At 35.2% G+C, this 72089-nt stretch overlaps 1 protein-coding gene and 1 long non-coding RNA gene across 2 annotated transcripts; one reads left to right on the top strand and one right to left on the bottom strand.

Annotated features, from left to right (window-relative positions):
• Window positions 1-48626: 48626 nt before the first annotated feature.
• Window positions 48627-49529, bottom strand: LOC131624013 (uncharacterized). Its single transcript, XR_009290420.1, has 3 exons — window positions 49375-49529; window positions 49084-49216; window positions 48627-48956 (listed from the first exon to the last, which is right to left on the bottom strand). It is a non-coding gene; the product is annotated as an uncharacterized LOC131624013 (long non-coding RNA).
• Window positions 49530-52957: 3428 nt separating this feature from the next.
• Window positions 52958-53602, top strand: LOC131624025 (uncharacterized). Its single transcript, XM_058895024.1, has one exon. The coding sequence runs from the start codon at window positions 52958-52960 to the stop codon at window positions 53600-53602; it is 645 nt and encodes a 214-aa protein (XP_058751007.1).
• The last annotated feature ends 18487 nt before the right edge of the window (window positions 53603-72089 follow it).

Raw genomic sequence — 72089 nt, 5'->3', positions numbered from 1 at the left:
GCGAAAACAAGGTTCGAGGTAGTTGACAAAAGAGTGAAACATTAAATGCAATGCTGTACGGATTACGCAAAGCATTAAATGCTCCCAACGGTCATCTTCTCAAGCGCCTATAAATATGAAGTTCTGATGAGAAGCTCAACACAACACTTGCGCATTATACAGAAACGCTGTCAAATTCAAAAGCTCTCAAACTTCATCATCAAACTCACTACATTGCTGTTGTAATATCTTAGTGAGATTTAAGCTTAAACTTAAGAGAAAATCACAGTTGTGATAATAGCTTTATAAGAAGCATTGTAACTCTTAAAAGAATTTGTTTACATTAAGTTGTAAGAACTAGAGTGATCAGGTTGTTGATTAGTATACTCTAGAAAGTCTTAGAGGGTATCTAAGCAGATTGTTCCTAGAGTGATCAGGTTGTGATCAGTATACTCTAGAAGACTTAGCAGTTGTCTAAGTGGAAAACCATTGTAATCTCATGTGATTAGTGGATTAAATCCTCAGGTGAGGTAAATCACTCCAAGGGGGTGAACTGGAGTAGTTTAGTTAACAACGAACCAGGATAAAAATCATTGTGCAAATAGTTTTTATCTTACAAGTTTTAAAGCTACACTTATTCAAACCCCCCCCCCTTTCTAAGTGTTTTTCTATCCTTCAATTGGCATTAGAGCGCCGGTTCTAAGGTGCAAGCACTTAACCGTGTTTAGAAAAGATTCAGGAAGAGAAAAACGCTTCAGTAAAAGATGTCTGGTGAAATTCCAACAAATACATCTACATCTGGCTCAGCTGAGCAATACAATGGAAATGGTAACAATGGTTATACTAGACCACCAGTATTTGACGGTGAAAACTTTGAATACTGGAAAGATAAACTTGAAAGTTACTTCCTTGGTCTAGATGGTGACTTATGGGATCTTCTGATGGATGGTTACAAACATCCAGTGAAAGCTACTGGCGTAAGGCTTACAAGACAAGAAATGAATGATGATCAAAAGAAGCTTTTCAAAAATCATCATAAATGTAGGACTGTTTCGCTGAATGCTATCTCTAATGCTGAGTATGAGAAGATATCTAACAGGGAAACTGCCTATGATATATATGAGTCATTGAAAATGACCCATGAAGGAAATGATCAAGTCAAGGAGACCAAAGCTCTTGCTCTAATCCAGAAATATGAAGCCTTCAAGATGGAGGACGATGAAAATATTGAGAAGATGTTTTCAAGATTTCAAACGCTAACTGCTGGATTAAGAGTTCTGAACAAAGGCTACACTAAGGCTGATCATGTAAAGAAGATCATCAGAAGCTTGCCCAGAAGATGGGGTCCAGTGGTGACTGCATTCAAGATAGCAAAGAATCTGAATGAAGTCTCTTTGGAAGAGCTAATCAGTGCCTTAAGAAGCCATGAGATAGAGCTGGATGCAAATGAGCCTCAGAAGAAAGGTAAGTCTATTGCATTAAAATCTAATTTTAAAAAATGCACTAACGCTTTTCAGGCTAAAGAAGTAGATTCTGAAGAATCAGAATCAGAAGAAGAAGATGAACTGTCCATGATCTCCAGAAGGGTAAACCAACTCTGGAAGAGCAAGCAAAGGAAGTTCAAGAGCTTCAGAAGTTCAAAGAAGTTTGAACGAGGAGAATCTTCTGGTGGCAGAAGATCTGACAAGAAGAAGGTCATCTGTTATGAGTGCAACGAGCCTGGACACTTCAAGAATGAATGTCCAAAACTTCAGAAGGAGAATCCCAATAAGAAATTTCATAAGAAGAAAGGTCTTATGGCAACATGGGATGATTCAGAATCAGAATCAGAATTAGACTCTGAAGAAGAGCAAGCAAATCTTGCACTGATGGCCACAGTGGATGATGGATCAGAATCTACATCAGAATCAAATTCTGAAGAGGTATTTTCTGAACTATCTAGAGAAGAGTTAGTTTCCAGTTTAACTGAACTTCTGGAACTCAAGGCTCATCTAAGTATCAAATACAAAAAGCTGAAAAAGCAATTTGAATTTGAAACTAAGAAGCTGGAAGTGGAAAATTCTGAACTGAAGGAAAAAGTTTTAAAATTATCCAAAGATATTGGATCTCCTTTTGAATCAGAAAAATCCATTCCCAGTCTCAATCATATTCTGAAAGAATATGACTCGAGCTTCAGAAAGTTCCTATCTAGAAGTATTGGCAGAAGTCATCTTGCTTCTATGATATATGGTGTTTTTGGAAACAAAAGGTTTGGTTTTGGCTATGAGGGTGATACCTCACACAAATTTGAACCTGTTGATGATTTGAAAATCACATACAAACCATTGTATGATCAGTTCAAATATGGCCACTCTCATGATATCAAGCTCACCTCACATGCACAGAGTTTTCACACTACACACACCAAGAAGCATGTGACACAACCTAAAAGATATCATGCTGCCAAAGCTAAAGAATATCATGTTGTTCCTCCTGTTACTTATAATGCTAAACCCAAGTTCAATCAGAACTTGAGGAAAACTAACAAGAAAGGACCCAAGAAATTGTGGGTACCTAAGGAGAAGATAATTTCTGTTGCAGATATCCTTAGCAGCAAAGAAGACAAAGCACAAAATGTCATGGTACCTGGACTCTGGGTGCTCGCGACACATGACGGGAAGAAGGTCTATGTTCCAAGACCTGGTGCTTAAGTCTGGTGGAGAAGTCAAGTTTGGAGGAGATCAGAAGGGCAAGATTATTGGCTCTGGAACCATCAGTATTGGTAACTCTCCTTCCATAACTAATGTACTTCTTGTAGAAGGATTAGCGCATAAATTATTGTCCATAAGTCAATTAAGTGACAATGGTTATGACATAATCTTCAATCAAAAGTCTTGCAAGGCTGTAAGTCAGAAGGATGGCTCAATCCTATTTACAGGCAAGAGAAAGAACAACATTTATAAGATTGATCTTTCTGATCTTGAGAAGCAGAAGGTGACTTGCCTTATGTCTGTTTCTGAAGAGCAATGGGTCTGGCACAGAAGATTAGGACATGCTAGTTTGAGAAAGATTTCTCAGATTAACAAACTAAATCTGGTCAGAGGACTCCCAAATCTGAAATACAAATCAGATGCTCTTTGTGAAGCATGTCAGAAAGGCAAGTTCTCCAAACCTGCATTCAAATCTAAGAATGTTGTCTCTTCCTCAAGGCCGTTAGAACTTCTGCACATTGATCTGTTTGGACCAGTCAAAACAGCATCTGTTAGAGGGAAGAAATATGGATTAGTCATCGTAGATGATTATAGCCGCTGGACATGGGTAAAGTTCTTAAAACACAAGGATGAGTCTCATTCAGTGTTCTTTGAATTCTGCACTCAGATTCAATCTGAGAAGGAGTGCAAAATCATAAAGATCAGAAGTGATCATGGTGGCGAATTTGAGAACAGATTCTTTGAGGAGTTCTTCAAAGAAAATGGTATTGCCTATGATTTCTCTTGCCCTAGAACTCCACAGCAAAATGGAGTTGTAGAGCGAAAGAATAGGAATCTGCAAGAAATGGCCAGAACCATGATCAATGAGACCAATATGGCTAAGCACTTCTGGGCAGAAGCAATAAACACTGCATGTTATATTCCGAATAGAATCTCTATAAGACCTATTCTAAATAAGACTCCTTATGAATTGTGGAAGAACAGAAAGCCCAACATTTCATACTTTCATCCTTTTGGATGTGTGTGTTTTATTCTGAATACTAAAGATCATCTTGGTAAGTTTGATTCTAAGGCACAAAAGTGTTTTCTTCTTGGATATTCTGAACTCTCTAAAGGCTACAGAGTATACAATACTAAAACATTGGTTGTAGAAGAATCAATCAATATCATATTTGATGATAAGCTTGGTTTTGAAAAGCCAAAGCAGTTTGAGAATTTTGCAGATATAGATATTGACATATCAGAAGCTGTAGAACCAAGAAGCAAAGCTCCAGAAGCTGAAAGTCTCAGAAGCAAAGAATCAGAAGATCAAGTTGCTGCATCTTTAGAGAATCTCAGAATTTCTGAAGAACCAACAGTCAGAAGATCTTCTAGACTCACCTCAGCTCATTCAGAAGATGTGATCCTTGGAAAGAAAGATGATCCTATCAAAACTTGATCATTTCTAAAGAATAACAATCAGAAGCAGTGATCAGAATCAGAAGATGAAGAGTTCTATTCAGAACAACACAGCTGTCATCAAGTATTCTCTAATGGTGAACACGTGTCTGTACGGTTAGTAAAAGCGTGAAAGAATCTGATGGGACGCCTCCCTAGGTAACTGCGTTAAATCATTTCATTTACCACGATCTCTCACCTAACGTCACTCATCATTTAATGCAATTGATTTCTTTTGATTCTGTAACTGTTCATTCTCAAAATTTTATTGCATTCTTTTTCAAATCCGTCTCTATAAATACAATTCAAATCATAACGTTTATCTTTTTCGCTCCCATTCTCTCTTTCTTCTTGCATGCATTTTTGCAACCTTTTCGATCTTTTCTCAAACCCTAAGCGCAAACCCAGAAATTGTTCTTCAAATCTCAGTACTGTTTAAATGGCCGCTTCATCATCTCACAATGTTGGCTCATCTGTCCCTCTCCATCTTCAAGAAGAAGATCAGCAAATCACTCCGGTTATCGCCTGTTCTATTCCCAAAAAGGAGTTGGAAGTTATCTGTGAACTCATGGTAGACTTTGATAGTCTCGAAGAACATAACTTTTGTCTTAAAGAAGATATCCTCTTTCAAGGATGGAACTCGTTATTTGCTGAGTTCTGTGGACCAGTTTACCCAGATCTTGTAAAGGAATTTTGGGTGCATGCGGTTGTTGCTCCTAAATCTATTCTGTCTTTTGTCCACGGGAAGTTTGTGGTCATTACTGAGAACACCTGAGAATGATGTTTGATCTAAGAAACCCTGAGGGTGCTCATGAAATTGATCAAAGGGCTGATTGGGAAGAGGTGTTGTCTACCCTTTACACAGACGTAAAGGAGACAAATCGTGTCAAGGACATGAGGGATCTATACAAAATCTGGACCAAGATTCTTCTGGGGTGTTTCTATCACAGGAAAGGAACACATGCTGCAGATTTTGTCAACAATGAGCAGAAATACATTCTGTATTGCATTGCCACTAAGAAGAAGGTTGATGTTATCTACATAATATTCAACCACATGTGGAATGTTGTGAGGGATTCCAGAAATGCCTTCAGAGTAAAGAAGTGTACTATTATTCCTTTTGGAAGAATCATTACAAGCCTTCTGGTTCATTCCAAGATAGTTGAGAACTTGGAAGCTGAAGGTACCATCAAAGATCTGGCTATCAATACTGGAAGTTGCTTGAATGCTCTCACCTTGAGAAAGATGAGTGTTATTGATTCTATCATCAAAACCCCTCAACCTCTTCCTGGAGCAAGAAGCAGAAGAGATCCTATTCTTGTTGACTTTGAACCCATCTTCAGAAGTGAAGTGCCAGGAGTCAGAACCAGATATCTGAACTCACTCAAGGAAGATGAAGGAGTAAAAGATCAAGAAAAAGGTGCTCCTGCTAAAGAAGGTCGCAAGAAAACCTCTACTTCCAGGCCTGCTGCTTCGGAAGATGCTTCAGAAGTTGCTCCTGAAGCTGTTATCAAGAAGGAAAGAAGGACAAAGAGAAAATTTGACCATCCTTCTGATAACCAGAAGAAGGTAGTCCAGAATGTAGTCACTGCTACTGTTGTTGAGAAAATTGCTGAGAAGAAGAAGAAAAAGAAGAGTAATGAAAATGTGGAAACTGTAAAGGCTGTTGAGAAGAAGAAAGCAAGAAAAAGAAAATTAATAATTGATGCCTCAGATGAAGATGAGGATGTTCAAGAAGCTGTGAATCAGCAAGTTAAAATCTCTCAAGGACCAACAACTCAAGCAGTTGGAGGTCAGAAGGTTGTTGCTAGTGAGAAGGAGACACTAGAATCTGCCAGAAGAAGAGAAATCTCTCTTGGGAAGGCTAAGATTGTGGAAGAGCAGAAGAGTAAGAAGCAGAAGAAGCTTGAGGCTGTGTTTGAAGCTGTTTAGAAGGTATCCAAAGGTATTCATCTCTCTGAACCTGATTCTGTTCCTGCTTTACGTTCAGAAGTTGCACCAATAACTGTTGCCCAAACCCCTGAACCAGTAAATCAACCAGAAAAAGCCCCATCAGAATCACCCATACACATTCGTGTTCTCACACCTCCTTCTTCCCCTGTAACCAAAACCCTTACTCCTCCTCCCTCACCAATCACAAATGCTCCTATTCCTTCATCTCCACCCACAACCAACCTTGCTTCTAACCAAGCCCTTGAAAACCCTGTTCTTGATATACCACCCCTACAAACTCTCTTTCCACCTCACACAAATATATCCACTTCTCAACCACCCCCTCATGCAAACTATGAATCCATTCCTTCCACCTCTCAAAACAATCCCTCTAGTTCTGGTCTTCCAGATTCTGCATCATATGAGCAATTGCTCCGTGACTGCAATTACACTCCCAAGCCTCGTCCTGAAGCTGAAATGGTAGTGTTAGACTCTGAGAATGAAGCAGAATCTTCTTATAGGTTGGATAGAGAGCCTCAACCCTATTCTGTCCCTAACCCTGATTCTCCAATAACCAAAATAAAATCCCGCCGAGAATACCCTATTGGTGTAATTTTTGAAATGGTAAAGAGGAATCTCAGAAGAGTCTTTGATACTCTCAGAATTGTTGAAAGTTCTGGCCTGAATGATGTTGCTATGCGAATGTTCTGGAGAATCTTCCGAAGAAAAGCAGATGCTTGCTTTGAAGAACTTCAGGAAATTTGTGTAGAAATTGCTCCACGCCCTTGTGGAATTCTGAGGAGTTATGAAGACTTCTGGTTCAGTCGTCTCGGAGGGAGATATATCTTTGAAGAGAAGCTGTTCACTGATGAACTTGAGGAAGCAAGAATTGCTGCAGCATTGGAAGCTAATCCTTGCAGAGAGATTGTGGTCTCGAGACCCAAGAATCCAGTTTTGACTGGAGACTTCAAATCTATGTTCGACTTTCTGAGGGAGAATCCTTCTGAGAAAGACCCCAACATGGTCATCCCAGAAGTTGCTGATCCTCCAGAAGTTGAAGGTCCTTCTGCTCCACGGAATCTAGCTGCCATTCTTCAGGCTCTTGAGAATGGAGATTCTGAGGTGCCTGCTGCAGTATATGGAGATGCTTCTATGGAAGAAGCAGAGGCTGAAGATCATTCTGCTGAAACTATTTCTGTTGAGGAAAATCAAGGTGATGATCTGACAATGGAAGCTGCGGTTCAGAATGCTATCCCTCTAGACAGAAGTTGTGAAGCTTCTTCTGATGAACCTTCTCGTCTGGCGAAGACTCTAGAAGTTATTCAGAAGAATCAGGCTGAGCTTGCAACTCGCATGGATGAGCAACGCACGATCAATGCTGAGTTCCGCACTTTCATGGAGAGGAAGACTGAGAGCAACAATGGGATTCATGACATGCTGGCCAAGATCATGTCCAAGCTAGGGTCATCTTAGTCTTTGAGTCTTAGTTGTTTTCTTTGTTTGCTGCATCTGCTTTCTTAGCATCCCTCTTGTACTTCTGACAATTTCTCCTTACTATCAATGAAATTTATCTTTTCTTCTCTCATATTGTTTGTCTTGTTTTTCATCTGAATCTTTTATGTTTTTGATGTTATGACAAAAAGGGGGAGAAAAATGTGATAAATGATCTGATTTATTTTATCAGTTGCTGGGAGAAAGTCTCCACATTTCTAACAGAACTTGCAAGTTCTATGTCTTTGAGTGTTTTGCAGGAAGTGAAGATCTTCTTAAAAGGCTCAACATGAGAAGCAAAGACATGAGGAAAAGCAATTCTGTGTGAAAATCAAGCTCATGGAAATTGAAGCAAGTTGAGCGCTGTAAAGCTTCAAGATCAAAAGCAAGAAGGAAGAATGTTCTGATATTCTGATGATAGAACATGCTCTAACACATTCTTATTCCTTCTATGTTCTGATGCATGTTTTTAGTTCTAAAATATGCTCTGAAACATTACTGTTGTTTGCTCTGATACATATTATATGTTCTGATACATATTTTATGTTCTGACTCATTCATGCTTTGACTTTTGTCGTTTAGTTTGTTCTGTAACATTTCAGGATGTAGAGATGCTCTGATGATGCTCTGGTACATTCAATAATGTTCTGATACAATCTAGCATGCAATGATTCAAGAAGAAATTCAAGTTCTGAAGCTGTCCTATGGAAGCAAGAATCAGAAGCTATGAATGTTCTGAAGATCTAAGCATATGTGATCGTCTCAACTGAAATGGAAAATACTCAGGGAAGTCCTTTACTTATAAAATTCTTCCAGTATTTATTTCAGGGGGAGATTATTTATCTCAGGGGGAGATTGCTAATCTCAGGGGGAGACATATTCACACACAATGTCTATATGCTTATGCTATAGCTGTGTAATTGTCTTTAGCCGTCTGATATTCTGATCGCAAATTCATATCATTTATGTATGTTTTTGTCATCATCAAAAAGGGGGAGATTGTTAGAACAAGATTTGTTCTAATCAATATTCTTAGTTTTGATGATAACAAGCATATGAATTTTGTATGAGATAATGTGGTACTCTAATACTATGCAATTTCCATTTCAAGAATTATATAAAGAGTATGCACAAAATCAGCGCAAGAAGCACTGACTCAGAAGGTTCAGCATGCAACATCAGAACATGGTCTGGCAAGACATCAGAAGATGGTCAAGCAGAATCAGAACATGGGTCTATGGATGCATCAGAAGAACTTGAGATCAGAAGCAGAAGCACTGAAGTTCTCATGGTATCACGCTCAGAAGCACTTCAAGGTTAGAAGACAAGAAGATGCTCTGCACCAAGCTGTTTGACTCTTATGATATTCAAACGTTGTTTACACAAACATCAGATCAGAAGCAAGTACTAGACTGGCAGGCTACGCTGACTGACAAAAGGAACGTTAGAAGCTATTAAAGGCAACGTCAGTAGACACAGCAAAAACAAGGCTCGAGGTAGTTGACAAAAGAGTGAAACATTAAATGCAATGCTGTACGGATTACGCAAAGCATTAAATGCTCCCAACAGTCATCTTCTCAAGCGCCTATAAATATGAAGTTCTGATGAGAAGCTCAACACAACACTTGCGCATTATACAGAAATGCTGTCAAATTCAAAAGCTCTCAAACTTCATCATCAAACTCACTACATTGTTGTTGTAATATCTTAGTGAGATTTAAGCTTAAACTTAAGAGAAAATCACAGTTGTGATAATAGCTTTATAAGAAGCATTGCAACTCTTAAAAGAATTTGTTTACATTAAGTTGTAAGAACTAGAGTGATCAGGTTGTTGATCAGTATACTCTAGAAAGTCTTAGAGGGTATCTAAGCAGATTGTTCAAAGAGTGATCAGGTTGTGATCAATATACTCTAGAAGACTTAGCAGTTGTCTAAGTGGAAAACCATTGTAATCTCATGTGATTAGTGGATTAAATCCTCAGGTGAGGTAAATCACTCCAAGGGGGTGGACTGGAGTAGTTTAGTTAACAACGAACCAGGATAAAAATCATTGTGCAAATAGTTTTTATCTTACAAGTTTTAAAGCTACACTTATTCAAACCCCCCCTTTCTAAGTGTTTTTCTATCCTTCAGTTTTCATGTAAGGACCATTGATTGTTCTTCCAGCAGTCGGACACCATTGTGGTAAGAGTGGCATGAAGTTTCTCAAGAATTTTGTATTTATATGCCAGAGGCTCCCCAGTCAAATCATCCAACCAAAAGTTAATTTTTTTACCATTGCCAATAATCCATCCACTATGTTCCATCACCAAATTATATTGATACTTGAAACCCTTCCATAAAGAGGATTTAATGGAATACTTGGTCATCTTACCATTTCTAAACATTCTTGCAGCTAATAGCTTAGACTAAGCTTTATTTTTGTTGAGGAATTGCTAGCACAGGAAGAGATTTGTAGCTTTATTATATTTCTTAAAGAAATGATACCAAGCCCACCTTCAGTTGTTTTAGTGTAGCATTTCTTCCAAGACACAGTTACCAATTTCCTTTTGATCCATATTTCCACTCCAGATGAAGTTTCTTGTCCAGGACTCAATGCTTTTGATGACACTTGAGGGCCAGTCATATATGATTATGTTGTGCACCATCATATTCTGGATCACATTTTTTACCAATAGCACCCTGCCTACCATAGATAAAAGATTAGCTTTCCAAGTTGCTAGTTTCAGTCTGATTTTACATGCAATGGAAAGAAAATGAATTGCTTTAGGCTTTCCAATAAATATGGGGACTCCCAGATAAACAAAGGGAGGAGTAGCCTTAGTAAATCCAACAATCTCAACAAGTCTGCAATGTCTTTCCAAAGAAAGACCACCAGCATAAATAACTGACTTTGAACTATTACAAATCTGGCCCGAAACAGAGGCATACTCCTTAAGGAGGTCAGAAATTGAGAGCGTATATTAGAATCTTTGAACTTTAAAAACAACTAATGTACATGCTGCTTTTTGATCTGCTGCGGTGAAGAAGTGTTTGGTCTTTGAGAAATGATGACTCTAATCTTATACATTAAACATACAAATTAATCCATGCTTTTGACTTAATAACCTGACATATGTATGTGATTTTTACTTAACTAACAAGTATTCTAACTACGTTCAAACTTTGTTTTCTCAAATCAATGCGTCTAGAATTGCTATTGACGGAAGCCGAATTACAAAATTTGTAGTTAATAGAAATTGAAAAACTTCTTCAAACAAATCGAAGGAGTCTCACAGATTTTAAGCCAATCCCATATCCGGATGGGTATGTTCTGCAATAGTTAGGCAATGTACTCATATATGACGAACGTAAATATGATGCATCGATAATGAGATCCAAATTCACAAATCTCTTCAATGCTCTTATAGGTTTGTTTCTATGAAAGAATTATTGAGTTTGTCCAGGCGCAAAAGGGTGGCGCGTTCTTCCTACACATTACGGCGGTACCGGTAAAACCTACATGTGGAGGACACTTGCGAGAAAATTGAGGTCCAAACATGATATATGTTTAACTATTGCAACCATTGGAATAACTTCTCTTTTATTGCCTGGAGGTAGAACCACACATTCTAAGTTCAAGATACCTATACTAACTTTGGATAAGTATACTTGCAAAGTAGAATACGACAATGACGTTGGAGACCTTCTTAGGCAAACAAAACTTATTATATGGGATGAAGCACCCATGGCACACAAGCATGCTTTAGAAGTACTTGACAGAAATTTGAAGGATGTGTTTGGTGACAATGAAGTTGTTATACCTGTTGTTCAAAGAGGGAGTCATTCTGATATCATACATTATATGATAAATGCTTTTTATGTATGGCATTTGGTTCAGGTCTTAACTTTAACATAGAACATGCATCTGCATTCTAGGCCAACTGGACAAGATAAAAGAGAGATTGCAGACTTTTCTAATTGGCTTTTGAGAATTGGCAAAGGCAAAGTTTCAGAACCAAATGACGGTGTTGCTGCAATTGAAATACCCTATGAACTTTTAATCACAGACTTCGACGATCCTATTTTTGCCATTGTCGTACATACCCTTATTTCATTCATAATTGCAAATTTAACGATTACCTTAAAGGTCGAGCAATACTCAGATCTATGTTAGAAGTTATTAATGAGATAAACGATCACCTTCTTGACTTGATGCCAGGTTATCTTCATAATCCCCTTCCAATTCCCTATTTTATATGTTTACTTCTTTTCGCTCATATATTTATGTTTGATTTATAGGAGAGATACGCGATTACAATTATTGTAATTCAGTTGATAAATCTAAAATTCATGACCCGGCCGTAGTTGATATCCTCACGTCTGAGTTTCTTAGTTCCCTATGAACGTCTGGTTTGCCTAATCATCACATAAAGTTAAAGGTTGGACACCTGTTATACTAATGCGAAACATTGATTAGTGTGAGATATTGGATCGAACTCTAGTATGGTCGAAGGGTAGCTTCTTAGTCCGACAGGATTAAGCATGAAGTCAAAGGTTGTTCACATGCTGGTGTCAAAGATGCTAGGGTTGTTAGCATGTTAAATTAGGTTTTAGTGTTTAAAACCTAATTTGTTAAGTTAGCTTGTATGTTAAGTTAGCTTGTGTAATGGGCCCTATGGAAAAATCCCATTAGTTAGTATGTTAGGTTTTCTTATAAATAGCATACTAGTCTCTCATCATTGCACATTGCAAATCCTAATTTAGGGTGATAGAGGTTATTTGTTATTCTTATAATCTTGTTTTCTAAGAGAAAGTAAAAGAATAGCAATTATAACCAATTCTTGTGTTTTTCTTCTTCCTTGTTCTTTATTCTTTCCTTGTTTTATACTTTGTTATTGGCATTGAATTCACAACAAATTGGTGCGGTGAGCGTGGAGAAGATGCCTTCAACAAAGTATGAGATTGAAAAGTTCACTGGAGTGAACGATTTCGGTCTGTGGCGCTTGAAGATGAAAGCTCTACTGGTTTAGTAGGGTTGCTTGGAAACATTGAAGGGAGCGACGGCTATGGATGATGCGTTAACGGAAAGAGATAAGATGACCATGATCGAGAAAGCACAAAGCACAATTTTGTTGAGCCTTGGTGATAAGGTTCTTTGACAGGTATCAAAGGAGACGGCGGCATCAGGGTTATGGGTGAAACTTGAAAGTTTGTACATGACCAAATCGCTGGTAAATCGACTCTACTTGAAGCAAGCTTTGTATTCATCCAAGATGATTGAAGACAATGTGTTGGCTAAGAAGTTGGATATGTTCAACAAGCTGATTCTTGATCTTGAAAATATTGATGTGAAGATCGATGATGAAGATCAAGCGCTGTTACTATTGTGCGCTTTGCCTCGATCGCATGCTCACTTCAAAGAAACTCTCTTATATGGAAGGGAATCCCTGACCTTTGAAGAAGTTCAATTAGCCCGTATTCTAAGAACTTGAATGAACGAAAGGAGCATAAACCTTCGACGGTTGGTGAAGGTTTGGCCGTTAAAGGAAAATTCTTGCAAAAGGATGGTAAGTCCGACAAGAAGAAAGGAAAAAGTCAGCAGAAGTCTTATAGTGGCGAAGCATTTGGTATCCGATGCTATCATTGTAAGAAGGAGGGTCATACAATAAAGGTGTGCCCTGAACTCCTGAATGATCATGGAGGTAAGGATAATGGTAATGCAACCATTGTTCAAGATGATTTCGAATCATCTTATGTCTTTGTGGTTTCGAGCAGTGACTCTAGGAAGGAGTGGATTATGGATTCAGGTTGCACTTGGCACATGACTCTAAACAAATACTTGTTCAAGGAATTATGTGATCAAGATGGTGAATCAGTACCGCTGGGAAACAACAAAGCTCTCAAGATTGAAGGTGTAGGATTTGTGAGATTCAAGCTCCATGATGAGTCAATAAGGTTGTTGACCGAAGTCAGGTATGTTCCTAATTTGAAGATAAATCTGCTTTCTCTTGGTGAATTCGACAAGAAAGGATATGTTTTCCAAGGAGAGAAAAGTATCCTAAGAGTCATGAAGGGGTCGAAGGAAGTCTTGAGAGGCGTGAAGAAACAAGGATCGTATATAGGGGTGGCAAAACGGGCGGTGCCCCGCCAGGCCGGCCCACGCGCCCGCCAAAATATGGCGGGTTAGGTTGGGATTTTGGGCCGCCGCCCACCAAAGCCCGCCCCACCAACACCCGCCACCCGCCTAAGCTCGCCCCGTCAAAACCTGCCGCCCGTTAAAGCCCGTCTCACCTATTTTTTAAGCTTGTCTCGCCTTAAATCCGTCATTTTTTAGTTAACTCTAGTAATTCAAATTCTTGATGGTTTTATTTTATACATTTATTTGTAAATATATGGAATATTTTTTTAAGTAAAATTTATTTTAAAGATGCTTTATAAAAAAATTGTTCTAAAAAATAAGTGAAAAATTTAATTGAAAGGTAAAAAAAGACTATTAATCTATTAAAAAAAAGAAAAATAAATAAAAAATAGGCGGGCAAGCCCGCCGCCCGCTTACCCGCCACCTTGGCAGGGCAGGCATGATTTTTATGCCCATTTTACTTGGCGGGCTTGCACTCCCCGCTCGCTTTTTTTGCGGGCATTAGGCGGGGCGTGGGGTGGGGCGGGCGGCCTGTTTTGCCACCCCTACTTGTATACCATTGAGGCTGAAGTTGTAAGTGGTTCGACTAATATTGCATCCATGAAACCTTTGTCAAAGATAGAAATTTGGCACATGAGATTGGGCCATGTCAGTGAAAGGGGTCTGGTCGAGTTAGGGAAACAAAATCTTCTTGGTGGAGACAAAGTCGAAAAGCTGAAGTTTTGTGAACCCTGTGTACTTGGAAAATCTTGCAGAGTGAAGTTCAACAAAGGCAAAAAAAACACGTGGATCCCTTGATTACATCAATGCTGATCTTTGGGGGCCTACAAGGTGTCCATCACATTCAGGAGCAAGGTATTTTCTATCCATAGTTGATGATTATTCCAGGAAGTTATGGGTATTCATCCAGAAGACTAAGGATGAAACTTTTGAGAATTTCAAAAGTTGGAAGACTCTGGTCGAAAATTAGACCGACAGGAAGGTCAAGAGGTTGAGAACCGATAATGGCCTTGAATTTTGCAATGAGGTGTTCGACAGTTTTTGTGCTTCCTCTAGTATTGCAAGGCACAGAACTACTGCAGGTACTCCATAAAAAAATGGTTTGGCTGAAAGGTTTAATCAAACTATTTTGGAGAGAGTCAGATGCATGTTGACTAGTGCTGGATTAAAGAAGGTGTTTTAGGCTGAGGCCATTTCGACAACAACATATCTGATAAGTAGATCTCCTTTGACAACGTTAGATATGAAAACACCTGAAGAAGTTTGGTCGGGACATCCACCAGATCACGACAAACTGAGAGTATTTGTCCACGTAACCTATGCTCACATTAGGCAAGACAAGGTCTAACCTGTAGCTCTGAAATGCATGTTCATGGGATACCCTGAAGGAGTCAAATCTTATAGGCTATGATGCCTAGAGCCAGGTCACAGGAGGTGTATCACCTGTCGAGATGTAGTTTTCAATGAAGCTGAGATGGCTTTCAAGAAAACTGATGATGATGATGGTCGAAGTGCAGAAGAGCTAGAACAGGTAGAGATTCCTATTGAGGTGGAGCAAGTTGATGCTGAATTGCATATCCCTGATGAAGTTGAAGAAGAAGCAGAATATGCCGAGGAAGTTGAGGAAACTGTCGATAACTACCTGTTGGCAAGAGATAGGTCGAGAAGATTCATCAAGCCACCTCAGTGACTTGGGTATGCAGATCTTATAGCTTATGCATTAATCTCTTCCAGTGAGGTTCTTGATGATGAACCTAGAGATTATAAGGAAGTTATGAGGAGTCTAAATAAGACTGAATGGCTGCAGGCCATGGATGATGAGATGAAATCTCTTCATGATAATCACACCTGGGAACTGATCAAACCTGATGGAGCAAGGTTAGTAAGCTGTAAATGGATTAATCTCTTCCAGTGAGGTTCTTGATGATGAACCTAGAGATTATAAGGAAGTTATGAGGAGTCTAAATAAGACTGAATGGCTGCAGGCCATGGATGATGAGATGAAATCTCTTCATGATAATCACACCTGGGAACTGATCAAACCTGATGGAGCAAGGTTAGTAAGCTGTAAATGGATTCTCAAAGTTAAGGAAGGAATTGAAGGAGTAGCGTCGAAAAGATACAAGGCAATGTATGTCGCAAGGGGTTTCACTCAGAATGAAGGTGTCGACTTTAATGATGTGTTTTCTCCTGTTGTGAAGCATAGGTCCATTCGAATGTTGCTTACCATGGTGGCACAGCTCGACCTTGAATTGAAACAGATGGATGTGAAGATTGCACTCTTGTATGGTGATCTAGATGAAACGATCCTGATGAGGCAACCTGAAGGATATGTTAAAAAAGGGGAAGGAAGATTATGTGTGCAAGCTAAAAAGATCTTTATATGGGCTGAAACAATCTCCTCGACAGTGGAATAGGAGATTCGACAAGTTCATGGCACACATAAGTTTCATTAGAAGTCAGTTCGACCACTGCGTTTACTTCAGATTTCGACCTGGTAATTCATTTGTTATTTTTTTTGCTCTATGTGGATGATATCTTCATAGCAAGCAACAATGTCGAAGATGTGATGAGGGTGAATGTAACGCCCGTAAATGTGTTTTTCTGATTAATTGTGATGTTTGCTACATTTTCCTAAATTTTACCGTTTTTGAGTCGAGTCAGTCGGTGAATATTAATTATGCTAATATTTTACTTATTACTTTCCATGTGTGTAATTATTATGTTTTGGTGTTAATTGGTTAGAATTAATGTTTAGTAACATTTGGGCCAAAATTGGAATTTATGAGAGTTGAGTGGGTGAAAATGAGAAGTAGAGAAATAGAAAGAGTTATAGAGAGAAAAAGAGATATTTTGGAAACAAAGAAAGAAAACTTGTGAAGAGAAGAGAAAGAAGAGAAAAACAAAGAGAAGAAGAGAGTTGTAGAAATCCAAACCAAGCTAGAGCCAAGAATCTAACCAAGGTAAGGGGGTGAATCTAGTTTATCTTGATTGTATGATTCTTATAGTTTTGTTTGTTTTGTTCTTGTTCTTGCTCTTTTCTAAGTTTGACCAACAATGGTGGATTGGGTGTTTTGTGAGTTTTGAAGTTATAAACTTGATTTTGTGGTGTGTATGTGTAGTATGATGATAGATATCCCCATTGATCATGTTTGTTTTTCATTTCTCCATGTTTTCTTGCTCATGAAGGAATTATTAGGTTATTGACATTTAGTGAGTGAACCATGGATCATTGATTGTTAGAGTGAATATATGGCATGTATGGATTGTGTAGGATGTATAGGGAAGCTTATTTGAGGTTTTGAGATGATTGGGTGGGATTTTGCAGGTCTGTTGCAGAACTGATTTTTCTAGGTTTACGCAGGTCCGCTGAGCGGCCTAGGGTCCGCTGAGCGGAGGTTCTTTTGCAGGAAAATCTCTGTGGAGGTCCGCTGAGTGGAGTTTCTGCAATTTTGTCTGATAATTTTCTGTCTGGGTCCGCTGAGCGGAGCTCAAGCGGACTGTGCGAAATATAGATTTTTCCAAACTTCGTTTCGTTGTATCTTTTGAACCGTAGGTCGTTTCTACGCGCCGTTTGAAGTATTATGGGAACCCTTGAGTATGCTTTATGATAAAGGGGAGTGTGTTGGTGGTTGAATGATTTTTCATAAATGTATTTTGTGAAATGATATTTGTTAATCAAGTATGTTTTGACGGTATATGCGTGTTGTGTGAATATGAACGCCTGAGTGGCAATTTTGGTGATGTATCCGTGTGGAATAATATAACCGGTGTGATGTGGATATGTGACCGAGTTATATTGTTGTTGTTGTTGTTATGTAATCGAGTCATTTGTATGCACAGCATGACATTTCATTACGTTAATGGCGGAATGCTATTAACAGGTGGCCTGCGGGCATTGGTTACCAGTAGGAGCTTAATGCTCGGTAACGGTATATTAGCCTGAGTGGCAAGAGGTCATCAGTGGGAGCTATATGCTCGGTGACGACAGCCTGCGGGCTTCCTGAGTGGAATAAAGTCCCAGCATAATGCTCGGCAAGGTGTATTTGTCATAACGACAAGGAGGAGTTTACTCCGGATTTGGTACCACATGCATATGCATAGTCGAGTCTCATTCATCATCGTCTGTCTTTATAATTTATGTTATCATTCGTGTGTCGCATTACTTATATATTGAGTGTGCTCGACTTAGTGGATTACTTGTTGTATGATTCTTGATGATACTTGTTGGCATTACTATATTTATCATGCTTTTCATTATGAATTATATTCTCACCCTTCTGCCTTAATGTTACCTGCTCGTGGGTAATGTGCAGGTGATCCGCAAGTGTAGGTGATCTCTTTGTAGTCGTCCGTTTTGGTGTCGTCCGCTCGTGATACGTAACACCTAGGGGGGATCGAACACTTATTTTGTAGATAATGCTTATAGGATCCTTTTGATGTATATTTGATCCTTTGGATGTATTCATATTATGTATTTTGGATACCTTCTCATACGGTGTATTTTGGAGGAATGTTGTGGATATTTTGTTTACTGATGCATATATATAAGTATGAATACATTCAGGTGTTTATGAGAATCCTTCCTCTTTGATTATTTGTGTTACGCATCTTTTACGAGTATGTTATGTTTGGTTATGTGGTTACTTAAGTGTAACGCCCTAATTGTTTTTATGAATTTAATTTTTATACTCTGATATTTGTACCTATATGCCTGGGTAGAATTGGGGTGTTACAGTGAAGGCTGAACTCAATAAGGAGTTCGATATGAAAGATCTGGGAGCTGCTTCCAGAATTCTTGGGATTGACATTCGAAGAGATAGAAAGCAGTCGAAATTATGCTTATCTCAATGCCTACGGAAGATTCTCGACAAGTTTGGTATGTCGAACTCAAAGCCTGTTGTGACTCCAACAAACCCTCAATTTAAGCTGAGTATTGATCAGTGTCCCAATACTGATATCGAAAGAGCCTATATGAATAGCATCCCATATGCTAATATAGTTAGTTCTTTGATGTATGCTATGGTATGTACTAGACCCGACATAGCATATGCCCTAAGTCTTGTAAGCAGGTACATGGAGAATCCTGGAAAGGCTCACTGGCAAGCATTGAAGTGGATTTTAAGGTACATAAATGGGTCTCTAAACAGGGTCCTAATTTATGGTGGAGCCTTGGGTGAAGATAATAAAGCAGTAATCGAAGGATATGTCGACTCTGATTATGCAGGTTGTATGGATTCTAGAAAATCTATTTCTGGATATGTTTTCACGATGTTTGGCACTACAATTAATTGGAAAGCAACACTTCATAAGGTTGTTGTTCTATCAACCACTGAAGCGGAGTATATTGCCCTAACTGAAGCTATGAGAGAAGAATTGTGGCTTGATGGTTTTGCGAAGGAGCTGAAACTTCAAGGTCGAGGTATCACTGTTAAATGTGATAGTCAAAGTGCAATACACCTGTCGAAGAACTCAACATATCATGAGCGAACTAAGCACATCGATGTGAGGCTGCATTTGTCAGAGAAGTAATCGAGCGTGGAGAAGTCCAAGTGCTGAAGGTTTCGACTGAGGACAATGTTGCTGATATGATCACCAAGACATTGTCGAGTTGTAAGTTTTTCCACTGTATGTAGTTGATAAAGCTGCATGAAGAAAGCTAGTTTGTTCCCTAATATTGTAGAGTTAGGTCCAAGGTGGAGATTTGTAAGATATTGGATCGAACTCTAGTATGGTTGAAGGGTAGCTTTTTGGTTCGACAGGATTAAGCATGAAGTCGAAGGTTGTTCACATGCTGGTGTCGAAGATGCTAGGGTTGTTAGCATGTTAAATTAGGTTTTAGTGTTTAAATCATAATTTGTTAAGTTAGCTTGTTAATATTTTCATTCAACTCTCACTCCTTACTTTTCTGAATCGCATATATGTGGTGGTCCGCAAGACTTTGTACAAAACAATGCATCTGTTTTTATATAAAACTACCAGACAACAAAACTACTGTTGATTTCGACTACAATTAAACTTATGTATTACTTCACTATATTTGCATAGAACTACTGATGCATACTAAAAATAAGGCAGATATTACACAAAGAACTAGCATGCTTTCAACAGTTATCAAATTCAAGAGAATTAGCTTTCTTCTTTTGTAACTAGTAGAAGACCCGTGCGTCCGCACGGGTAAGTCAAATCTTAAGATGAATAATGTATTACAAACGTAAAAAAAAGAGTTTAAAAGTTCGAATGAGGGAATGTTAATTTAAGATTAACAAAACATAATATAGATGAAATAAGTCTATATATAGTAGTTATGTAAAAAAAGAACATGGAAATGCAATAGTCATTCGTATCTTAGTTAATTCATAATATCACTAATAACTAAAAATATTTAAAAAGAAATATTTATCAAATTACCAACATGATAAATTTAATATGTCTAATAAATATAAATATTTACAAATATGACTAATAACTATAAATATTTACAAATATAATTGATGATTATAAATATTTATAATATTTAAGTATTTAAGTAAAAAATATATTGTGGTAAGAGTGTCCTGTAAAAATAGTTAATTTATGCTAATTATAAATATTTATAATAGTTTGTTGATTAAAATAAAAAACGTATTGTGTTGATAGTGTCTCGTGAAAACTTCTTGGACGAATAACTTTTAATTTTAATTGGTATATAATTTATTTAAATCCAATTATAAAATATGAAATAATAAATTTTATTGTATAATACAATTTAGGCTATAAATGGTTCCAAACATCACATATTTTATTCAAATAATATAAGGAATTGAAAAACTTGAATTTATGATTATAAGTATTTATAATATTTTATTGTTTAAGTAAAAAATGTAGTGTGGTTTTTTTTTGATAAGCAACAGTATATTCAATTTCGAGTACTAGGGGTACTCGAACCCGAATACAAGAAACACCAACAGTTCAACTATACATAGCTGTTACAAAAAATCCAACGGATATTTACTCTATTCGTAAAAATTACAAGGAAGCCGATTGGCGTCTATTTGGAGCCACCACCACGAATGCATTTTAATCTTAAAAATCAATTCATCAACATCCACCACTTCCTCCTTAAAGACGATGTCGTTGCGGGAATTCCAATTACACCACATCGTTGTTAGCCAAATAACACATTGTCTATCCTGCGCCGTCTTGTGCAACAATAAATTATGAAACTTAAGAAAAATACAGCAGCAATTGTCCCCTGGGTTTATCTCTATATCCGTCACCTCCAAATCTAACCAACCAAATATCCTCCGCCAGATTTCTCTCGTGATTGTGCAGTGAATAAAAAGATGATTACAAAATTCTATTATACCATTACACATCACGCACCTGCAATTTTCCGGATTCTTTATGATGCCCCTTTGTTGTAACAATTCCCGCGTCGGTAAGCGCTCTTGCAATAATCTCCAGCCAAAGACTTGAACCTTATGTGGTACTTTGGACTGCCACACGATACGAAAAGCTTCCTTTAGCTGTTCCGATATGGTGTGGTGATAGTGTCCCGTGAAAATAATGAGTTTACGGTAATTATAAATATTTATAATATCTTATTGATTAAATTAAAAAACGTATTGTGGTGATAGTGTCCCGTGAAAATTTCTTATATGAATAGTTTTCAATTTTAATTTATATATAATTTATTTAAATGCAATTATAAAATATGAGATAATAAATTCTCCCGGTTTCTTTAGGCAGTCGGTTAAGTGATTTTTTGTTTCATCTAAAATTCCAACTCAAAACATACATTCTAGTTCTCTCCATTCTACATACGAATAATCGTAGCACACATAATAAATGTTTGAATAACTTTTTTATATCCCATTCATTTCAAGTTCTAAAAAAATATTTTTCTGTCAATATTTAAGTCAACAGACACTCTTTTAATGTTTTTTTATATCAATCCTACCTAATCCAATGATACTCATAAGTCTTTAAAATTTCAAAAAAAAATCATCACGCTACAATTTACACATTTACTAAGAGAAACTCAAAGGAGATAATAACAACAGTAGACTTAATTTTCTTTATTCTTTTCTACATAGTATATTATATTTCTACTATTCAAAAATAAAATGGATGAATATCATGCATGAGGGAGAAGAGCTATAATAAAAAAAACCATGATGGCAACTAAGTAGAATAAATAGAAGGAGCTGAAGTTGTCTGGGTAGAATTAAAAGAAGAAGAAGAACATGAAGTTGTTGACAACATTGAACTCTGAAGAGAAGAAGCCATGGGAATGTTCCAACCATGAAAATAATCGTAAAACTTGTTTAAACCTTGCAAAACCTAAGGAGCTTCATTATGAACCATTGAATCACTACTAGAATGTGAAACAGTGAAACACTCAAATTAATTATTGGTGAATAACAAAAGATTTTTGATTGAGTCTAACTTTGATTATGTCAAATATAATTCTATGCTTATGATGAATTAATTAGACACAAGCTGCTTTCCAGGAACATATTACATTTTGCATACATATTTGCCAAATGATATCCAGCAGAATGGAAGTGGAAAACACATTTCAGTTTAAATTGCTATTGCATAGGAAAGATGAATGTACTTTTTCCTTCTTTAAATTGGATAAATGTCAAATAGGCTATGTACTTTGGCTTAAAGTAAATAACATTTGACCTGTGTGTTATGCAACCTACTGTTGTGCAGTCTAGAAAAACGCAGACAACACACAACTATCAATTTGATTTATCACAGAAAAAAATCAAAGTGCAAGAGATTACACAAAAGATAATATTTCTAATATAGTACAGGAGGTAGCTGTGAGACAGATGGATCAATTGAGAATCATTATCCTATAAAATATAATAATAATAGTACAACATCTTTAACCTATGAATAAGACATATATTAAATTAATTAAGGTATTTTCAACAAAATAGTTGGAGTGTATATGTAACACCCAAGGCCGAAGAAGGCGAGGGGTGGTTGCACCGCATGGAACACCTGAGGCCAATGGGGGCTAGGATGGTCGCTGTAACACCCCTTTTTACCCCATAAATAATAAGCATATAATCAGAGAATAAGCATGCATATAATTAAAAGGGCGTCACATCGACGTTTTCAAAAACTAAAAGCTTTTAAAAACCGACAACATTTATCCACAAAATACAATACACCTGGTCATTTCAAATAACACCTGACATATAATCATAATTCATCCAGAATATGCATTAACAGCGGAAAGTAATACTCATGTGTTTCATATAAATGATACATGTCCCATACCATGATCATATCTCCATAAACAACTCATAAGATAACCATAATCATAATATTTGGCCCAAAGCCTCTCAACGACAAGTAACCAATTAAACAGGTTCACAAGTTATAACAAAATACATAAACAATTAGAACATGAGTTCAACGTCTAAACTACCCAGTGTTACATGACCAGAGCATTGACTCGCTACTTAATTACCAAGCAAACTCAGAAGAAACTCCGACTAGGTCACACGCAAGCTACTAATCGTCAAACCTGCATGTCGCCAAACGAGGGCAACATTAAAACAGAAGGGTGAGAATACAAACCATTGTGAAGAAAGTATAACAGAATATAATGGTTAAATCAACACTTCAAGTAATTAGTCATACTATGTAAAACAGAATAGATAATAGTAATCAACACATATTTCACATGTTATCGAGTATACAACAAGCTTAAATAGTATAATATTTCAATTCTACTATTATATTCTCAATTAAGTACACAATCATAATTCTCACATATTCACACATCTAATCAAATATGTATTCAAACTTCACCCGTTTCAATTATCAAACTCATACGCATATCACAATCACATCAACTTCACATACTCAATTATCGCATAATTTTAATGTGACTCAATACAAGATATGTGACACTATGCATGTGGTACCGAATTGTGAATCCAAAGTTTCACCGCTTTCCGATTCAATATCTAGAATCCAAGCCACGCTTCCGATCCGGACAAGACCAAAGCCCATCAAACGTAAACATATAGTTTACCGCTTCCGATTCACTTTAGAATCTAAGCCTCGCTTATGTTTCAAAGCAAACCACCTTTGTTTCAAGGCATCCATGATATGAATGTATGTACAATGTCAATCAAACATATGCAATTAAGATCATCTCTACCATCTTAATATTTAGCATATCACAATAATTCACTCAATGAATTATTCTACAATATTGTACACAACATTCCCATCACATAAGCATTATTCACATATAATAATCAACACACAAATCCAATCCACCCTTTTTAATTAATACTAGTCATGTTAATTCACAATTTATCAATTATACATGATTTACTCTTTTCATAATAACTAAGAACCATTAGGAGTTTACCATCTAACTACTCCTAGAAGTTTCAACTAAAAATAATACTCATAGGGACATATTCATTCACTACTTAGTATATTTATATATCCATCATAGCAACATTTGTTTTCTTTTAATTTTAATTAGCATACATGGTTGGTAGCAGTGGCATGTCCATCATATAAACATATTGGTAGTGTCATAGTTTCTCTTAGTGTTATAACTAGTATAGTAGTATTTTTATAAAAAAAATAATATGGTGATCTCACATTTCTACCTAGCCCATGATTAGCCAAAGTGGCGTGTGAGCTCAAAGGAGAGCTAGCCACGTTTAGCATCAGCCCCAAACATTATAGACAACTTTATTTTCTTTTAAATGGAACAAAGTTATCACAATAGCATCCTGTTTACTAAGTGTTTTGGTTCATATTCCATTTTTTTCCAAGTGCTAATCATTAGACTAAATAAATAAATAAACTATGCCTAGAATCTACCATTTGATTAAAGCTAAAAGCTGTAACATTTCATTCATTATGTGGCAGTTAGTAATCACCTACCATGGCATGTGGTTTATTTACTTGTTTCTAATAGAGCCAAAAACGCTACAGTGAGGGAAGATGTTGCAAGTGGTATTCATTTTCTTTTAAATGACCAATGGCAAAACCAATAGCAGCCTGTTCCATTAAATGACATATACTATGGTTCATAGTATTACTTGAACACATAGCTAGTACTAGTGGCACTTACAAACACTAAAGTGTGTTGGTTGTCCACGTTGCTACTTGACTAAGGCTAGCAACAGTAGCTGGTAAAATAAAAGAATTAATGAGGTAACACATTTTCCAGTAAACACGGCTACAGCTTTGCCTCGCAGAGACCATGCCATCCGTCCAAGGCTGTATAGTGACATCATTTCGGTGTCACTCACCACTACTTTCTATTTCGTGTTCATCAGTATGTATACACAGGGATGTTGATTTCCAGTATTAATTTGGTTTTTAAATTCCAATTTCTCAACAGTTTTCAGTATAATAAATAGAAACCAAACAAACACATTTTTTTTTAGATTCATCTATAGGCAAATATAAATATAGTAACCTACCCATTACCCCATTATACTAACCCACAATGATTAGGGATTCTCCCCCTTACCTCTTCAATTTCTTCAAACCTAGCTTTTCTCTTTATTCCTCTTTTGCTCCTCTTCTCCTTATTTCCTCTCTTCTCTTCTCTTGAAATGAACTAATGATTCTCCTACTTCTCATTTCCTCTCTTACTATCTTTATTTATGATATTGGGCTTACCCAAATAATTCTACTTCCTAACTAATTAGGCCCAATCATAAAATATAGTAGTCAAATAAATAATTATGCTCCAACAAATAATATTATTACCCTTAATATTATTTTCCGATTAATCCAATTAAATCCGACTTTATCTCAAATAAATAAAATCCAATAATAATATTATTTCTAATATTATTTCTCTACATACTCCACTTTATTAATTCTCCGATTAACCGAATAAATTCCAACTTCACTTAATAATCCGAACATGTTTCTCAATAACACCGACGTTCCAATTAATTATCAAACTTCGTCCAAATTAAGTAAATAAATCCTTATTTAATTTAATTAGTCAGATAATAAAATTCGGGCTGTTACAATTCTCCCCCACTTAAAATATTTTCGTCCTCGAAAATTCAGTCGACACAACCATCTCAACACCCAGACCACATCCACTCTCTCTCTATTCATATCGATACAAAACATTCTACACTTACGACCATACAAAGCTTCAAAAAAATGTCATTTCAACATCCGAAGGAAATACCATGCAACACACAATCCTTTGAGAATTCTAACCATCTCGTTTGCCTCCTACTCAATTCCTTCAATCAAACAAATACTGCAACTCCTGTGCTCACTAAACACTTCGAATCTCAATCCAACAATTAATACCTCTTAAGTTCCAAAACAACCCAACGGCGGATAACATCCATTCATACATCGAATAATTCTTCTCATGAACTTTAAGTTACCTTGAAGCATAAGCTACCACTTATCGATATCTGCATCAACACACCTCAACTCGAAATCCCATATCTAAGAAAATTCACTTCTTCTAACCAAAACTCATATTCAGAAAGCTTTACATAACCTCCTTCTCTTTTAGCACCGATAACCCAATCCTTAAATGTTCAACATGATCATCGTCGCTCTTAGAATCAGATATCCTCAAGAAACATTACCTCATAGAACCTTCCTCCTTCTTACTCGACAAACAGGCGTAACTCTACGACTATACACTCAGGAAATGAACCTCTTCTCAACAATTCCTCAAATCTACTCTTCAACTTCTCCTTGGTCGCTTTACACGCTACTAAGTTAGTAAGACAAGTCTATCTCGTTCACTACGATATCGCCTCCTATCAACAATAGATTAAGGGTGATCAGGTTCTCAATTTGTTAATAGACAGTCGTCAATCATAATGAAACATAAAATACCGTTACTAAACTATAATAGTGTTCCTTCAGAACTTATACTCGAAATCACTTAAACACCAAGATTCAAAATCCCTCTTAAGGTTACAATTACTTGATTCAACTCCAAAAAAAATTCATACCAAAATTCATCAACTTGGTCTAACGGAAAACAACTTAAATCAATTCTCAAAATCTCTACCAAGATGCTCAACGGATAATTCAAACATGCCAAAAGGAGTAGAAACAAAGCCACAACAGTTGTATCAATATCTATACTTCTATGCATAACAGATAAAACAAGATCCAATCTTATAGCACAATCCAAAGAATAAAATAATGCGTTGCACCATTATCAATAATAAAGCACGTACCTCAGATTAACTTATCCTTAGTATTAGTCTCAGCACTAGACAACGCAGACACTTTTTCTTTCGCTTGCTCCTTCTTTGGCTTATCGCACATGGCACAATTGTGTCCTTGCTCACCACAACTGTAGCAATTCCTACTCGAGCCAATTCCACAATCAACAGTTTTGTGACCCCTCTCGCCACACCTGTAGCACTTAATCGAAGTAGAATCTCCTCCCCCACTTGGCTTCTTGCCAAGACCAGATTGTTCCCTCATGTCATCATACGATTTCTCACAGAATTGTTCTCCTCCTCATTTCAACTGTAGAAACCTCACTTCTTTCTTTCCACGCACATTTTCTGGAAAATAGTTTCCCAAAAATGCATCACGGAAAAGAGTCCAAGTAACTTCAATACCTTCTATTTCAAATCTCCGCACAGTATTACTCCACTAAACGTCAGCTTCTTTTGTCAGCACGTGAGTACCAAACTATACCTTCTGTACATCAGTACAACTCACGACTTGAAAGATCTTCTCAATTTCTCTCATCCATGCGTGCGTTTTGTCCGGTCCATAACCTCCTTCAAATATCGACGGTTTGCACCTTTGAAAGTCTCCAAAAGCACGGAACTCATCCTTTCCTCCATAACCGACATTCTCTTGCGGTTCTTGTCCAATCGCACCAGTCCGCCTCATCATTGCCTCAACATCAATGTCAACATTCCTTCCCGCAGCCATCGTCCTAAACAACCAAACAACCAGACAAAATAGTATCGATCGTGTCAGATACACGAATCAAATACAACAGGATAAAAGACAATAATAACCTTGACCAACTGGTCGACCAGGCTCTGATACCACTAATGTAACACCCCTTTTTACCCCATAAATAATAAGCATATAATCAGAGAATAAGCATGCATATAATTAAAAGGGCGTCACATCGACGTTTTCAAAAACTAAAAGCTTTTAAAAACCGACAACATTTATCCACAAAATACAATACACCTGGTCATTTCAAATAACACCTGACATATAATCATAATTCATCCAGAATATGCATTAACAGCGGAAAGTAATACTCATGTGTTTCATATAAATGATACATGTCCCATACCATGATCATATCTCCATAAACAACTCATAAGATAACCATAATCATAATATCTGGCCCAAAGCCTCTCAACGACAAGTAACCAATTAAACAGGTTCACAAGTTATAACAAAATACATAAACAATTAGAACATGAGTTCAACGTCTAAACTACCCAGTGTTACATGACCAGAGCATTGACTCGCTACTTAATTACCAAGCAAACTCAGAAGAAACTCCGACTAGGTCACACGCAAGCTACTAATCGTCAAACCTGCATGTCGCCAAACGAGGGCAACATTAAAACAGAAGGGTGAGAATACAAACCATTATGAAGAAAGTATAACAGAATATAATGGTTAAATCAACACTTCAAGTAATTAGTCATACTATGTAAAACAGAATAGATAATAGTAATCAACACATATTTCACATGTTATCGAGTATACAACAAGCTTAAATAGTATAATATTTCAATTCTACTATTATATTCTCAATTAAGTACACAATCATAATTCTCACATATTCACACATCTAATCAAATATGTATTCAAACTTCACCCGTTTCAATTATCAAACTCATACGCATATCACAATCACATCAACTTCACATACTCAATTATCGCATAATTTTAATGTGACTCAATGCAAGATATGTGACACTATGCATGTGGTACCGAATTGTGAATCCAAAGTTTCACCGCTTTCCGATTCAATATCTAGAATCCAAGCCACGCTTCCGATCCGGACAAGACCAAAGCCCATCAAACGTAAACATATAGTTTACCGCTTCCGATTCACTTTAGAATCTAAGCCTCGCTTATGTTTCAAAGCAAACCACCTTTGTTTCAAGGCATCCATGATATGAATGTATGTACAATGTCAATCAAACATATGCAATTAAGATCATCTCTACCATCTTAATATTTAGCATATCACAATAATTCACTCAATGAATTATTCTACAATATTGTACACAACATTCCCATCACATAAGCATTATTCACATATAATAATCAACACACAAATCCAATCCACCCTTTTTAATTAATACTAGTCATGTTAATTCACAATTTATCAATTATACATGATTTACTCTTTTCATAATAACTAAGAACCATTAGGAGTTTACCATCTAACTACTCCTAGAAGTTTCAACTAAAAATAATACTCATAGGGACATATTCATTCACTACTTAGTATATTTATATATCCATCATAGCAACATTTGTTTTCTTTTAATTTTAATTAGCATACATGGTTGGTAGCAGTGGCATGTCCATCATATAAACATATTGGTAGTGTCATAGTTTCTCTTAGTGTTATAACTAGTATAGTAGTATTTTTATAAAAAAAATAATATGGTGATCTCACATTTCTACCTAGCCCATGATTAGCCAAAGTGGCGTGTGAGCTCAAAGGAGAGCTAGCCACGTTTAGCATCAGCCCCAAACATTATAGACAACTTTATTTTCTTTTAAATGGAACAAAGTTATCACAATAGCATCCTGTTTACTAAGTGTTTTGGTTCATATTCCATTTTTTTCCAAGTGCTAATCATTAGACTAAATAAATAAATAAACTATGCCTAGAATCTACCATTTGATTAAAGCTAAAAGCTGTAACATTTCATTCATTATGTGGCAGTTAGTAACCACCTACCATGGCATGTGGTTTATTTACTTGTTTCTAATAGAGCCAAAAACGCTACAGTGAGGGAAGATGTTGCAAGTGGTATTCATTTTCTTTTAAATGACCAATGGCAAAACCAATAGCAGCCTGTTCCATTAAATGACATATACTATGGTTCATAGTATTACTTGAACACATAGCTAGTACTAGTGGCACTTACAAACACTAAAGTGTGTTGGTTGTCCACGTTGCTACTTGACTAAGGCTAGCAACAGTAGCTGGTAAAATAAAAGAATTAATGAGGTAACACATTTTCCAGTAAACACGGCTACAGCTTTGCCTCGTAGAGACCATGCCATCCGTCCAAGGCTGTATAGTGACATCATTTCGGTGTCACTCACCACTACTTTCTATTTCGTGTTCATCAGTATGTATACACAGGGATGTTGATTTCCAGTATTAATTTGGTTTTTAAATTCCAATTTCTCAACAGTTTTCAGTATAATAAATAGAAACCAAACAAACACATTTTTTTTTTAGATTCATCTATAGGCAAATATAAATATAGTAACCTACCCATTACCCCATTATACTAACCCACAATGATTAGGGATTCTCCCCCTTACCTCTTCAATTTCTTCAAACCTAGCTTTTCTCTTTATTCCTCTTTTGCTCCCCTTCTCCTTATTTCCTCTCTTCTCTTCTCTTGAAATGAACTAATGATTCTCCTACTTCTCATTTCCTCTCTTACTATCTTTATTTATGATATTGGGCTTACCCAAATAATTCTACTTCCTAACTAATTAGGCCCAATCATAAAATATAGTAGTCAAATAAATAATTATGCTCCAACAAATAATATTATTACCCTTAATATTATTTTCCGATTAATCCAATTAAATCCGACTTTATCTCAAATAAATAAAATCCAATAATAATATTATTTCTAATATTATTTCTCTACATACTCCACTTTATTAATTCTCCGATTAACCGAATAAATTCCAACTTCACTTAATAATCCGAACATGTTTCTCAATAACACCGACGTTCCAATTAATTATCAAACTTCGTCCAAATTAAGTAAATAAATCCTTATTTAATTTAATTAGTCAGATAATAAAATTCGGGCTGTTACAATTCTCCCCCACTTAAAATATTTTCGTCCTCGAAAATTCAGTCGACACAACCATCTCAACACCCAGACCACATCCACTCTCTCTCTATTCATATCGATACAAAACATTCTACACTTACGACCATACAAAGCTTCAAAAAAATGTCATTTCAACATCCGAAGGAAATACCATGCAACACACAATCCTTTGAGAATTCTAACCATCTCGTTTGCCTCCTACTCAATTCCTTCAATCAAACAAATACTGCAACTCCTGTGCTCACTAAACACTTCGAATCTCAATCCAACAATTAATACCTCTTAAGTTCCAAAACAACCCAACGGCGGATAACATCCATTCATACATCGAATAATTCTTCTCATGAACTTTAAGTTACCTTGAAGCATAAGCTACCACTTATCGATATCTGCATCAACACACCTCAACTCGAAATCCCATATCTAAGAAAATTCACTTCTTCTAACCAAAACTCATATTCAGAAAGCTTTACATAACCTCCTTCTCTTTTAGCACCGATAACCCAATCCTTAAATGTTCAACATGATCATCGTCGCTCTTAGAATCAGATATCCTCAAGAAACATTACCTCATAGAACCTTCCTCCTTCTTACTCGACAAACAGGCGTAACTCTACGACTATACACTCAGGAAATGAACCTCTTCTCAACAATTCCTCAAATCTACTCTTCAACTTCTCCTTGGTCGCTTTACACGCTACTAAGTTAGTAAGACAAGTCTATCTCGTTCACTACGATATCGCCTCCTATCAACAATAGATTAAGGGTGATCAGGTTCTCAATTTGTTAATAGACAGTCGTCAATCATAATGAAACATAAAATACCGTTACTAAACTATAATAGTGTTCCTTCAGAACTTATACTCGAAATCACTTAAACACCAAGATTCAAAATCCCTCTTAAGGTTACAATTACTTGATTCAACTCCAAAAAAAATTCATACCAAAATTCATCAACTTGGTCTAACGGAAAACAACTTAAATCAATTCTCAAAATCTCTACCAAGATGCTCAACGGATAATTCAAACATGCCAAAAGGAGTAGAAACAAAGCCACAACAGTTGTATCAATATCTATACTTCTATGCATAACAGATAAAACAAGATCCAATCTTATAGCACAATCCAAAGAATAAAATAATGCGTTGCACCATTATCAATAATAAAGCACGTACCTCAGATTAACTTATCCTTAGTATTAGTCTCAGCACTAGACAACGCAGACACTTTTTCTTTCGCTTGCTCCTTCTTTGGCTTATCGCACATGGCACAATTGTGTCCTTGCTCACCACAACTGTAGCAATTCCTACTCGAGCCAATTCCACAATCAACAGTTTTGTGACCCCTCTCGCCACACCTGTAGAACTTAATCGAAGTAGAATCTCCTCCCCCACTTGGCTTCTTGCCAAGACCAGATTGTTCCCTCATGTCATCATACGATTTCTCACAGAATTGTTCTCCTCCTCATTTCAACTGTAGAAACCTCACTTCTTTCTTTCCACGCACATTTTCTGGAAAATAGTTTCCCAAAAATGCATCACGGAAAAGAGTCCAAGTAACTTCAATACCTTCTATTTCAAATCTCCGCACAGTATTACTCCACTAAACGTCAGCTTCTTTTGTCAGCACGTGAGTACCAAACTATACCTTCTGTACATCAGTACAACTCACGACTTGAAAGATCTTCTCAATTTCTCTCATCCATGCGTGCGTTTTGTCCGGTCCATAACCTCCTTCAAATATCGACGGTTTGCACCTTTGAAAGTCTCCAAAAGCACGGAACTCATCCTTTCCTCCATAACCGACATTCTCTTGCGGTTCTTGTCCAATCGCACCAGTCCGCCTCATCATTGCCTCAACATCAATGTCAACATTCCTTCCCGCAGCCATCGTCCTAAACAACCAAACAACCAGACAAAATAGTATCGATCGTGTCAGATACACGAATCAAATACAACAGGATAAAAGACAATAATAACCTTGACCAACTGGTCGACCAGGCTCTGATACCACTAATGTAACACCCCTTTTTACCCCATAAATAATAAGCATATAATCAGAGAATAAGCATGCATATAATTAAAAGGGCGTCACATCGACGTTTTCAAAAACTAAAAGCTTTTAAAAACCGACAACATTTATCCACAAAATACAATACACCTGGTCATTTCAAATAACACCTGACATATAATCATAATTCATCCAGAATATGCATTAACAGCGGAAAGTAATACTCATGTGTTTCATATAAATGATACATGTCCCATACCATGATCATATCTCCATAAACAACTCATAAGATAACCATAATCATAATATCTGGCCCAAAGCCTCTCAACGACAAGTAACCAATTAAACAGGTTCACAAGTTATAACAAAATACATAAACAATTAGAACATGAGTTCAACGTCTAAACTACCCAGTGTTACATGACCAGAGCATTGACTCGCTACTTAATTACCAAGCAAACTCAGAAGAAACTCCGACTAGGTCACACACAAGCTACTAATCGTCAAACCTGCATGTCGCCAAACGAGGGCAACATTAAAACAGAAGGGTGAGAATACAAACCATTATGAAGAAAGTATAACAGAATATAATGGTTAAATCAACACTTCAAGTAATTAGTCATACTATGTAAAACAGAATAGATAATAGTAATCAACACATATTTCACATGTTATCGAGTATACAACAAGCTTAAATAGTATAATATTTCAATTCTACTATTATATTCTCAATTAAGTACACAATCATAATTCTCACATATTCACACATCTAATCAAATATGTATTCAAACTTCACCCGTTTCAATTATCAAACTCATACGCATATCACAATCACATCAACTTCACATACTCAATTATCGCATAATTTTAATGTGACTCAATGCAAGATATGTGACACTATGCATGTGGTACCGAATTGTGAATCCAAAGTTTCACCGCTTTCCGATTCAATATCTAGAATCCAAGCCACGCTTCCGATCCGGACAAGACCAAAGCCCATCAAACGTAAACATATAGTTTACCGCTTCCGATTCACTTTAGAATCTAAGCCTCGCTTATGTTTCAAAGCAAACCACCTTTGTTTCAAGGCATCCATGATATGAATGTATGTACAATGTCAATCAAACATATGCAATTAAGATCATCTCTACCATCTTAATATTTAGCATATCACAATAATTCACTCAATGAATTATTCTACAATATTGTACACAACATTCCCATCACATAAGCATTATTCACATATAATAATCAACACACAAATCCAATCCACCCTTTTTAATTAATACTAGTCATGTTAATTCACAATTTATCAATTATACATGATTTACTCTTTTCATAATAACTAAGAACCATTAGGAGTTTACCATCTAACTACTCCTAGAAGTTTCAACTAAAAATAATACTCATAGGGACATATTCATTCACTACTTAGTATATTTATATATCCATCATAGCAACATTTGTTTTCTTTTAATTTTAATTAGCATACATGGTTGGTAGCAGTGGCATGTCCATCATATAAACATATTGGTAGTGTCATAGTTTCTCTTAGTGTTATAACTAGTATAGTAGTATTTTTATAAAAAAAATAATATGGTGATCTCACATTTCTACCTAGCCCATGATTAGCCAAAGTGGCGTGTGAGCTCAAAGGAGAGCTAGCCACGTTTAGCATCAGCCCCAAACATTATAGACAACTTTATTTTCTTTTAAATGGAACAAAGTTATCACAATAGCATCCTGTTTACTAAGTGTTTTGGTTCATATTCCATTTTTTTCCAAGTGCTAATCATTAGACTAAATAAATAAATAAACTATGCCTAGAATCTACCATTTGATTAAAGCTAAAAGCTGTAACATTTCATTCATTATGTGGCAGTTAGTAACCACCTACCATGGCATGTGGTTTATTTACTTGTTTCTAATAGAGCCAAAAACGCTACAGTGAGGGAAGATGTTGCAAGTGGTATTCATTTTCTTTTAAATGACCAATGGCAAAACCAATAGCAGTCTGTTCCATTAAATGACATATACTATGGTTCATAGTATTACTTGAACACATAGCTAGTACTAGTGGCACTTACAAACACTAAAGTGTGTTGGTTGTCCACGTTGCTACTTGACTAAGGCTAGCAACAGTAGCTGGTAAAATAAAAGAATTAATGAGGTAACACATTTTCCAGTAAACACGGCTACAGCTTTGCCTCGCAGAGACCATGCCATCCGTCCAAGGCTGTATAGTGACATCATTTCGGTGTCACTCACCACTACTTTCTATTTCGTGTTCATCAGTATGTATACACAGGGATGTTGATTTCCAGTATTAATTTGGTTTTTAAATTCCAATTTCTCAACAGTTTTCAGTATAATAAATAGAAACCAAACAAACACATTTTTTTTTTAGATTCATCTATAGGCAAATATAAATATAGTAACCTACCCATTACCCCATTATACTAACCCACAATGATTAGGGATTCTCCCCCTTACCTCTTCAATTTCTTCAAACCTAGCTTTTCTCTTTATTCCTCTTTTGCTCCTCTTCTCCTTATTTCCTCTCTTCTCTTCTCTTGAAATGAACTAATGATTCTCCTACTTCTCATTTCCTCTCTTACTATCTTTATTTATGATATTGGGCTTACCCAAATAATTCTACTTCCTAACTAATTAGGCCCAATCATAAAATATAGTAGTCAAATAAATAATTATGCTCCAACAAATAATATTATTACCCTTAATATTATTTTCCGATTAATCCAATTAAATCCGACTTTATCTCAAATAAATAAAATCCAATAATAATATTATTTCTCTACATACTCCACTTTATTAATTCTCCGATTAACCGAATAAATTCCAACTTCACTTAATAATCCGAACATGTTTCTCAATAACACCGACGATCCAATTAATTATCAAACTTCGTCCAAATTAAGTAAATAAATCCTTATTTAATTTAATTAGTCAGATCATAAAATTCGGGCTGTTACAGTCGCCACATCGGAATGAGAGGGATCCGGAGGCTGTGCAGGGATGAGACTGCATGGTTGAAAGATGTCTTATAAGGATTGATGGGTACTACCTATACCAACAAGATGCATCTTCTTTTCGGGAGCCCGTTCAATAAGAACTTCACAGTTAAGCGTGCTCGACTTGGAGTAGTATTGGGATGGGTGACCTTCTGGGAAGTTTCTTGGAAAGCGTGCGAGTGAGGTCAAAGCATGCTGAAAAGACCCGTGTTGGTTTGTGGGGTCAGTCAATCATCCCGAAAGCAGTCTGGGGCGTTACAGTATACACAATCAAAGTGAAAAAGTTGTTTGAAATAGGTAACTTTTGTCAAATGAAGGCTACTGCCCAGCATGTTCATAGGTCATAAAAGTATAACTTTTTCATCAAAAAACTTCAAATGTATGTTAATCAACTTTTTAAAAATATAAGAAAATGTTGACTGTCAAATTAAATAACTATAAATTTCAGTTGGATTGTTCATGTTCATTGTTTAGATTGAGTTATTAAGTGAATATACTCTATTTAAAGTTAGTCATGAAATAACTTGGTCATTTCTATTAATAAAATATATGAATACTTTTGCTAACAAAAATGCAACTGATTTGTTAGTTTTTTTCCTTCATGTTCTATTTTCTTAAGGAACAATAAGTCCCAATTCAAGAAAGTACACTAAATCAGATTCACCAATCAATTTGAAGAATAGCAAGTTAGATTTCAAACTAGTTTGATAATAAATTAGAAAGGGATTGAACAAAGAGAAATAAAATTGAGATGAAACTAAGTGTTTGACATACATTAAATGTTGATTGACAGGTTGTCTGTTGCAGCAGCATGCTAGCTAGATATAGTGATATAAATTTTTTCCACTGATATCCTCAAGCATGGGTATGAAAAGTTAAAAAGTAAGACATAAGATTAAAAATCAGGTAAAGAAGTAAGGACATTACACAGGTATCCATGAGTTATTGTGCTGATGTAGACAGAATTTCCGGATCGTAGGCATGGTTATATTTCAACAGTTTGTGTTGAACTATGATTTTTTGATAAAACTTTTGGATCCTACACTGCACGAGTAGCTGTGAAAATATGTCAATCAATATGCTGGCTCGTAGCAGGATTTGAGCCTAAAAGAACATAAAGCTACTCTGCAGCAAGAAATGTCACAAGTTAAAATATATATGAGGAAATGATAATCACCAGTTAAAATAAAGCTAGCCTAAAAAAGCATTAAACTTGGATGATCAAATCTAACAATAGCATTGTGGCTTGGTTAGATGCTAACTTAGGTGAAGTAAATAAACTATATACTTGCGTTTACTAAGTTGTTTATGAACCTTGTTTTCAAACCTAGCATATAAACACCTATTTCAAACCACAATGCTACAAACTCCAAAACAAAAAATTAGATACATTAAGATTATAGGCCCAAAGTTTTGAAATAGTTTGATATAAATAAATTTTTTATTAGAATTATAATGTTTTTTATTAGGAATCAATCAGTAAATTATATTAACCTATATTTTTGAACTCTGATATGAACATAGTTGGATTTCATATTAAGAAATGCATTTCTAAAACATTATCATGTATAATGCATTTCAATAACCACAAATTTAGAATGGCATCACACTTTACACTCTTTAACACTGAAATAAGCAAAAATAAGCTCTACAACATCCGACGAAGACGAAAAGAAGCGAAGTTTCAAGCTTTACAGCATAAGAAGAAGATAAAGTTTACATTTTTACAGTCCCAAACTCATTGAAAAGAAAGTTTTTATTTTTACAGTAAAAGCAAGTAAAAGCAAACTCAAAGATGCAACCAAACTCACTGAAACTAAGAAGATAAAACACGAAAACAAAATCACTGAAACTAAGAAAAAACTGAAAAACATTGGAAGCCATATGCAAAATATTACGAAGATTCATAAAGTCAGCATCAATAGTTTAAAACATTGAAAAACATTGAAAACTGCATTTTATTCTCAACATTAATAGTTTAAAAATCAAAACTTTATAGTTACTTTGACATTTTGTTTCAAAGTACTTTGACAGAAAATCAGAATTTTGAGTTTAAAAATCAGAGCTTTGAGAAAAGGGAGAAATGAAGAACATCAATAGTTTAAAAATCAGAACTTTGACATGTTGTTTAAATATGCTAAAACCAAAACGCAGAAGGAAGAGTTTCGGGAAATCATGTCACAACACCAAAACCAAAACGCAGCAGTCATGAACCGTGATGCAGCAGTCATTCATGAAGAAGAAGAAGAAGAGATAAGGGAGAAAAGGGAGAGTATTACCGATGGAATCCAATGGAGGTGTGATGGAAGAATAGCTTATGAGCTTGGAAAGTAGAGAGAGAAGACTCGTTGGAGAATTTTAAAGGGCAAAAGAGAGGGAAATATTGAAAGGATTTTGTCTAACGTGTAAAAGGGTTTATTCATGTTCCGTATTACCCAATGGATCAAAGGCATAATGAATAGATATTATGGGCAAAGTAAATGCAAAATTGAGAAAGGGGTGTCACTTGGAATAAAGGAAGGATATTATTGGTTCATAAGAAATTTGATTTAGCAAATTACTACGATGGATATTGTTTAGTGCAAGTTTTAAAAAGCAAAAGGATAAATTAGGGTGTTAATAGACATATTCTAATCTTAGTTAGGTAGTTGATTATGTTTTTACAGATGTGATATATACAACTATATCATTGAAACTCAATACTGTATGCCTCCATGGTTTTGGAATGACCAGCTATTCACTACTCATTTGCGTTTATATATTCATGGTGACATAATGGGTGTTTAATTTCATCACCATAAATAACATGTCAATATGCAATTCATAGAGGTATAACAAATCACATACTTTATTGCTTTCACGTTTTGGTTTCATGGGCACGTGTAATAGTGGTCCACCATATATATATATATATATATATATATATATATATATATATATATATATATATATATATATATATATATATATATATATATATATATATATATATATAGGGTATATCATATGAGAATGACATATCTATATGAGAATATGAGAATGAACCCAAACCATTGGATTTTAAAATAAATGGTGGAGATTATGAGTGAATCTTTTTTTTCTCTCTCCTACTTCATTTATTTCAAGATACAGGAGAGAAAAAAAAAGATTCACTCATAATCTCCACCATTTATTTTAAAATCCAATGGTTCAGATTCATTCTCACATTCTCATATAGATATGTCATTCTCATATGATATGCTATATATATATATATATATATATATATATATATATATATATATATATATATATATATATATATATATATATATATATATATATATATATATATATATATATATATATATATATATATATATATATATATATATATATATATATATATTCCACTTACTACACTATTCTCTCCCCAAACACATCTTATACACTCAATCAACTATTCCCTACTTAATCATTCTACAATACACTATAATACATGGTTGTGACAATGATAAAATCAACTTGAGTTTGTTCACGATAATTGTTTTCACTAATGGCTTTTCATTTGTTTTTTATTTACTCCATGCATTCAACATTATGAAAACTTGCTTCATATGGCCTATTTGTAGTTCAAACAACAACAATATTTGAAGAAACAATATCAATATATATATATATATATATATATATATATATATATATATATATATATATATATATATATATATATATATATATATATATATATATATATATATATATATATTTATCCCAACTTAAATACATATTACAATTTGAAACGTAATAAACTTCATGAAAACATTCTTAGACAATACTACTAATAACATTCAGGATCATTCATCATGGGTTTTACACAAAATGATGCAACAAAATAAAGTTAGACCACCATTGTGGTTCTAACATACATACTTCAAAACACTTAACATATCTAACTATTAAACCTTTTGTCACCAACAATCACTACAATTCTACCTTCTACATCAAAAACACTTAGTCTTCCTACACCTATTCAACAAATTTTTCACTACTGGATCCTTTAGTAAAACCATCACTCTAACGGTTGAGCAAACTCACGTACACACGTCTTGGCGGGCAATGTATTATGAAGCACACAATGTCACCTTTTCTAACCTTCCTCTCTTTAGCGTACTCGTACCATCCTCGTCCTATGAATTTCTCATTCTTAAAGACCTTTTTGTTTCTCTTCGTGCAATGGACTCCACTATAGTAGTTCTCACCAGTATCTTCGTCAATTAGCTTAATCGCTCTCTGGTTCCATTACAAGTAGTGCTTTGTCACACACCTTCCAGTATCTTCATCAATTAGCTCAACCGCTCGTTGGTTCCAATACAAGTAGTGCTTTGTCACACACCTTGGAAAATACTGCAGAGGGACCAAAATGAAGATGAGGTCATGTTGGTGGTATTCTAGAGGTGGTATGTGATAAATTATGGTGTTGCAGGATTCTGCAGAGGAAAACTGGTTTTTTTTGACACTTTTTGCACTATACTTCCACTGGTGGAAGATATGCTTTAAAACTGCACCGGACACTTTTCTCACTATACTTCCAATGGTGGAAGATATGCTTTAAAACTGCTATTTTATTGAATTCACCACCAACTGCTGTATGTTTCTTAACATTACAAAGCCTTTATATAGGCTTGAATCAAAACTGACTTAGAAGACAATAAGATGATAATTAAGACGAGGACTCTTTGGTTCTCTCAATCTTAATGATACAATTCTAACATAAAGACAATCATTATAATGTGATGGTTACACTTCTTTCATAATGCTCACTAATAGTGGTGGTTACAACACATTAATTTTAACACTCCCCCTTAATGTGTTGCTCTTTAACTCCCATTGCTTCTCTAAGTTGCTGAAATCTTCCTCTTGGTAGTGCTTTAGTAAAAATGTCTGCAAGCTGCTCTTATGAATTGCAGAACACTAACTGCACATCACCATCTTCGATCACACTTCGAATGAAGTGGTGCTTTATATTAATATGTCTTGTTCGACTGTGGAAAACAGGATTCTTCGCCATGGCTATTGCTGATTTATTGTCACAGTGAAGCAGCAGACTTTCTTCTTGCTTTTCTCCGATATCTTCAAGTATTCTTCTCAACCACAATGATTGTTGTGTAGCCAAACCAGCTGCCATATATTCTGCTTCAGCTAAAGATTGCACTACAGTGTCTTGTTTCTTCGAACACCAAGAAATTACTCCTGAACCCCGGCTGAACACATAACCAGAAGTGCTTTTCATGTCATCAACACTTCTAGCCCAATCACTGTCACAATAGCCTTTAATTTCGAGTTTAAAACTCTTTTCAAACCTGATTCCATGCTCCATGGTTCCCATGACATACCTTAGAACTCTTTTTGCTGCTCCAAGGTGTAAGTGACTCGGTTTACTCATGAACCTTGAGAGTAAACTAGCAGCAAACATTAAATCGGGTCGTGTAGCTGTTAGATAAAACGAACTTCCAACCAAATTTCTATACATGCTTGCATCTACTAATCTTCCACCATCTTCCTTTTTTAATTTTTCATTCACCACTAAAGGAATATCAACAGGTTTGCAGCCATTCATGCCAAACTTTTTCAAAATATTTTCAGCATATCTTCTTTGACAAATAAAAACTCCATATTCATCTTGGTAAACCTCAATACCAAGAAAATGATGCAGCAAGCCAAGATCACTCATCTCATATTTTTTCATCATTTCTATTTTAAAATTTTCAACCATTTTCTTGTTGTTACCTGTATATGTAACACCCCTTTTATACCCCAAAATAAATAAGCATATAATCAGAGAATAAGCATGCATATAATTCAAAAGGGCGTCACATCGACGTTTTCAAAAAAACTAAAAGCTTTTAAAAACCGACAGCATTTATCTACAATATACAATACACCTGGTCATTTCAAATAACACCTAAACATTTAATTACAATTCACACAGAATATGCATTCACAGCGGAAAATACTAAAATACTCATGTATTTCATAAAATGATTCATGTCCCATACCATGATCATATCTCAATAATCATCTCAACAAAATAAGCCATAATCAGGATATTTGGCTTAAAAGCCTCTCAACAACAAGTAGCCAAATAAACAGGTTATCAAGTCATAACATAATACATAACCAAATAGAAACATGAGTTCAACACGACTAGTCTACCCAGTGTTACATGACCAGAGCATCGACTCACTACCTAATATCCAACAAACACGGAAGAATCTCCGGCTAGTTCACGCACGAGCTACTAAACTCCAGAACCTGCATGTCGCCAAACGAGGGCAACATTAAAACAGAAGGGTGAGAATACAAACCATTATGAAGAAAGTATAATGAGATACAATGGTTAAATCAACAATTATAGGAATACATTACACTTGCCTAATCATAAAATTAATGCTAATCATAATTCACATATATTAATCATACACCAAGTATAAGAGTATAATATCTCAATACTATATTCTCAATTATACTCATAGCCATAATTATCACATATTCCCGCATTTAACCAATTACGTATTCAAACATCACCCATTCTCAATTATCAACTAATACAAATATCGCTACAACCCCAAGTGTACATAATCAATTACCAAACTCATACACATAGCATTACGACATCAATGCACATAATCAATTGTTCACTCGTACACTTATTACAACAACATAATGCACATAATCAATTATCACAATCATGCACATATCATGACAACATAATGCACATAGTCAACTATCACATAGCTCTAATGTGACTCAATGAAACATGTGACACTATACATGTGGTACCAATGTGAAATTCTAAGTTTCACCGGCCTCCGATTCATATCTCTAGAATCTAAGCCACACTTCCGATCCGGACAAGACCAAAGTCCACCAATTGTAAACATATAGTTTACGGCTTCCGATTCACTCTAGAATCCAAGCCCGCTTGTGTTTCAAAGCAAATCCACCTGTGTTTCAAGGCACACTATTATATGAATGTATGTACAATATCACAAATATATGCAATTAAGATCATCTCTACCATCTTAACTTTCCGCATATCACAATAATTCAACTCTACGAATTATCCACCAATTGTACACAACATTCACAACACACACACATCATTCACATATGAGAGGTCAATTAATCAATTACGATTCACACAATCCAATTAACACTAGTAACCATACTATCTCATGTTAATTCTCATTTACCGCATATATATGAATATACACATTATCAAAACAACATCATTGACATAGCAATATATTATTCTCGACATAAATATTCAACCAAAACACAATTACGGTCAAATTCTCAAAATACCGTAATTTTCCGATAAACCGAATAATAGATCCAAGTCCGAACATAATCCAATCAAATCAACTCAATGCAATCAATACAACTATTAATTATCAATTAATATTATCTACTGTCAACAAAACTATTTTTATTGAAAAGAATGTCACGCTAGCTTTCTAACGCTTCGAACGGTACTCAAAACGGATTCACGGTTTGAAAGTTATGAATTTGTAAAATTTTCAACGAGAATACAAACACCGACATCAAAAACTAACAACTCTAAACATATAAGAATAACTCTTATGAATTTAATTGGCTAACGGTCTGACTCAAAGTAATAATAAAATAACCTTAAAGAGTCAAATACCCTCAATTTTAATTATCTGACTCATCGGGTTCAACTCTAAGCAATTTAAAAACAACTCTAACAACTCTAAACATGTCAGAGTTACTCAAACAAATAAAAATATATCTCTAAAGTATTTCAAAATACTCTAAAATACTCAATTGACAACACTGACATAATAAAAATTGACTTGATTAGCTAAATAACTCAAACTCAATTTTGTTAATGACTCAAATTTAAGTTTAAACATACCAATTTATTTAAATAAACAATAGTATATATTTATTATTATATTTGATTAAAAGTAGTGTAATCTACTAAATCTGTACTAACAGTATGTTTGTGTGATGATATTATTTATTTATTTTCATAAGTAGTATGGTTCATTTAATTAAAACTAACAGTATGTAGTAACAAATCAATACTATCTACCTTGCTTTGTTTTTAAAACATATGTACTGATTGTTCATGCACTGAGTGTTGCGGACAGCATAACTATCTCTAATGGAAATTGTATATCAAATTGTTAATGAAATGACACTACATTATACATCAATTTAGCATATCTATCAAATTTTTCTATTCAATCTAACAAAACAATAGCTGCTACAGTATCAGCCACTTTGTCATTCCTCATTTAATTCTTAAGTAAAGCTACAACGTATGTATTAAGGAAGCCAACTAAGCCATATATAATGGAATAAATCGGTACTGTAATGCATATTTATCTCTAATATCGGAGCTGTATATAATTAAAGACAACCATAAGAATATCGTTATCAAATTATATGTATTAAATCACACAAATTTAATACCAATAAAATCAGCAGAACATCAATTTATCATAAAACCATAGAGATGTAGGAGTTTCAACCTAAACATGTCAAAACCTAAAAATTGAAGAACAAAATTCTTAAATCATATAGCTACCCATTGACCCAATCATACTAGCCCATAATAATAAGGATTCTCCCCCTTACCTTGAATCAATCTCCTTCTATCTTCTAGTTTCTCCCCAAATCCTCTTCTCTTCTCTTCTAGCCTCCTTTTTCTTCCTTTTCCCCAAATGAGTTATATCCTCTAAAACTCTATTTTCCTTACTATCTCTATTTTTAATGGGCTTAACCCACAATCATTTTCATATTTTATTTCTACTACTTAAGCCCAATTAATTATATCTCTCTAATAACTTAATTAACTTATTAAACCCAATAAACACAATTATACACAAAATTAAGTAATTCAATTAATTATTATATCTCATAACAATTAAATAATTATTTAACACACCAAGTAAAATAAAATAATATAATAAAATAAATACGGATAAAATCCTCTAATAACTCAATGTCTCATATTTCCGGTATAATCTTAATTACTTGGAAAATTTCCAAAACGCTAAATATTAACTCATTAATATTTCTAACACTAAAAATATTAAAATTTTTGATTAAATATTAATCCGCTATCCCGAACTAATATCGACTAAATCGTCCCAAAACGCGAAAATTTTAATAAACATCAGAAATGACTAAATTAAGCAAATAATTATTAAAAAAACCAAATAATAGAATTCCTAATATAATTAATAAAAATATTAATAAAAATCAGGATGTTACAGTATACACCAAATCATCAACATAAAGGGCAACAAGAAGGATATCATCTTTACCTTGATGCTTCACATACAAGGTATGCTCACTCTGACTTCTTTGAAATCCTTGTTGAATGAAGTAGCTGTCAATTTCACTATACCATGCTCTAGGGGCTTGTTTCAACCTATAGAGAGCTTTCTTCAACTTGTAAACTTTTTCTTCTTGGCCTTTAGTCACAAAGCCTTGAGGTTGCTGCACATATACCTCTTCTTTTAATTCTCCATTCAGGAAAGCTGACTTCACATCAAGTTGGTACAGGTTCCACCCTTTCTGTGCTGCTAATGCAATAACTGTTCGTACAGTATCCAATCTTGCAACAGGGGCAAAAGTTTCATTATAGTCAATTCCAGGCTATTGTGCATAGCCTTTTACTACCAATCTAGCTTTGGCTCTTTGAATTGAACCATCTGGATTATGCTTTAATTTGTACACCCACTTTACTCCAATAGCTTCTTTGTCATTTGGCTTTTCAACTAGCTGCCATGTTTTGTTTTTCTCAATGGCATTTATCTCTTCTTGCATTGCATTACTCCAAACATCTTCTTTGATTGCTTCATCAAAATTGTCTGGTTCCACAACACAATAGTTACATCTTGCATAAATATCACTCAAATCCTTCAATTTTATTGGAGTTGAGCTGGGAGATGATGAACTTGAACTTGATGAACTTGGAGAGGATGAGGAACTTGGTGTACATGGGGCTGGTTGCTCATTCTCAGGTGCTGAATGTTGTTGTAATATGATTGCAGGGACTGTTTTCTCCTTCATTTTGTCTTCTTCCCAATTCCAAGAAGCATTCTCATCAAATACAACATCCCGGCTAATGATCACCTTGTTTGTCTTCAAGTTATAAAGTCTATAGCCCTTCGACATGGAACTATAGCCAATAAAAACACATCTTTCACTTGTTTCTTCCAGCTTTGTCCTCTTGTGTTTAGGAATTTGAGCATAGCAAACACATCCAAAAATTTTAAGATGGTTCACCGATGGTGTTCTTCCACTCCAAGCTTCAAATGGAGTCTTTTTCCACACGGCCTTTGTTGGACACTTGTTCATCAAATACACAGCAGTGTTAACGGCCTCGGGCCAAAAGGTTTTAGGTAAACCTTTCTCAAGTAGCATAGATTTCTCCATCTCCATCACAGTTTGGTTCTTTCTTTCAGATACACCATTTTGCTGAGGTGTATAGCCAACAGTGAGCTGTCTTTCAACACCTTCATCTTCACAAAATTTGTGAAATTCATTTGAGGTGTACTCCTTTCCTCGATCACTTCTCAGCATCATTATAAATCTTCCACTTTGTTTTTCAACTAATGCTTTAAACTTCTTAAAGATTACAAACGCTTCAGATTTTTGTCTCATGAAATATACCCAAGTCATGCGGGTAAAGTCGTCAATAAACAAGATAAAGTACTTGTTTTTTCCATGAGATAAAGTATTCATAGGACCACACACATCTGTGTGTACAAGTTCCAATACTTGTTTGGCTCTCCATGCATTTTCCTTTGGAAATGGTTGCCGGTGGTGTTTGCCAAGGACACATCCTTCACACACACCAGATTTTTCTTCAATTCTTGGTAGCCCATACACCATCTTCTTTTGATAGAGTAACTTGAGACTTTCATAATTCAAATGCCCAAGTCTCCTGTGCCATAAACACGAGTCATTCTCTTCTCTAGCCATCATGCTTACATTTTTCTCATAGTTGAAAGATAGTGGAAAGCTATTGTTGCTAGTCATCTTCACAACGGCAACACTTCTTCTTTCTGAGTCAAAAATTCTGCACTCTCTATTCTCAAAGTTTAGAGAATAGCCGTGCTCCAGAAGTTGTCCAATGCTAAGCAAATTTTCGTCTAATTCTGGCACATAAAGCGTGTCATGTATGACTTTGATTCCTTGCTTTGTGGTGACTCCAATGCTTCCTTTCCCTTTCACTTCGACATGTTCTCCATTGCCCAATTTAACTTTCGAGCCGAATGAAGAATCAATCTTTATAAATGCTTCCTTTTGTCCGGTCATATGGTTGCTACAACTGCTGTCCAAATACCAAAAAATTTTACCTTCTTCATGCAATGCTTTTTGACAAGCAAAAAAAAAAATTCCTTCATCAGATTCTCCTTCTGCGTACGAAGCATGTTGCTGATTTGCAAGACGACAATCCTTTTGAAGGTGCCCGAATCTCTTGCAATTATGACATTGCGGTTTGCCTTTGTTCCAACAATCCTTCTCGTCATGATTGCCGCTGTTACAAATTTTGCACCATTTGTTTGATGCTTCATTCCATCTTCCGCCATTTGCGCCTCTTCCAGATCTGCCACGTTGGTTTCGACATCTGCCTCTGCCTCTTCCAAATCTGCCACCTCTAGAAGACTCACCTCTAGTTTGTATTTGGGGCTTATTTTCACCATTGTTGGGCTGAATGTTCAGTTTAGATTGAAAGGCACTCTCAATTGATTTTTCAGAATGTCGTAACATCCTTTGCTTGTAGGATCTCAAAGACCTCATCAACCCTTGAACAGTCAAGGTTGATAGATCCTTGGTTTCTTCTATCACACCCACCATTGGGTCAAATCTTGCTGTCAAACTAATCAGAATTTTATCAACAATTCTGCGATCTTCTATCGTATCACCATGCGACTTCATCTGATTCACCAACTCGGAGAGTCTGTTGAAGTACTCATTCAGACTCTCGTTCTCCTTCATCCTTTCATTTTGGTAATCTCTCTTAAGAGATTGAAGCTTCACCGTTCGCACCTTTGAGTCTCCTTCGAACTCTTGTTGTAGGATACTCCAGGCTTCTTTCGATGTTTTAGCTCTAATAATCCTTGGGAAAATGGATAGAGAGACTCCTCTTTGAATCATTCCGAGAACTCCAGCATGTGTGATCTTCTTCTTCTTCAACTCTTCAAGCCGTTGGCTTGATTCTTCAGCTTTTTCTTTTGATTTTTCAGCCTCCGTTGGTGCCGGTTCTTCATATCCGTTTTTGACATACTCTAGAACATCCAAAGATGTGAATAGAGTCTCCATTTTAACAGCCCAAAAATCATAGTTCTCTCCTTCAAATAGAGGAACTTTGACATTGCTGTAAGTTGCGGAAGGGTTGTTTGTAAAAGCCATAACTTTTGTTGTTTTTGTTGGGGCTGCAAGGATCTGCAGCTCTGATACCACTCTATTGGTGGTATTCTAGAGGTGGTATGTGATAAATTATGGTGTTGCAGGATTCTGCAGAGGAAAACTGGTTTTTTTGACACTTTTTGCACTATACTTCCACTGGTGGAAGATATGCTTTAAAACTGCACCGGACACTTTTCTCACTATACTTCCACTGGTGGAAGATATGCTTTAAAACTGCTATTTTATTGAATTTACCACCAACTGTTGTATGTTTCTTAACATTACAAAGCCTTTATATAGGCTTGAATCAAAACTGACTTAGAAGACAATAAGATGATAATTAAGACGAGGACTCTTTGATTCTCTCAATTTTAATGATACAATTCTAACATAAAGACAATCATTATAATGTGATGGTTACACTTCTTTCATAATGCTCACTAATAGTGGTGGTTACAACACATTAATTTTAACAGGTCACTTAACTGTGTTTGAAAACTTAAAGCATGCGTAAAAGTGTGCAGATAATACATAACTACATGCAAGTTCTTCTGGGCAATTTTCGCATACGTGATCTCTCTGGTCCAGCTATACACCCCAGGGTATTATTCCTCCCCTGAATCATCACTATCTGAGTCACTGCTTTGAAATATCCAGTAGAGGATCATCGAGTGTCTCTATAACTCTAGCTTGAACACGGCTTATTCCTTGAAATATCCATTCAGATGAATCCTCTGAGCTGGTTTCACTATAAACACGTAATCAATGTTAAGTTGTATGTTTGACTTTTGAACATACCAATCATATCTTTAACATGCAGACAACTAACACTTAAGTATGCTACACCCTTTTTTCAATCTATACATACTATTTACCTGCTACTATCAGATGAGGTTGATATGTGATCAGCATACACGTTCAGAGTTTTTCCCTTTCACTAAGTTCAAGTCAACACCATGACCAATAACACTTCCACCACTTGCCTGACCGGCGAAAAAGTTTGAAGACCTGGGTACATAAACATAAGACATGCAACATCCGAAAAATATGAAACCCAGAAAACCAAGAATGCTGAAACATCATGCATGTAGAACTGCAGTTGCAGCTAATACATAAATACAAAAGGAGACTTTACGATATTTAAACAGCGTAGGAGAAAAAAACACCATTTCATTCCATACTTGTAGCTAGAGGAGCTCTTCTTTTCATTGACCATTCTTGAATACGGATTCATGCGGGAACAGGATATGGAGTTTGTGATATCTATAAACCTAATGCTTGCATATGTTGGATTGAATGTCCTTCTTGTAGTCTTTAAATAGTGGTGTCTTAGGCCCCTCAATCCATCAATTAGGCATGGATTTCTCTACATAGGAAGATAATTAAATAGAAAAGATTTTGATCTCCCACACGTTTCCTTTCCTTTGCCCTTTGGAGTCTCATTCTTTATTTGCTACATCTACCATGTTGAGAAATGCATAAAATATAAAAAAAAAAACATTGTAACACACCAATACTACACTAAATACTTCAGAAAAATATATATGTAAATTATTTTATATTGTTTAACAATGTACATAACAATTAAATTATATTTTAAGTATAATATGTTACTTTTTCATGTACATTATGTAATATTAAATTAATTATTTTATTAATATAATAGATTTTTAGTCTCTATACAGTTGTGTAATCTAAGATTCTTGCAAATATTTATCAAAATTTTTGGCACTACTATAACTTATTTAATGATAGAATACATGTTATAGTTTATAATTTATGACTAAAAAAAAGTTTGGCACTATTATAATTTTTTTTTAACTGAATATACGTTATAGTTTATAACTTATAACATATAAATAAGTTAAGAAAATCTATTAAAGTCTTGATATAACAAAGTAATTTTTAGAGTTCATAATGAGCTATTATATTACTTAGAAATATAACTAACTATGTGTTGTATCAAATATATGATCTATGTTGTTTATTAAATTTTAATTTTGAAGAATCTACCATAAACAATTAACATAAAAAATTCAAATCAATTCCATGACACTGAATGAATACAACTCTATCATTAAAATCAATTGTATATATTAATATATGTATTTTGAAGTAGCAATCAAAAATTAAAAAATTAAATCAACTCTAGGTTGTGTTAACTTATATATTAAGCTGGCATTGTTCATTCGACATATATTCAACATGTGATATAAAATATAATATAATAAGTGTAGAAGAAACATGTGTATGTAACTAAGTATAGGTTTTAGAAACTGAGTTTGCAATATCGGCTAAATACCTTCATTTGCAGAAAGCTAATTTATATTTGCTGAAAAAACATTTGATTTAATATTAGTTAGTGCGAATCTCAAAAAAAAAGATGAGAGAGAAACAAGAGAGAGCGCCAAGATCAGACTTTTCTGTATTTTCATTTCAAACCAAGCAATCATGGAGGAAGGATGGATTCAAGTGAAGGAGAGGAACAGCAGGAGGTTTGGAGGAGGCACAAAATGGGACATACTCAAAAAGGAACATGGTGTGAAGAGGAACCTGTTAACAACAATTTTTATCACTGAATTTGGGGATAAATGGAATGCCAGAGATCTGTTTATGGAGTTTAAGGAACTAGGACTGATAGAGGAGATAGTTATACCTCCTAAGAGAGATTGGAGAGGCAACCGTTTTGGATTCGTTCGATTCATCAATGCTGAGGATGAGAAGAATCTGGAGACTAAAATGGATAACATTTGGCTAGAAGGAGTAAAACTTAAAGCTAACATTTCTAAGATCAAAAGGAAAGAAGAACCATTGATTCATAGGAATAACAACAGACAGAGTGTTGGTAGCGACATAGGTAGCAGACCTGAACATGTTAAGGAGAGAAGGTTCTTTAACATCACTTCTTCCGGCCCTTCTCGATCCTATGCGGAGGCAATCACAGGAGATATTTTGAAGAAACCTACAGAAAATAAAGAAGCTTGTAAGACTTTCTTTTATTCCTCTTCTGAGGTTGAATCTAACAGATTTTGCAAGGCCAAAGTAGGAGTTGTTCGTAGCCCAGGACTTGCATTTGGAGTAGCACAGAGCCTCCTTGAAGAGGGATTTTTCTCTATCACTGCGACAGCGTTGGACCCTAACTTATGTCTTCTGGAGGAAGAAAACGATGGAGATTTGGAGAACCTATTAGCAGAAGAAGCTGAGTGGAAAAACCAATGGTTCAAAGAAGTTAGAAATTGGAAGAAATCGGATGCGGAGTGCGCGAGAATGGTGTGGATCTCCATCTTCGGGATCCCTTGCTTTGTCAAAAATGAGAGCTTCATCAATCTTCTCTTGGCTTATATTGGGAAAGTTGTCAACCCAGAAACAATCAACAACAAACCTAACAGATTGGATACTCTTAATATTATGATTTGCACAGATTCAGTGGATCTAATCAGAAACAGAGTCAAAACGTGCATAGATGGAATCTGGTTCAACTTACTGATCATTGAAGATGTTACTCTCCACTAAGAGATGAACTCAACGTTGTCCCAAAGTGTCCGCTCGTACTCGGATGAAGAATCATCAATCTCTTCCCCAGATTCTTCGGCCAAAGGCGATTTGCCTTTGTATGTTCGTTCGCACTCTGGTTCACCGCAGCTCTCGAATTTGGACCGGCCACTGCGATACACCGTCGACCACCTTGTTAAATCGCATCGGGAACCGAATCGTTCTTTTGGAGTTGATGATGATAGTTTGTCAAAAACTCAGAAGGGTGAAGGCGACAGATCAAGAAAAGAAGGGGTTTGTTGTACAAGCTTTAATGGTTCAGACTCTGTAGCGGACAACCTTAATCCTCTTTTAGGGAAGGCAACTTCTTCAGACCCTATCTCTATGAAGACTTGCAGCAGAGGCACAGAGGTTGCGTTTTCAGATAACACGCCGTTGAGGAGAAAGAGGGATTTAGGGATTTCTCATGTGGACCCAGCAGGTTTAATTGTTAATGATTTATTTGGTGATAATATTATTAAAGAATCGGTGGACATTGGTTATGGGTGTGGGGGCCACTCGGAAAGTGGTACTACACATGAAACGGTCAACTTTCAACATTTTGAAACTAAAGCTATTATTGACGTGGATAAAGGTGGGCCCAGCTCAGTTTTTCCTATCTGTTATTCCAATGCAGAAAAAGTCTCACCTTCGCACACAAATAGCATTCTTGTGTCTTCTCACAATATCTCCACCAATTCTAACAAAAATCGTGTCTCTTTTCAATTGAAAAGTGCGTAATTAATTAGGAAGAGGAAAGGAACCAGAGGTAGAAACTCCAAAACATTGTGCTTTGATGATCAATGTCAAATTGTGAAGAATTCGAAAATTTCTAGGAAAAAAATAGGGGAGGTGCTGGACTTAGGGGAGAAAGTTCTTGATTTTACTCATCCAATTCAGGGTGGGGTTCATCACAAAGGAAGATAATTCAACAGGGCACTGAGCTTTAACTCACCAAACAGAGAAAAATAATCTTCTTTCTTACAATGTACCTTTAACTTGTGAGTCCATCTCAAGCATGGATATTTGAAACTACAATAGAAGATGAATTAACAGTGTGAGCAACAATGCATCAGAGGGGCTTTGGAACTCCATGTCTAAACTATGAATCATCAATATTTCAAACAATTTTGATCCGATCAAAAGCTTGAAGGAAATGGAATTAAGGGATCATGAAGGTGTGAAGGTGGAAAAGGGGACCCAAAATGGTGTGCCCCCATGATTATTCTTTCGTATAATATCCGTGGTGGCGGGAATCGGGTTAAGCGCAAGAGAGTCGGATTTCTAATTCAAAAGGGTGATGTTGATATTTGCTTCATTCAAGAAACAAAACTTAGCGGAATTGGTGTGGATGCGGTTAGAGAGTTGTGGGGAGGTGTTGACGTTGAATGGTCTTACTTGGATGCTACCGGAGCCTCCGGTGGAATTCTAACTATGTGGAAGAAAGACTTATTTTCTCTCATTTATAGTTTTAGGGGAGAAGGCTTTCTTGGTCTTTGTGTAAAGAAGGATGGAAAACTTATTTATTATGTCAATGTTTATGCTTCATGTGACAAAGTCATTAGGAGAAGAACTTGGAAGAATCTTTGTGAGTTCAAGCATAATAACACCGTCGGATCTTGGTGCATTGGGGGTGACCTCAACTCTATATCTACTATTGATGAAATAACTGGTGTTACTATTAGTGACTATAGTAGGGATTCAAGATCATTCAATGAATTCATAGAGGAAATGGAGTTGGTGGATCTTCCCACTATAGGTGGCAAGTTTACTTGGTTCAAAAGCAACGGGAAGGCGATGAGTAGGCTCGATAGATTTTTATTATCGGAGTGCTACATAGAATATAGTAGGGTGGATGGTTAATTTATAGGAGAGAGGGATGTGTCGGATCATGCACCCATTTGGTTGAAAAACAATAGAAAGGATTGGGGACCTAAGCCTTTTAAGTTTAACAACTTATGGCTAAAGCATGAGGAGTTTGATAATTTTGTTAAAGAGGAGTGGAACAAAATAGTAGTTAAAGGGAGATGGGACTATTGCTTGGTGGAAAAGTTGAAAATCCTTAAAAGTCGGATCTCTTGGTGGAATAAAACGGTTTATGGTTAGATTGACCTCAAGATTGACAAAGACGTGAAAGAGATGTATTCTTTAGATAACTTGTTTGTTCATTTTGCAGGTAACGTCTCGGAAGAGGTGGTTGAGAAAAGGTTGAAAGTGGTGGAGGACTTTTGGAATAATCTTAACAAAAAAGAAGGGTTTCTTAGATTAAAGCCGAGACAACTTTGGCTCACCGAGGGGGATGATAACACACGCTTTTTCCATAATTCCTTAAAAGATAGAAGAAGAAGGAATTCTTTATGCACCATGGAGACTAGGGGGGAGAATGGAAGAGGTCAAGGATATTAAAGACTATATTTTCAAGCACTTTGAAGGATTATTTAAAGAAGAGGTTTGCACTAGACCGGAACCGCATGGGATTGAATTGAAAGCGTTATCTCTAGGGGATTCTTTGGATCTTGAAAAACCTTTTTCCGAGGATGAGATCAAGGATGCTATTTGGTCGTGTGATGGGAATAAAAGCCCGGGCCGGATGGTTTTTCTATGGAGTTCTTTAAAAGATTTTGGCATCTTCTTAAAGAAGATTTGATGAAGCTATGTAACGATTTCTTCTTAAAAGGTACGCTTGTCAAAGCCATTTCTTCTTCTTTTCTTGCGCTAATTCCTAAAAAGAAGAATCCTCAAGAATTATCCGAATACCGTCCTATTTGTTTAGTGGGGAGTATCTACAATATTCTTGCAAAGATTTTGGCGGCTAGAATGAGGGGTGTTTTGGATAAATTGATTTCTACCAATCAAACCGCCTTTGTTCCGGGTAGGAGTATGATGGATGGAGTCCTAATGGTTAATGAGATTCTTGATTGGGCCAAAAGAAAAAATAGAGGGTGTCTTTTACTTAAAGTGGATTTTGAAAAGGCTTATGACTCTATTTCTTGGAACTACCTTAGATGGATGATAATGAGAAGAATGGGGTTTGGGAAGAGATGGATGAATTGGATGGAATCTTGCATCTTCACTAGTCACATGTCTGTTTTGGTGAACGGTAGTGCTACCAAAGAGTTTAAAGTTCATCGCAGTCTTCGTCAAGGTGATCTGATTTCGCCTTTTCTCTTTGTTATAGCTATGGAAGGTCTTAGTGCTCTCATGAGGAAATCGGTAGAGGTGGGGGATTTTCAACCTTTCAAAATCGGTGAAGATGATTATGTGGATATTTTCCAATTTGCGGATGACACCGTAATTTTAGGAGAACCTACAAGTGACAACATTTGGAGCATGAAAGTGATTTTGAGAGGTTTTGAGCTTGTATCCAGATTGAAAATTAATTTCCACAAAAGCAATTTCTTTGGTACTAACATTGGAGATTGGTTATATACTTCGGCCACTTCTTTCTTATCTTGCAAAAAAGGATCTTTTCCTTTTAAGTTTCTTGGCATTTGGGTTGGAGAAAGAGCTAACAAGACGAAGGTGTGGAAGGACGTGGTTAATAACTTAAAGGCAAAATTGTTGAGGTGGAAGGGGAGAAACATTTCAATAGGTGGAAGGGTGACTCTTATTGGGTCGGTGCTTAACGCAATTCCAATTTTTACCCTTTCCTTTTATAAAGCACCAAGCAAGATTATCAAAGCGATTAGAGGTCTTCTTAGTAATTTTTTGTGGAATGGGAATGCAAATAAAAGAGTCATCCATTGGGTGATGTGGGAGAATGTTTGCAAACCTAAGGAAAAAGGTGGTCTAGGCATTAGAGATGTTGGCGATATGAATAGAGCTCTTCTTATCAAATGGAAGTGGAGAATTTTGAAGGAGGATAATGCCATTTGGAGTAGATTTCTAATCCCGAGATACCATAATCCGAAATTCAAAGTGCTAGCTTCTTGTGGGGATGTTTTAAACCGGGATGATTCTAGTTGGTGGAGAGATATCATCCTTAATGATTTTAATGAGGAGGATAGCGTCGAAGGCTTTTCCGATTGGATTAATTGTGAGTGCGAGAATGGAAACAACATTCTTTTTTGGCATAGTTGTTGGTTGGGCGATCAAACTCTTCGTGAATCCTTACCACATTTGTTCGATCTTTCAACCAATAAACTTTGAAAGGTTAGTGATATCATATCTTGGAATAATGGTGCTTTTTCTTGGAATTTTAACGACCTCTTCGGTCTTAACGGAATGTCTACCTTGAATTTGTCTTCCCTCTTTTCCACCCAAAATGGCACCGTCTCGGATTTGCTTATTCAATTGAGGGACTTAAAAGAATCTTTGGAGAGCATCACTCCGATCATTTCGGACAACGATGTTTTTCATTGGAAACTAAATCCTTCCGGTGTTTTCTCGGTTGCAAGTGTGAATAGCTTGGTTTCTAATGCCAAAGACAATGCTTGGCCAATTTACATTATCAAGTTGTTGGAAACAATGTGGAAGTCTAAGGTTCCGAAAAAGGTCCATATCTTTTCTTGGAAATTCTTTATTGGCCGCCTTCCTTTAAAAGATCTTTTGCTTCATAGGGGGGTTTCTAATTTCACCTCTCTTGATTGTGTTCTTTGTTCCAACCACCCGGAATCTTCGCTCCACCTCTTCTTTCATTGTACCGTTTCGAAGGCGGTGTGGGAGAAAATCTACAATTGGTTGGGAGATGAAGTGGAGTTTAACTTGGACGAGTTCAAGAGCTTCGGTTGCATTCAAGAAAAGGTGAAGAAACACAATATTAGAATTAAATTAAATTCTATTTGGTTAGCTATAATTTGGTGTATTTGGTTGATGAGAAATGCTATTATCTTCGAGAACGCTACTTTTAGCTTTGAAACGGTAATCTCCAACATTTTGTTTTACTCTTGGAGATGGTTAGGTGGTAGTGATTCTTTCTCCAGGACCTCTTTTTATGATTGGTATAAATTACCTCTAAACTGTTTTAACTCTCTATAGAGTTTCTTTGTAAGGGTTGCACCCCTAGTGCGATATCTTATAAAATTGCTTATTAAAAAAAAATTCTATCAGCTGATAAACCAAACCCGCCAACATATGTTTTACGCAATTTTTTATCAGTCTTACTAAACAAAAACATAACATGATAATGGTATAATAAAACATCACATCTGGCTTTGGCTAATATGCATAAGGATTTTACTTATGCACCATGCATAAGCCTACATAAGCCATTGGATCATGTTTTTAATTCAGTATTGAGTATTGAGTGGTGAGTATTGAGTATTGAGTAATAACAATTGATGTCTAGAATTTGATCCAAGAGTCCATAATAATCTATGCATGGTGCATAGATTTTTATCTATGCACGGTAACTGCACCACATCACATCTTGTCTTCTTATATTACATCATTGTTTACACTAAAATGTGATTCCCACAACATGAGTTATAATTATACAATACTGATAAACCAAATATGGCAACAAGCCATTGATACTTAACTGCAACAAAACCATTGAATTACATAATTCAAAGTTATGACCGTTAACAAACACAAACCACCTAACAGATAATAATCCAACAAGTCTTCTCCAAAACACCGATATGATTGGCACAAATATGCATTACAATATCAAACAACATCCCAACAGAATTACCGTTTCTCCACTGACACTGACAGACGAGTCGCATGAGGATATTGAATCGAGAGGGAAAAAACATCACATTCACTCAATGCACGGGCTTCGGCAAAGTCGTACCATCCGTGGCAAATGTACATCTTAGCCTCATCCTTACATTTCTTCAACACGCACGGGTATGCAACTCCCGTGTCACTGTCAAAGAGTTCTATTAAACACTGGGGCTCATGAAAACATTTCCTTATCACGTCTACAGGAAATTGCTGCACAAAGACACAATCAAAATCGTTTATTCAGTCATTTTACATACAACTTTATATCATTCTAATTATTTAATATAAAACTTACAAACACATTAGTCCGGATAACTCGTGCGTCTTTCACCTGTTTGGTCCAATTGCACTCATTGTGGACAAAAGAATTCGGGACATTTTGCTCATTTGATTCAATCCTTCCCTCAACACTACATTTTCAAATGATGCAACATAATATACTTTAGTTAATACTCATTAAACACTGGGGCTCATGAAAACATTTCCTTATCACGTCTATAGGAAATTGCTGCACAAAGACACAATCAAAATCGTTTATTCAGTCATTTTACATACAACTTTATATCATTCTAATTATTTAATATAAAACTTACAAACACATTAGTCCGGATAACTCGTGCGTCTTTCACCTGTTTGGTCCAATTGCACTCATTGTGGACAAAAGAATTCGGGACATTTTGCTCATTTGATTCAATCCTTCCCTCAACACTACATTTTCAAATGATGCAACATAATATACTTTAGTTAATACTCATTATTTACATGGTTTGCATCTGTTTACTACAAGTAATCAATTTTAACAATATAAACTTTAAATAATTCTTCACTATGTAACATTTTCACTAATTTAGAATATTTACCTTCTTGCAGGGGCGGAACTAGGTGTAGGTGAGGAAGTTCAATTGCACCCCCTGGATTTACTTAATTATCACTGATGTTGTTATTATATTCAATTTTGAGCCCCCTCAAAGATTTACTTTGCACCGTTAATTTATGTTCTGCACCTCTTTACTTTATTTTAGACCAATCATAACCTATATGAGTGACATATTCAAATAGAATTGTATAAGCTTAGACTTTAAATTGATTATTTAACTATTTCAACCACCTTTTCTTTTCATCATTATTTTATGGATAAAGCTAACATGTGCTCCAAGGGCACATGTTAAGAAACCTAAATATAGTAAATTTGTATTAGAAAACGGAATAAACACATTAATTACAAACTTTTTATGAAAACAATGCACAATTTCTAAGTAAAAATTTCTACATTTAGTTCTTAACATGTGCCCTAAGGGCACATGTTAGCATGACCCTTATTTTATTACAAACTAATTATTATTAAAGTATTTTATAAAGAAGGACACACATCACCAAGGATTTATCCTCTTACCATTGTAAATACTTATAGACATACATCACCAAGGATTTATCCCCTTACCATTGTAAATACTTATAAAGTATACTATATAATATTAATATATCATAATTTTGTATAATATTTATTTAATAAAGTCGTTTTACTCTTCTGTTTTATGTGAAATCATATTTTAATCTTTCATATTTATAATTTAATTTATTTAACATTTTAAAAATTTATATTTTAATTAATAATTTTATATTTTGTTGTAATATTATTTTGGCTAAAATTTAGAATGGAATTTTATTCTTCCAGTTTTAAAATTAAATTGTTTAAAAATAATTAAAATTCATATACTTTTAAATTTTTAAGTTTAAAACCATGTAAGATATAAAAAACAATTATGAATTAATATTGAAAATTAATTATTTAATATAATACAAATTAAAAAATTATAAATACATAATAAATGTCCTAATGATTCAAAAATATGACAAATCATATATATATATATATATATATATATATATATATATATATATATATATATATATATATATATATATATATATATATATATATATATATATATATATATATATATATATATATATATATATATATATATATATATATATATATATATATATGGCATATAATGTCATATTTATATGAGAATGTGATAATGAACCTGAATCATTGGATTTTAAAATAAATGGTGGAGATTATGGGTGAATCTTTTTTTTCTCTCTCCTACATTTTGAAATAAATGATGTAGGAGAGAGAAAAAAAGATGCACCCATAATCTCCACCATTTATTTTAAAATTTAATGGTTCAGATTCATTCTCACATTCTCATATAATATGCCCTATATATATATATATATATATATATATATATATATATATATATATATATATATATATATATATATATATATATAGAGGAGGGATCAAATTACACCCGAAGAGTTACACCATGAGTTACACTCGTTCAATAACTACATCTCGAATTAATATTTTTTAAATTCAACCGTTGGATTGAAACGTAATATCATATAGATCATACCTATAAAGTTTGAGCTTAATCTATAATGATTTACTATAACATCAAGATATCCAAAGATTAACGTCAAAATGAGCTTTCATATAACGTTAATTTTGATGTAATTCAATGACATAGTAAATCATTATAGATTAAACTCAAACTTTATAGGTATGATCTATATGATATTACGTTTCAATCCAACGGTTGAATTTAAAAAATATTAATTCGAGATGTAGTTATTGAACGAGTGTAACTCGTGGTGTAACTCTTCGGGTGTAATTTGATCCCTCCTCATATATATATATATATATATAAATATGGCATTCTCATATAATATGCCCTATATATATATATATATATATATATATATATATATATATATATATATATATATATATATATATATATATATATATATTAATTCTGCTAAAAAATCTGCACCCCTGGTTCGGGGTCTCGATTCCGCCACCGCCTTCTTGTCATTGCCTTCTCTGCAAAATTATTGCCTTCAACAACATCTTGATTTCCATTATCACCTGATCCCAACACATAAATGCAAATTTTTTTTGTAAGATATCGTTTTACACTTCTTATTTATTTTAAGCTCACACTCTTCCTCTAATTCCACATAATACTGGTACAATTCTTATTTTTCATGCTCCTCATAATATGGTTTCCTCTGACTGCTAGATCTGCATAAAAGATCAACATGCAAAAACATTATTTCTACACCATGCATGGTCGTGCAAAAATGATTTAACAAATCTGTAGTATTAAATGCCCTAGCTTCTTCAACGGAGAGAAATCTAAGACAACACGAGCGTAAACATAAAACAGATTATTTTTCAACAAAAATAGGTACTTCTTCGCAAAAAGTGTTATATATAAGGTGAAAATTAACATGGTGAACCAAATTTATTGGTCTATCATGGTGAATTAAAAATTACTTACTATTACAAGTTAACAAGTTTTTTGCAATTTAAATAAAAGACCAATATATACTACTTTAATTATTTTACAATTTTTACATAAACATCCAAAAAAATATTATTATTTATTGATCCAAATGAATATTTTATTTAATAATTATGAAAGTATTTATTTAATAAAGAAATAATAAACTATTAATAATAGATGAAAACAAAAAACTAAGGACTTATTTAATTTCTATTTTTTTAAAACTTAAAAATTACAAAATTTGTTTGGTTTATATCATTTTAGGAATTGTTTCTCAAAACTATTTAATTAAATTGTTTTTAAAATTGAAAAATTAAAACTTCTAAAAAGCATTTTGCTTTTCATTTTTTTATTTGAGTGATCCGCTGTCGCGCACGGATCAAAAACGAGTATTTTGTAAAATGGTAGTTTAGCGGTAACGACAACTCGAATATCGTTCTCACAAGGATTCTCGTTGATTATTAACCAAAGGTAAATCGATTTAGGGGGGGTTGTTTTAGATTTCGATTAAACAAAATAGTGAAAATAAGTGATTATCAAAATAAGCTGAAATGATTAATCTACTGTTTTGGCTTCCTAACTTATCATCGATCCAAATAATTTCCAACTCACAAGCGGATTCTATTCCCTTTTCGATTATAAAAACAATTATACAAGCACAATTGAAATTATGTGATGTATGTTCCTAATTCCCGAATTAAGCAAACGGATTATATATAGCAATCGTGAATTAAGCAAACACGACAAACATACGCGGATTAAGCAAACGCGATTAAAGTATAGGAACATGCAACCATCGAAATAAATCAATCTAACCTTGGATAATATCGAATTAAGCAAACAACATATCAAAGATTAGAATTGAAAGGAAATAGATTAATTGGAAAATATAAGAACCTCAAAGTATCGGCGGAAACCGTTTACAACAGATTAACCTCTAGGAATTAGTTCTTCATGATCAAACGTACAAGCTCTTCCAAAAATGTGAAAATGGTGATCCATGGTGAACTGTACCGCGGCTTCTACCCTAAGGGGAAAGAGTGCAACCCGTTTTACAATCTAACTGGGTCAAACATACGACCCAGGCCCAAAACTAAATGACCCGAAACTTAACTAAAACTAGTGCTGCAACTTCAACGAATTTTCTGGCCCTTCTACAGTCCGATTATGACTTCGACTCCAACATAAGAATTGTAGCTCTTTCTCTTAGCTTTCCGGCGATTTTTAGAACGCCTCAATCGGACTCCTGGAACTCTAGATATGATCGTTTCCGTGCAGACTGTTAAAGCTGAAAAATAAATACGAAAATCAAATAACAATAAAAATAATTTAAAATATAAAAACATTATAAAATACAAAAATAAGACAAGCAAACCATGGAAATGTATAAGTACAACCGTAGAGGAATGTGCATCAAAATGAACTGATCAAATTCCCCCACACTTGAACTTTTGCACTCCGAGCAAAATGAAAAACAAAACAAAGAAAGCAGAAATACATCAACAGTTACTCATCCTAGGCTACCAATCTTCTTCGGGTAAGTTTGCATCGACAGGTACTAATCTTGCACACTAAGGACATCGTAAGAATACTAACCACAGATATGCAAACATAAGCCTCCTAAATACACAAACCAATTCAAATCATATTATTATACCATAGCCTAACTTACTCATCCTTTTTGCTCTTTTTCATTCAGGCGCAATCACATTAAGCCCGTTATCTCCACACACTTATAGCAGGACGACCGATTAGTGACTCTGATCCTTTTTCACGGGATTCCGGTACTTGCATGGCATAACCCTTTGCTTACTCAGATGTAGTTGCGGGGGATCGGACCGTAATCCTCCCTACCAAGTTCAGCACCAGAAACCGCTGAACCAACTAACAAAGAGTTTTGAAAACTTTTTTTTTTGAAGATTACACAACCGTTGGGTTAAGTGACCGGGTGAGGATCACCAAACTTAGAAGGTGTATTACCTTTTTCTTTTCTCTTTTTTTCTTTTCTTTTCGGAACATTCACTTATATTCATCGGCTTCCTGCGTAAAGTGTGTGAGAGATGGTGCCGACTGCTGAAATAAACTACTCAAGAGCTGTCAAAGAATGAGAATTTAAGGCTAAAACATAATAAAAAATTCAAATCGATTTCCATATGCAGGAGACTTACAGTGTTAGAACGATACCGGTCTTGTGAATTTTTCCCACGTCTCCGCAAACTCGACTCAAATCAGTCTATAGCCTAAAGCTTTCAAGAAGATGCATTTTTTTATTGGTTGAAATTAAAACAAAAACAAAAAAAAATTGAAAGAAAACAAAACAAATAAATGATTCTCTCCCCCACACTTAAGACATACATTGTCCTCAATGAAAGAACATTAATATAAAATAAGAGTGAGAGAAAGGAAAGAACACACCCGAGTAGTCAAGGAGGATAAGTGATCACATAAGCTGCCTTTCCCAAAGAGAGGTCTTCTATATTCTCTTCTTCCAAAGTGGAGCTCTCATGGAGTAGCTTTCGGTAATGCTCATCGTCCTTAAAAAGTGGTTTAGCTCCTTCGCCTTTTATTCCAGGATCAAAGAATGTTCTTCTAAAAGTAAAAGTGTCAAATGGGCACGTGAAGGTGCTCTCATCTTTCACAACATCAAGGAACCAAAGGTTATGGGGCTGCCTCACTACTTTTGCTGCATCTTCAAGTGAGATCCTATGCACACACATGGACAAACTAATATCATAAATGTCATCCAAGGTCCATCCAATTCCTTTGTTATGCTTCTTCAAAACCTGCAAAAACTTACTTTCTTGATCAAAATAAAGTTTAGAAGAAATTATAACTGGAAGTTTTTCATTCATCTCTAAATAAGCATATTTAAGATTTTGAGGAATTGGTTTCAGCTCTTGGGAATGTGGTTGTTCTATAAATGATATTTTCCGGGCAGCTGGGGTGTCGAGAGCTTCATCTACATGAACAACTTCATTTGCAACCTCATCTGCAGTAAGAATATCAACTTGCAAGGCAACCTCAATTTCAGTACAAACAGAGCACATTTTAGTGTCAGTACAAACATCACAAGAGTAAACATCATCAAAACCAGACAATGATGGAAAATCATCTGCAAACAAATCAGTACAAGTACCAACAACATTTTCAGAAAGAAACTCTATTTGAAAAACAGAATGCTCTTCCAAGCATTTTTGGTTTGATCCTTGAGCTTGCTGCATGGCATTCATCAAAGTGGCAAGCTGTCCAATCTGTGTTTGCAAAGTCTGGAGAGTAGAATCTACTTGCTGTTGATACTGAAGATTATTTGCAGCCATTTGTTTGACAATATCCTCTAGTGAAGGTTCGGAAGGTGCAGAGCACACAACCTGAAATTCCTTCAGATGCTTATTCGGATCCTCACCTGCAAAACCATTAAACCTAGGCAACATATGTGTTAAACCATATTCCAATTCAAAAGGTGCATCACCCGTAGGATAGTCAACACATAAACCATTATATTTCACACTAGGGACAGCCAACTGCGTTAGTGTTCTTTGTTCAGCCATGGGTTCAACAAACACCGAAATACCGATTATGTCCCATACATGCAGAAACGAATAGAAAGAATAAAAACGATTAAAATAAATTCAGAAAAATATAAAAACACGAAAATTAATCTAATTAAGACAAATAAGAATTTTGAGAATTTTTTTGGATTTTTTTGACTCTATGAAAACAGTAAAAAATTCATTAAAAATAGAAAAACGATGAATTTGGCAATTTTGGGTCGAATTCCCTTACTCTTCTAGAGTAAGGGAGTATTGATCGCACGATTTTTCTACTTCCAGTAGGCAAAAAAGTTTTACAATCGAATACAATTTTTGCAAAAACTAATTTTTTCGACTCTTAACGCGGATTGGCCAAAACCGTGAGGAAACTATGGCCAAAACACACAAACACTACACCTAAGACTCTAATATCAGTTAATATTCACAAGAATCCCCGGCAACGGCGCCAATTTGATCCGCTGTCGCGCACGGATCAAAAACGAGTATTTTGTAAAATGGTAGTTTAGCGGTAACGACAACTCGAATATCGTTCTCACAAGGATTCTCGTTGATTATTAACCAAAGGTAAATCGATTTAGGGGGGGTTGTTTTAGATTTCGATTAAACAAAATAGTGAAAATAAGTGATTATCAAAATAAGCTGAAATGATTAATCTACTGTTTTGGCTTCCTAACTTATCATCGATCCAAATAATTTCCAACTCACAAGCGGATTCTATTCCCTTTTCGATTATAAAAACAATTATACAAGCACAATTGAAATTATGTGATGTATGTTCCTAATTCCCGAATTAAGCAAACGGATTATATATAGCAATCGTGAATTAAGCAAACACGACAAACATACGCGGATTAAGCAAACGCGATTAAAGTATAGGAACATGCAACCATCGAAATAAATCAATCTAACCTTGGATAATATCGAATTAAGCAAACAACATATCAAAGATTAGAATTGAAAGGAAATAGATTAATTGGAAAATATAAGAACCTCAAAGTATCGGCGGAAACCGTTTACAACAGATTAACCTCTAGGAATTAGTTCTTCATGATCAAACGTACAAGCTCTTCCAAAAATGTGAAAATGGTGATCCATGGTGAACTGTACCGCGGCTTCTACCCTAAGGGGAAAGAGTGCAACCCGTTTTACAATCTAACTGGGTCAAACATACGACCCAGGCCCAAAACTAAATGACCCGAAACTTAACTAAAACTAGTGCTGCAACTTCAACGAATTTTCTGGCCCTTCTACAGTCCGATTATGACTTCGACTCCAACATAAGAATTGTAGCTCTTTCTCTTAGCTTTCCGGCGATTTTTAGAACGCCTCAATCGGACTCCTGGAACTCTAGATATGATCGTTTCCGTGCAGACTGTTAAAGCTGAAAAATAAATACGAAAATCAAATAACAATAAAAATAATTTAAAATATAAAAACATTATAAAATACAAAAATAAGACAAGCAAACCATGGAAATGTATAAGTACAACCGTAGAGGAATGTGCATCAAAATGAACTGATCAAATTCCCCCACACTTGAACTTTTGCACTCCGAGCAAAATGAAAAACAAAACAAAGAAAGCAGAAATACATCAACAGTTACTCATCCTAGGCTACCAATCTTCTTCGGGTAAGTTTGCATCGACAGGTACTAATCTTGCACACTAAGGACATCGTAAGAATACTAACCACAGATATGCAGACATAAGCCTCCTAAATACACAAACCAATTCAAATCATATTATTATACCATAGCCTAACTTACTCATCCTTTTTGCTCTTTTTCATTCAGGCGCAATCACATTAAGCCCGTTATCTCCACACACTTATAGCAGGACGACCGATTAGTGACTCTGATCCTTTTTCACGGGATTCCGGTACTTGCATGGCATAACCCTTTGCTTACTCAGATGTAGTTGCGGGGGATCGGACCGTAATCCTCCCTACCAAGTTCAGCACCAGAAACCGCTGAACCAACTAACAAAGAGTTTTGAAAACTTTTTTTTTTGAAGATTACACAACCGTTGGGTTAAGTGACCGGGTGAGGATCACCAAACTTAGAAGGTGTATTACCTTTTTCTTTTCTCTTTTTTTCTTTTCTTTTCGGAACATTCACTTATATTCATCGGCTTCCTGCGTAAAGTGTGTGAGAGATGGTGCCGACTGCTGAAATAAACTACTCAAGAGCTGTCAAAGAATGAGAATTTAAGGCTAAAACATAATAAAAAATTCAAATCGATTTCCATATGCAGGAGACTTACAGTGTTAGAACGATACCGGTCTTGTGAATTTTTCCCACGTCTCCGCAAACTCGACTCAAATCAGTCTATAGCCTAAAGCTTTCAAGAAGATGCATTTTTTTATTGGTTGAAATTAAAACAAAAACAAAAAAAAATTGAAAGAAAACAAAACAAATAAATGATTCTCTCCCCCACACTTAAGACATACATTGTCCTCAATGAAAGAACATTAATATAAAATAAGAGTGAGAGAAAGGAAAGAACACACCCGAGTAGTCAAGGAGGATAAGTGATCACATAAGCTGCCTTTCCCAAAGAGAGGTCTTCTATATTCTCTTCTTCCAAAGTGGAGCTCTCATGGAGTAGCTTTCGGTAATGTTCATCGTCCTTAAAAAGTGGTTTAGCTCCTTCGCCTTTTATTCCAGGATCAAAGAATGTTCTTCTAAAAGTAAAAGTGTCAAATGGGCACGTGAAGGTGCTCTCATCTTTCACAACATCAAGGAACCAAAGGTTATGGGGCTGCCTCACTACTTTTGCTGCATCTTCAAGTGAGATCCTATGCACACACATGGACAAACTAATATCATAAATGTCATCCAAGGTCCATCCAATTCCTTTGTTATGCTTCTTCAAAACCTGCAAAAACTTACTTTCTTGATCAAAATAAAGTTTAGAAGAAATTATAACTGGAAGTTTTTCATTCATCTCTAAATAAGCATATTTAAGATTTTGAGGAATTGGTTTCAGCTCTTGGGAATGTGGTTGTTCTATAAATGATATTTTCCGGGCAGCTGGGGTGTCGAGAGCTTCATCTACATGAACAACTTCATTTGCAACCTCATCTGCAGTAAGAATATCAACTTGCAAGGCAACCTCAATTTCAGTACAAACAGAGCACATTTTAGTGTCAGTACAAACATCACAAGAGTAAACATCATCAAAACCAGACAATGATGGAAAATCATCTGCAAACAAATCAGTACAAGTACCAACAACATTTTCAGAAAGAAACTCTATTTGAAAAACAGAATGCTCTTCCAAGCATTTTTGGTTTGATCCTTGAGCTTGCTGCATGGCATTCATCAAAGTGGCAAGCTGTCCAATCTGTGTTTGCAAAGTCTGGAGAGTAGAATCTACTTGCTGTTGATACTGAAGATTATTTGCAGCCATTTGTTTGACAATATCCTCTAGTGAAGGTTCGGAAGGTGCAGAGCACACAACCTGAAATTCCTTCAGATGCTTATTCGGATCCTCACCTGCAAAACCATTAAACCTAGGCAACATATGTGTTAAACCATATTCCAATTCAAAAGGTGCATCACCCGTAGGATAGTCAACACATAAACCATTATATTTCACACTAGGGACAGCCAACTGCGTTAGTGTTCTTTGTTCAGCCATGGGTTCAACAAACACCGAAATACCGATTATGTCCCATACATGCAGAAACGAATAGAAAGAATAAAAACGATTAAAATAAATTCAGAAAAATATAAAAACACGAAAATTAATCTAATTAAGACAAATAAGAATTTTGAGAATTTTTTTGGATTTTTTTGACTCTATGAAAACAGTAAAAAATTCATTAAAAATAGAAAAACGATGAATTTGGCAATTTTGGGTCGAATTCCCTTACTCTTCTAGAGTAAGGGAGTATTGATCGCACGATTTTTCTACTTCCAGTAGGCAAAAAAGTTTTACAATCGAATACAATTTTTGCAAAAACTAATTTTTTCGACTCTTAACGCGGATTGGCCAAAACCGTGAGGAAACTATGGCCAAAACACACAAACACTACACCTAAGACTCTAATATCAGTTAATATTCACAAGAATCCCCGGCAACGGCGCCAATTTGATCCGCTGTCGCGCACGGATCAAAAACGAGTATTTTGTAAAATGGTAGTTTAGCGGTAACGACAACTCGAATATCGTTCTCACAAGGATTCTCGTTGATTATTAACCAAAGGTAAATCGATTTAGGGGGGGTTGTTTTAGATTTCGATTAAACAAAATAGTGAAAATAAGTGATTATCAAAATAAGCTGAAATGATTAATCTACTGTTTTGGCTTCCTAACTTATCATCGATCCAAATAATTTCCAACTCACAAGCGGATTCTATTCCCTTTTCGATTATAAAAACAATTATACAAGCACAATTGAAATTATGTGATGTATGTTCCTAATTCCCGAATTAAGCAAACGGATTATATATAGCAATCGTGAATTAAGCAAACACGACAAACATACGCGGATTAAGCAAACGCGATTAAAGTATAGGAACATGCAACCATCGAAATAAATCAATCTAACCTTGGATAATATCGAATTAAGCAAACAACATATCAAAGATTAGAATTGAAAGGAAATAGATTAATTGGAAAATATAAGAACCTCAAAGTATCGGCGGAAACCGTTTACAACAGATTAACCTCTAGGAATTAGTTCTTCATGATCAAACGTACAAGCTCTTCCAAAAATGTGAAAATGGTGATCCATGGTGAACTGTACCGCGGCTTCTACCCTAAGGGGAAAGAGTGCAACCCGTTTTACAATCTAACTGGGTCAAACATACGACCCAGGCCCAAAACTAAATGACCCGAAACTTAACTAAAACTAGTGCTGCAACTTCAACGAATTTTCTGGCCCTTCTACAGTCCGATTATGACTTCGACTCCAACATAAGAATTGTAGCTCTTTCTCTTAGCTTTCCGGCGATTTTTAGAACGCCTCAATCGGACTCCTGGAACTCTAGATATGATCGTTTCCGTGCAGACTGTTAAAGCTGAAAAATAAATACGAAAATCAAATAACAATAAAAATAATTTAAAATATAAAAACATTATAAAATACAAAAATAAGACAAGCAAACCATGGAAATGTATAAGTACAACCGTAGAGGAATGTGCATCAAAATGAACTGATCATTGAGCTACGGCTAATCACAAACACACAGAAAACAACAATTTTTATTGGTGAAATTACCATAAATAATTGATTTGGTTTTTCTTTTATACTTTAATAAAACATAGTGTATAGATCCCTTGTGAATTTGAGGTGCATTATTAATAGGAATACCTATTGTACTTTCATTTATTTTGCAAAAATGTTCTTCTCATTTATTTTGCAAAAGTGTTTCATATATAATTAGCTTACCATAGATCATAATAATTTACTTTAATTTTTTCCTTCTATATGATATATGTAAAATTAAATTGTATAATATAGTAATAATATTAGGTAAATGACAATAATATCGGTTAAAATTTGGTTTAATTCTCAAACATTTTTCAGTTATAATATTGTATTTTAAAAATTGAGAATGTGCAGTGATGAGTTTCAAACTTCATAATCATCTATGGGTGGTTAACTACCAACATATAATTTAATTTTTAATTTGTAAAAAATATTGGGTCTAATTTGTAATTTGTTATAAATATTGAGTCTAGTTAAAAATATATATTAGGATATAAATATAAATATTTGTTTTTCACATATTACTTAAATAGTAGGTCACCCATAATCATAACTGTTAAATTTATTTATTATTAAATCAATGATAATTTTAATAGTTCACCGGGATGGAGAAATAAGTTTAGTTCATCATACTATCATTCACCTATATATAAACCCCCTCTAACACCATAACATTAGAAAAAAAACAAAATTATCATTAGTAAGCTTACCCTGAAGCACAACATTTTTTTTATCCATTACTCATCTTCGCCGAGCTCTTCGAAAGTTGTTTAAGTGGAGTTTGGAGAGATGTTGTTTGAGAAGATGTACTGAGATATTCATTTTTTTAATTTCTGATTTGCTGATAACTAGGGGTGGCAAAACGGGCTGGGGCCCGCCAGACCCGCCCGCCACTCGCCAAAAAATGGCGGGTTGGGTTGGAATTTTGAGCCCGCCTACTCGTTTAGCCCGCCCCGCCAAAACTAAAAAACCTGCGGGCTGAATTGATAATGGGGTGGGGTTGCCCACTAGCCCGTTTTTTTTTTTAAAATCTTTTTTTAAAAAATCCATCTAAAGAGTTTATGGCCCAGCCCAAGTTCCAATTTTGAATCTAACCCTAATGAGATATTATCTCAGTTTCTCTCTCACTGAACAACTACTCACTCAGCCGCTACCTACCACTACAAGTAGCTACACAAACGACTACAACAACATTCGGCACCTCTTCGCTACGACTCAAGCAACACGCACAACACCTCCATTTTTTACTACGACTGCAAACAACACGGCACCTCCATCTCCTCTAAATCGGTAAGCATCTCTATCTAGCAGCTCAAGCACACTATCTCTGTCTAATAGATAATAATGATAGTATAATTGTTGAAAATTGAAAATGAGATGAGAAAGAGGGAATGGTAGAGAGTGATGATGGTGATTTTGGTCCTTTTCTGATTCTCCCTCTTCACTTTGATTTTCTTCCATATACGACTTTGATTAGGGCAATTTTAATTCTGAAAGAGAGGGATGAAGAAAAAGCGAATCATTAAGCTTATTCTTATTTTTTGGATTTTTAAATCCAGAGTGAAGTTTCCCTCTGTCTCTCGTGTATGTCTGCACATTAGTGAAGTTTTCAAGTTTGAAGATGAACCCTCATAGTCTTTTAGCTTCAACATTCATAAACATAGGATTAGCTTTGATAACACTATCACTCTTCCCCATCCTCAAGAAGCAACCTTCTCTTGCTTCTATCTATTATGGTCATGTCACTATGCTTATGGAACAGCTTTGATAACACTATCACTCTTCCCCATCCCCAAGAAGCAACCTTCTCTTGCTTCTATCTATTATGGTCACGTCACTATGCTTATGGAACATCATATAGAGCCATGTCATACTACTAATTAGTGGTAAATTTTTCATATCTTTTTGTTGTGTAGATTGTTCTATAAGAGCAATGGCACCTACTACACATTTCATTTACTTTTTAAGATGTGCATGATTATAGCAATAGAGTTGTTGATGATTATCTTGTACATAAAAAACAAAATGATATATTGTTAATTGTTTGTTATAGACAATATTAATATCGTTATTGTAATTATTATTTTTATTGACTTATTATTATCTCTATTTGTTTTTATTGTGTTTTAGGACCTAGTTTGGATATGGATTTCTTAGCTCCAATTGATGAGAATGACGATGTGGATTTGGACCTAACTATTGAACAAGATTGTGAGTCGGTGGAACCTAATAGTAATGTGTTAGGAGAACCGAGTAAAATGAAGAATACTAAGAGAAAGTTGAAATCTCAAGTGTGGGATTTTTTTTACCATGATACAAGGGTTGGATAAGAAGAGAAGGCAAAGAGCAAAATGCAATGCATGTGGTACATCATATGCATGTGGAGGAAAACGATATGGGACAACTTCTCTAAATCGTCATCTTGAAGTTTGTAAGAAAGTAAACTATGGAGATGTTAGTCAGATGATGTTAGACATGTAAGGAAAGTTGAAATCATTAAAGGTTGATAATATGGTATCTCGTGAAATGTGTGCTCGCCTAATTATCA

The sequence above is a fragment of the Vicia villosa genome, unplaced genomic scaffold, assembly GCF_029867415.1.
Source record: "Vicia villosa cultivar HV-30 ecotype Madison, WI unplaced genomic scaffold, Vvil1.0 ctg.000098F_1_1, whole genome shotgun sequence".
Taxonomy (NCBI): domain Eukaryota; kingdom Viridiplantae; phylum Streptophyta; class Magnoliopsida; order Fabales; family Fabaceae; genus Vicia; species Vicia villosa.
This window is presented reverse-complemented; position numbering and strand designations above follow the sequence as displayed.

Excerpts from the sequence above, each read along its gene's own strand:
- LOC131624025 (XM_058895024.1), top strand. The coding sequence starts at position 52,958 with ATGATTATTCTTTCGTATAATATCCGTGGTGGCGGGAATCGGGTTAAG.